Source organism: Candoia aspera, chromosome 15 (genome assembly GCF_035149785.1).
Source record: "Candoia aspera isolate rCanAsp1 chromosome 15, rCanAsp1.hap2, whole genome shotgun sequence".
Taxonomy (NCBI): domain Eukaryota; kingdom Metazoa; phylum Chordata; class Lepidosauria; order Squamata; family Boidae; genus Candoia; species Candoia aspera.
In genome coordinates, this window is record NC_086167.1 from 7578450 (window position 1) to 7650084 (window position 71635).

The window sequence follows — 71635 nt, forward strand, 5'->3', positions numbered from 1 at the left end:
ACAGCCAGACTAAAAATGTCTTATTTGCATTAAATTTGAGAAGGTGGCCATATTTCTGCATTCCTTCCCTTGTTAAATTTCTCCACCCAGTACTAGCAGAGTTCAATCACAATTCAGACTGGTTAAACCAGTGTTTTACCAAACCTGGCAACTTTTAGGTGGGTGGACTCCAACTCCCAGAATTCCCCAGCCAGCCTGCTGGCTGGGGAATTCTGGGAGTTGGAGTCCACCCATCTTAAAGTTGCCAGGTTTGAAAACATGAGGCTAAACTATCCACGGAGAATAACTGACAGTTAAGCAACTGACATTCATTTTTAAAAAACACACACTCCCTCCCCACTTCAAAAGCTAAATTAATTTTCAACATTGATTTGAATTCCCCCACCCCCTTTGAAAGTGCACACTGGCCATGGCATTCGTCCGAGATTTCCCCTGTTTAGGGCCACCTCACTTGAAAGAACAGCAAGATGGTGTTTTCCATAATTTCTCCTGAAGCTGCTGCAGCTTTTCTAAACCAGCCATTATCAACAGCTCTGCTAATGTCTGGCTCCCCCAAGCCCTGCAACCATCAATCATGGCTTTTAATCACCTTGGTTATGGGAAGAGGCAAAAGGGCAGCGGCTTCTTTTTCCATTTGACAGAATCAATATGCTCCCTGAACCGGGTTCAAACTGGAACACTGCCGCCCTCTGGACGCGGCACGGAATGCTTCTGGGGCTTAAAGCAGAGGGGGAACAAAATGGCTTTTTGAAATTCTCCCCCAGATTTGCAGGCAGAGAAACGGGGTGGATGAGATCCCCCAGCCCCCCTTTTTTTTTGCAGGAGAGGGAGAAACTCTCAGCCATTTCTCAAGGGCAGGACTCGGTCTGGGCAATGAGGTTTAGTGCCATGAGGTTGAATGTGAGAACCCAGGATGTTGCAGGTCTTTGGAGAGAGGATGCTATACAGGATTAAAAGGGAGAATATTTTCACATACCCCTTAGCCTTCACACAACATAACCCTTCCTTCTTTCTTCCTCCTTCCCCTTTTCCTTCTTTCTTCCTCCCTCCTTTTCCTTCCTTCCCTCCCTCCCTCTCTCTCTCTCTCAGTATCTTCCCTTCCCCTCCCTCCCTCCCTCTTTTTCTCTTTCTGATACTCTTGTTTTCTCTGTTCCTTTGCTTGCTTCCCACTCCCCCTACACGGAAGGAAGACGGATGCCTTACTAGAGGTCTGACCTTGGCCTGCTATTTGCCCATCCTTGTCATGAAACACTTTTTCTTGCTCTCAGGAGTACAGAAACAGACAGTTTCAAAGCAGCAGAACTGGGTAGGAGCTTCCAAGGGCAGAGTTGAGAAACAGCCCTGCTTACCCCAAGGCCCACCCAAAGCTTCCCTTCTAAAGCAATCCAGCCCAATGGTGTTTGATTGGAATTCTCAGAGAGGCAGGTGTCTTCGCATCGCTGCAAAGTTTCCACAGCGTTTTGCCCACATTTCCGTTCTCATCGAAGTCTGATAGACTCGCACAGCTACACAAAGCAGGGAGGATCTATATGCTGAAAACGACCCTGAACTGGTCCAAACTATAGCAAGTAACAGAAACTGCTTTTCTGGGAAACAAAAACAAACCCATATGTAATGTTCTACTGCCCTCTAGTGGTGAAAACAAGCCTGTTTAGCTGCTGAAGGGGAACCAAGCAGAGTGGAGAGATGAATTCATTAACCTGATGAGCCTGGCTTTCAAGATCTCACTGAACTAGTCCTTCTAGCTGGGGATGCTGGGGCTTGTAGTTCACACAGTATCTGGAGAGACATAGATTCCAGTCCTTACAGTACTGCTGAGCTCCATGACCTAGGTCAGTGTTTCTCAGCCTTAGCAACTTTAAGACTTGTGGACTTCAACTCCCACAATTCCCCAGCCAGCCTTGCAAAATTAAAAAAGCTTATAACTGTGATTTAATGGAAATGTTTCTGTAGGGCAAGTGATCCAAAACAAGGATCTTTGGAACCAACTGCACTAATTACAAGGCATTACGGTAGACACAATCAATTAATGAACTTCGCTCTCCAGCTGGGAGGATATGGGGGTGGAATCACTCTTTCTGAAAAGTTGTTCTGCGAAGTGAAATGACTCTTTACCAGTGTTTCTCAACCTTGGCCACTTTAAGATGCATGGATTTCAAGTCCCAGAATTCCCCAGCCAGCATGCTTTAGACAATATGTCTATAAACCCTACCCATTACTGTTCAGGGCTCGGACCCTTTCGGACAATTCTATTTTTCAGTTTTTCAGAGCACTAATCTGTACATCAAACCCAGCTTAGAAGGGTTGTGTGCCTTCCAAACAAATGTATCCAACTGTCCTGTCTTCCAAGTTAGCTTTTTTATAGTGCCAGCAGGATGTGCAATCACAGATTCTGCCCAAGAGTTCCAGACAGGTAAGGGTGGAACCCAATTGTTTCACGCTGGCATACAATGTTTGCAGCCCTCTACACATCCATGCAAATGCCTATTTGTCAGCCCTTTGAGGTAGGCCAGGTCAGGAAACAGACACCCCAAGAAATACTCTGCTTTATAGATATAGGCTCTAATAACAGAATCTTTAGAGCCTGGTGGCATTTCTCCTTCCCTCCCTCATATACCAAAGAGAATCAAGGCAGGGCAATCCTCAGCTTCTTTCTCACACTTTCCTGTTTCCTTGGGCTAAGCTGATGTTTTACTAATGGTTGCCATGTATTTTCTTCAAGGCCATCCTCCTCTACACTCTTGGAAGTGGAGGAAATAGAAAGTTGCAGGCTAGAGAGCTCTATGCCCAAATTTAGGGGATTAAATTTCTGCCTTGGCATATTCTGCACAGACTACAGTTCCCATCAGCCTTCACCAGTCATGTTGCCAGCAGTCAAAGCACAGAGGGACAGCATCAGGATGAAAAAACAAGAACTCTGCTCTGCGCCATGTCAAGGGTGTGTTTCTGGTGCAGAAGACTGACAGACTTAAGGAGTAACCCACTGACGATACCTCGCCAATTGGCTAAGTCAGCCGGAAGGTACATTTGCTAGTTATAATGCATCTGTAGTGTAAATCATTTTGGGGATTATTTCCGAATTTGCCTTGGTGCCTACAAATGAGCATGAATCGTTAGAATGTGTGCATATCTGTATCCCCAAAAAGTCACCTTGGTTGATGAAATAGTTTTTAGCTTGCCCCTTAAAAAACAAATAATAAATATCTTTCTTTCCTTTTGAGAACAAGAGGAAAACCCCACATTTCTAACAATGTGGTAATTGGCAACTGCAGTAAGGCAGATGTACATACAGCATTTTGCCACTAGATGGTAATCTTGTAATCCCAGCAGAAGACTTGACTTCTCTCTAAATTAACAGCCCTCAAATGCAGGGAAATCGACTTTGATTCTCTCTCAGCTTCCAAAGGTTATCATTGAAGAGACAGTATTTACCCAATGACGGGTTTCATACAACCTGGATTAACAAACTATGATTGCTGGGCTCAGTAAATTATACCCAAACATATGACCTATGTTATAGTTTAGCATTGTTGTTGTTTATTCGTTTAGTCGCTTCTGACTCTTCGTGACTTCATGGACTAGCCCACGCCAGAGCTTCCTGTCGCTCGTCAACACCCCCAGCTCCCCCAGGGACGAGTCCGTCACCTCTAGAATATCATCCATCCACCTTGCCCTTGGTCGGCCCCTCTTCCTTTTGCCCTCCACTCTCCCCAGCATCAGGATCTTCTCCAGGGTGTCCTGTCTTCTCATTATGTGGCCAAAGTATTTCAGTTTGATATCATTTAAGGATATCATTCCCTTTAATATCATTCCCTCAAGTGAGCAGTCTGGCTTGATTTCCTGGAGGATGGACTGGTTTGATCTTCTTGCAGTCCAAGGCACTCTCAGAATTTTCCTCCAACACCACAGTTCAAAAGCATCGATCTTCCTTCAGTCAGCCTTCCTTATGGTCCAGCTCTCGCAGCCATATGTTACTACAGGGAACACCATTGCTTTAACTATGCGGGCCTTTGTTGTCAGTGTGATGTCTCTGCTCTTGACTATTTGATCGAGATTTGTCATTGCTCTTCTCCCAAGGATTAAGCGTCTTCTGATTTCCTGACTGCAGTCAGCATCTGCAGTAATCTTTGCACCTAGGAATACAAAGTCTTTCACTGCTTCTACATTTTCTCCCTCTATTTGCCAGTTATCAATCAAGCTGGTTGCCATAATCTTGGTTTTTTTGAGGTTTAGCTGCAAGCCAGCTCTTGCACTTTCTTCTTTCACCTTCATCATAAGGCTCCTCAGTTCCTCTTCACTTTCAGCCATCAAAGTGGTATCATCTGCATATCTGAGATTGTTAATGTTTCTTCCAGCGATTTTAACTCCAGCCTTGGATTTCTCAAGCCCAGCTTGTCGCATGATGTGTTCTGCATACAAGTTGAATAGGTAGTGTGAGAGTATACAGCCCTGCCATACTCCTTTCCCAATCTTAAACCAGTCCGTTGTTCCGTGGTCTGTTCTTACTGTTGCTACTTGGTCATTATACAGATTCTTCAGGAGGCAGACAAGATGACTTGGTATCCCCATACCACTAAGAACTTGCCACAATTTGTTATGGTCCACACAGTCAAAGGCTTTAGAACAGTCAATAAAACAGAAATAGATGTTTTTCTGAAACTCCCTGGCTTTTTCCATTATCCAGTGGATATTGGCAATTTGGTCTCTAGTTCCTCTGCCTTTTCTAAACCCAGCTTGTACATCTGGCAATTCTCGCTCCATGAACTGCTGAAGTCTACCTTGCAGGATCTTGAGCATTACCTTACTGGCATGTGAAATGAGTGCCACTGTTCGGTAGTTTGAACATTCTTTAGTGTTCCCCTTTTTTGGTATGGGGATATAAGTTGATTTTTTCCAGTCTGATGGCCATTCTTGTGTTTTCCAAATTTGCTGGCATATAGCATGCATTACCTTGACAGCATCATCTTGCAAGATTTTGAACAGTTCAGCTGGGATGCCATCATCTCCTGCTGCCTTGTTATTAGCAATGCTTCTTAAGGCCCACTCAACCTCACTCTTCAGGATGTCTGGCTCTAGCTCACTGACCACACCGTCAAAGCTATCCCCGATATTGTTATCCTTCCTATACAGGTCTTCCATATATTCTTGCCACCTTTTCTTGATCTCTTCTTCTTCTGTTAGGTCCTTGCCATCTTTGTTTTTGATCATACCCATTTTTGCCTGGAATTTACCTCCGATGGTTCTAATTTTCTGGAAGAGGTCTCTTGTCCTTCCTATTCTATTGTCTTCTTCCACTTCCGCGCATTGCTTGTTTAAAAATAATTCCTTATCTCTTCTGGCTAACCTCTGGAATTTTGCATTTAACTGGGCATATCTCCCCCTATCACTGTTGCCTTTTGCTTTCCTTCTTTCTTGCGCTACTTCTAGTGTCTCAGCAGACAGCCATTTTGCCTTCTTGGTTTTCTCTTTCTTTGGGATGTATTTTGTTGCCACCTCCTGAACAATGCTGCCAACTTCTGTCCAGAGTTCTTCCGGGACCCTATCTACTAAGTCCAGTCCCTTAAATCGATTCTTCACCTCCACTGCATATTCCTTAGGAATATTAGTGAGCTCATATCTAGCTGATCTGTGGGTCTTCCCTAATCTCTTTAGTCTGATCCTAAATTGTGCAAGAAGAAGTTTGTGATCTGAACTACAGTCAGCTCCAGGTCTTGTTTTTACCGACTGTATAGATGTCCGCCACCTTTGGCTGCAAAGGATGTAGTCAATCTGGTTTCGGTGTTGTCCATCTGGGGAAGTCCATGTATAAAGCCATCTCTTAGGTTGTTGGAAGAGAGTGTTTCTTATGCAGAGTGAGTTGTCTTGGCAAAATTCTATCAGCCTATGTCCTGCTTCATTTTGTTCTCCCAGGCCATGCTTACCTGTAATTCCAGGTGTAATTTGACTGCCCACCTTAGCATTCCAGTCTCCTGTGATGAAAATAACATCTCTTTTAGGCGTGTTGTCCAGTAGGTGCTGCAGATCCTCATAGAACTGCTCTACTTCAGCTTCTTCAGCATCTGTGGTTGGGGCGTATATTTGGATCACTGTGATGTTAGATGGCTTGCCCTGAATTCGAATTGAGATCATTCTGTCGTTTTTTGGATTGTATCCAAGCACTGCTTTAGCCACTTTACTATTAATTATGAAGGCTACTCCATTTCTTCTGTGGTCCTCTTGTCCACAGTAGTAGATCTGGTGGTCATTTGATGTGAAGTGGCCCATTCCCGTCCATTTCAGTTCACTGACGCCCAAAATGTCTATCTTTAATCTTGACATCTCACCAATAACCACATCCAATTTGCCCTGGCTCATAGATCTTACATTCCAGGTTCCAATGGTGTGTTGATCCTTAGAACATTGGATTCGCCGTTCACCACCAGCACCATTGGCCGCTAGCCGTCCTTTCAGCTTTGAGCTAGCTGCGTCATCATGTCTGGGGCTAGTTGAGCTCATCCTCTGTTCCTCCCCAGTAGCATTTTGACCATCTTCCGACCTGGGGGTCTCATCTTCTGATGGTATACCGACATATCTCTGGTTGTACTGATCCATTTAGTTTTCACGGCAAGAATACTGGGGTGGGTTGCCATTACCTTCCCCAGGGATCGCATTTAGTCTGACCTCTCTGTCATGACCTTCCCGTCTTGGGTGGCCCTTCACGGTTTAGCTCATGGCATCATTGAGGTGCTCAAGCTCCAGCACCACGACAAGGTAATGATCCTTTGCTGAAGATAGTTTAGCATATGGTGGCCTATTCACCCAACATGTCCTTGACAACAGCTGGCTTTCCACAACATGGTAAGCCACAAAATCCCCACCCCATCTGAGCTTGGTTGAGCAAACCCAGCTAGTTAATGTCAACATAAATGAAGGGAGTGCAGATCTGGATGCTGGCAGAGGGATAATGTCCATGTTAAGTCCTGCTCTGCTCTTGATGACACATCCATGGAGCTTTTCTGGCAACAGTAGAAAAGTGGTTTGTCATTAGTTTGTTCCAGGTTTTGGTTCCAGCTTTGGGATTCTCTGGAGATCTCCTAACCAAACCTTGCTTAGCTTTTCTGAGGTCAGCAAAGATCAGCTTGGTGCTGCCGTCTGCTGAAAAGATCAACACAGAGGACGGGGTAAACCTTCAATCTGAAAAACTGGGTACACCCAGCTCAGCTTCTTCTCCTTCCTCAAAGTTTTCCATGGTTGAAAAATACAGATGAAGCAGAGATAAGTAACTAATGGGAGGCACTATATAGATCCCTTATAAAATACCACAAGTAGGCAAGGTAATATTCGTCCAAGATCAGCCAATGTTACTTTTACACAATTATATGAAATTATCATAAACAAAACATTTAACAAAGGATATCATACAAATCTATGCTTAGAGCCAGTTTGGTGGAGTGGTAAAGGCATCAGCCTGGATACGGGGAGGCCCTGATTTCTAGTCCCGCCTTGGACACAAAGCCAGCTGGGTGACCTTGGGCCACTCCCTCTCTCTCAGCCCAAGAGCCAATCAGGCGTGGTAGGAGAGTTCTAGTCCCGCCTTAGGCACGAAAGCCGGCTGGGTGACAGTGGGCCAGTCCCTCTCTCTCAGCCCAAGAGCCAATCAGGCGTGGTAGGATAGTTCTAGTCCCGCCTTAGGCATGCAGCCAGCTGGGTGACCTTGGGCCAGTCTCTCTCTCTCAGCCCTGGGAAGGAGGCAATGGCAAACCACTTCTGAAAAAAAACTTGCCAAGAAAACTGCAGGGACTTGTCCAGGCAGTCTCCAAGAATTGGACAAGATTGACAGGTTAAAAAAAATCATGCAAATTTATGCTATGTGTATATGGCCATTAAGCAAAATTTGGCAGCACTGTTGGTACCTTCTGATCCCTGATCAGATGGAAAATAGCTATGAGTGTCTTCTGTCTTCTCCCAGAAAGGTACAGTGAAGGAAGCTACATAAATGAAATTAAAGTCCTTAATTTCGGGCCACACAGCAATACCACACTAAATCTTGGAAGGTTGGCCCTGGTTAGTACTTGGATGAGGACCAACTAACAGAAATGAATCCATGAACCAACCAAAGGCTAAGTGAAGCTTGCTGGAGGTATCACCTCAAACTCTACTTTGCCAAGGTGCCATGGATATACAGATGAGGTGAGGACGGGACCCTTTCCAGATTTCGTTTTCAGGAGCACCAAGACGGATGCATTCAATCAAGATATAGGCAAGGTAACATTTCATGATATAGCAGTATACCAAGAGGCAGAAACTTGTTAAAGACCTGGTCTTTTTCACCACCAGGATACAAAGTTGAGCCTGGCCAGGAAGACTATGCTGCTCCAGTAAGGATTAACTGAAGCAGAAAGCCCTTTCATGTTATTTCCTGTCCAGGCAGATCCAATAGTGACCCCACATCGGAAGAGATAGTCCGTGAGCTGAAAGTACATCACTGAGAAAATGGCAACCTGTAATTAAATAGCTCACCCTGAAGAGGCTGTAGCACACCCATCCTGACATCTCCTAACACAGGGGTTCACCAAGCATCCATGGAAGTTGTGGAGACTCAAAAGCAGTGCAAATTTTCTTGAAGCCTTTAAGAGCCAGCTTGGTCTAGTGGTTAAGGTGCTGAGCTAGAAACCAGGAGGCTGTGAGTTCCACCTTAGGCACAAAAGCTGGCTGGGTGACCTTGGGCCAGTCACTCCCTCTCAGCCCAACTCACCCCACAGGGTTGTTGCTGTGGGGAAAATAGGAGGACGGAGGAGTATTAGCTAAGTTCGCCACCTTGAATTATTTATAAAACATAAGGCGGGATTTAAAAAAAAGAGTTGCAGGAAATGATAGATGCAGTAACAGAAGATGCAGTAAGAGAAGGCCAGTCAAGGTAGCAATGTCCTTTTGGGAAAAAATGGACCTTCTGTTTCTAATAAGATGGAATCCAGGTTCTCTGATGGAATAATTGGTAGGACTCAGGCTATGAAACATTAAGCACGACTAAAATTACAGTTAAGCCCTTGCTGGTCCACTAGAGGTTGCAAAAGTATGCAAGATTAATTGGAGTCTGGGGTTGAAGCTTGGGTGAATATTGCTTAACTCTTGTCCCCAGCTCTTGCCATGCCTGGAACGAAATACACACTTCTTCCAAAACTGAAATCTTCTTTTCCCTCCCTGAGTGCATCTTAAGCTATTCAGCTATGGGGATCATGTCTTCCCTGGGCCAGATCAGGTTTGGTGACAAACGAAATCTTTGCCAGATCCTCTCTGATGTTGAGGCTTGCCTGATCATCCTAGGAGCCCAATCTGTAGAAACATCAGCAGTGCAGAGAAGAAGATCCAAGGTGGGGAATGTTAAGGATGGGAAGTCAGTTCTCTTGGGCTTAACTTCAGGGAATAAGCTGTTGTGGTGTGTCTGGTGTTGGAGGAATGTGTTGGCTCTTGTTTGGCAATGAAAAAAGGGTGACAGACAGACAGGCCTTCAACTCCGTCACAGCCCTTGCAAGCCCCTGCCGGGTTGCCAAAGAGCTGGAGGGGAGGGACAGGAAGTTAAAGTCTTTTCAAAGGTTTTAACAAACAGCAATTCATTAAAGATACATGAGGGGTGGAGAGAAAGTCAGGGGGGCGCAGGGTGTAGAGAAGTACTGCCTGGGGAGGAAAAAAAATATGGCAATTTCCATTGAAATCAAGCCTGAACAAGCAAAAGTTTCCATACAGGTTGAGAACCACACAGGAATGGGGCGTAGACCTTACAAAGATATTCTGAAGTCATCCTGCAGTTCCCTCCCTTTTGTCTGTGATTTCATGCACAACACTTGCCCCAGGACTAGTGACTTGGCCCTGTCAAAGTAGCCATAAGGATTTTTCCATCTGTCTTCTTCCCAATTCCTGACAAGGTAGGACCAGGGACCATATTGGGTATTATTGATCATGAGCCTTCTCCTGCTTTGGAATGGTCTGCAGGTATAGTCTCCCCTCTGAAAGGTGGGCAGATGATGGACGGTGCAGCAGGAGTCACGCTTGAATTTGGAGAATATTTGACCCTGGTCAGATAATGACCCTGTTCTCATAACCTACTCGACTGAGTCAAGAAGGGGTTAAATATCTTCTAGACATTTCCTATCTGGGTTGCAAAAATCCACTAGCTGGTAGCAAACAGCTAGAGACTGCTGCAGCGTTTTGCCAGAATGGTAATCTGATTTGGTAGATCTTCTATGCCAGGAGAACTAGTCACCTAATCCCAGTGTAGATTAAACCCTACACAGACCACCTCTTGCATAAACCAACTTTCCCTGTGTCAAGGGAAATTCTGGCTATAAGGTTTACTGGTCCTTATCTCTTCTGGGGATGAGAAGAAGTCCTAGAGGGGGCCCTGAGAAAATGGCCGCCCTTTGCAACCTGTGTCTATGACTGTTGTGGTTTCCATGTCTGTTGTGGAGCCCATGAAGAGTGAAAAATGGACAAAATTGGGTGGGATTTGGTAAGATCTCCCTGAAATATGTCCATGGTGGCTCCACCCTGATTGCCCCACAGTGCTTTTTTTCTCCAACTTAGGAGGCAAACAAAGGAATAGGGGATGGAACCACAAAGCCACAGCCTTCTAGCCTTCTTGCAACAAGGAGGATTATAGAAATGCTTGCTGCAAGACAAATATAGTCACCCCTTACTGAATGCTGGTCGCAGTACGATATGGAACACACAACCAATAAATTTTTGCTCAGTCGTGTATTACGTCCTGGGAAGTTGTAGTTGGTTTGTAATCTTTGAGAGCATCACCACCTAATGCAAGGTGTGAGGAACTCAGGGCCCTCTACATATGGTTGAACTACAGCTCCCAGCAACCCAACCATTAGCCATGTCCCTAGGGCTGATGGGTGTTGTAGTTCAGCAACACCTAACATGGATCACCTTCTGCTTAAACACCCCAGTGAAGGAGACCTCCCTCCATCTAATGAGTCAGCTGGTTCCATTACTGAAGACGTCTCTCCATCAGGAGCTAAGAATCTGCTGTCCAGCAGTTTCCAGCCACTGCTTGCCATGGGAGCACCCGAGATGTTCTGTTCCATCTTTTGCATGCCGAATTTCCAAGTCTCCCTTTCATCTTCATGTCTCCGTGTTGTTCCTTGTTCCTGGGCCAACAGAAGAGAAGCAGTGACCAGAAAAACAAGGACAAGTCATTAAAATAAAAATTAAAAACCAACCAAAATTCTTAATACCCATCCAGGCATTCCAAACAGTGGCTGGCTGCCAATATATATTCATACATCTTTTGTAACATCCAAGTTCTGAACATCAAAAGGAGAGGAACGAAACTTCTGGATAGCCTGAAGAAGTCTATCCACACACTGCATTCGTTGCTATTATTAGCAACTTTCTTTAAATTTCTCAACAGCTCAAATGTTTTCACACGATTCCTTCAGCAGACATTTGGCTTCAGATAACTAACTTTCATGTTCTCTCCTAGCAACCTTCAACACAATCTGACATCTTTTTTCCCTCCAATGACCCTATTCCCACAATATATTTAATCCAATCATCTGTCGGACTCGTGGGGCAAACCAGATAGGAATCACAGCCAGGTGATCTAATTCTTCTTTATTGTAATGCTAAAATTGACAGAATCTTGCACATCTGAAAGTACAATCTGCCCCCCATCTCCTTTACAACCAGAGAAATTAAGGAGGGTCCCTTCTGAGCCTCTTGCCCCGCCCACTATCCAGCTGTGGGTGATGCTGTCTCTTATCTGAGCATTCCCTTGGCAGCGTCTCTTGGCCCAGTCTCCCAAGGTCTTTCCCACATACCATTACATCACCCTCCCCTTCAGACTCATCCTCCCCCATCTCCTTCACAGTCTGAGAACCTAGTGAGGGTCCCTTCTGAGCCTCTTGCCCTGCCCACTATCCAGCTGTGGGCTAAGCAGTCTCTTATCTGACTGTTCCTTTGGCAGCATCTCTTGACCCAGTATCCCAAGGTTTTTCCTACAGACTATTACGTTACCAAGCAAAATTTTCTTACCAGTGGATCTAGCAGCATGAAGTCACATTAACTGGGTCAAAATCATTAGCTGGGATGTACAAGCTCTCCACATGCTTCCTTTAGGCAATGTCTAGTACTCTGTGCTTCCTTACACCAAGACCGTTCCTGCCACGTCTGGACTTCGAAAGTCTCTTTCTTTTTCCTGGATGTTATGGCTTGGTTCAGATTTGTATAAAAGCTTCCTGAAGCTTTCCTGAAGTTTGGTTTGCAGCCATCATCTTGACAAGGCACCCATTTGCTCAGGTCTGGTCATCATAGTCTTTTTCCGGAGTGGAATTATTCAGGTTGGGGTGGGATCTGAATTGCTGGAGAGACATCAAAATGTTGTCCTCCTACTCATGCAGAGAGTAAGTGTGGCCCTGAATGGCTTGTTATCTGGATAGGAGACTGCTTGGAATAGCACATCGATCAGTGGATCTCTTCAGAGGAAAAATATAGTTGACATCAATAGGTAGGAAACTGGTGGGGAATGCAGCAGATTCTCCCTCTCCCTCTCTTCCCCTACCTGTTTTACTTTTCTCCCCATCTCTCTGTAGCCTCCTAAGTTTTCTGATATAAATATTCTACTTGGGAAGAAATTGTAGAGTTGGAAAGCACCATTTGGGCTACTGAGTTCAGCCCTCTTCTCAGTTAAGGTATCCAAATGAAACCACATCAACAGAAGGCAACTTAGGCTCAACTTGAAGACATCTAATGGCAGGGATCCCATCACCTCTTTTGGTCAATGGTTCCAGTACCAAACTGTTCTTAATATAAGGAGGTCATGGTGTCTTCCCATGGGATTAAATGAAAGCATGGGAAGGCAGGGACTCTGCAGTCTGCTGAAGAGATGGTTGTACAATGAAAGATAAGACATGCTGGCATATCCTTCAGCCACCCACGAAGATGTTCCTGAAATACTCTTCTCCGCAAGGAGAAAAAATTGGCACAGCATTATTTTGCGTGCAACTCAACCTCATCATTTCTGGAGAAGAAACATGGACTGAATATCCTTTCCACCGATTTTGCCAAACTATTTCACACCTCCCAAGTGCTCTCAAAAGACTATTTGTAGCTGCCAACAGTGAAACACCTAGACAGAGAGGAACCATTAGGCTCATCTGAAAGGTGAGAAAACTGACAGGTTCAACCACATTTCCTTCAGGGCAAAGCCTGAAGACTTCAAGAGCTGCAGCCTCGGAAAGTTGGACCTGAAGAAGCTGTTCCTGGAAAAATGCTCACCCTCCCACTTGGCAACATGACTTCAGGAGTATTAGCATGGCCCCACCCTTGCAAAGTGCTTCATAATCCATGCATAATCCATGCATTACGCATGAAGAGCCTTTGGGTGGTATAAACAGTTATCCAAGTGTGTGTCAATATATCTGCAACATGCTGAATGTGAATGTGATTGCTAGTTTTTGCATTTCCAGAAAAGTTGTCTGGAAATGGAGTAAATTTTGAATCTACTCCATCAAGAAGGTGATTGTGATCTGCAATGCCACATTTTAAACATGCTTCTCTGGAAGGAGACATTGGAGTGGGGAGTTCCTGATTCAAATTCCCACTGAGCCATGAAGATCACAGGGTGACTTTGGTTGAATCTTTGCATGTAACCTTTCTTGTGGGGTTGTTAGGATGATAAATGGGAGATGGAGGAATGAAGAACCCTAGGTGACAAGCTGAGTTTGTTCGTTTGGTGGGGAGAAGACCCATCCATTCATCCCTCGCTGGCATTTCTATTCTGCCGATGTGAAGAACAATCCAGTTTTCTATCATGAATTGATCCAACCATGGAAGTTCCACATTCTCCAACTTTGGGGCAGAGAACCTGCAACCTTCCCAAAGATGTCATACTAGAACATCATCCAGCCATCAGTATTGGCCACACTGTTTGAGAATGCTGGCAATTATAGCTCTGCAACATCTGGAGCCCCCCAAGTCCTTCACCACTAGATATTGAAGAGTGCTGAGCCTTCATGATTGGAGAGATCCATAATTGGATCGTTCTGCTCACTCTTTTTGTTTGTTTGTTTAGGAAAGTTTGCACCCAAAATGCCATCATTTCCTCTTGAATTACTTGGTTTATTAATGGTAGGGAGGGTAGAGTTGATCTGACATAAAACAAAGTATGTCTCTGATCGTAGAAATACCTTTAATTCTCTGGAGGTGAAAGAGTCTTTGAACAAATCCACTGCATCCATCAACAGAAGAGATCTCTCTCCTTCCCCATATCATCCTCATCTGCTTATTTTGGGTGCTGACGCAAACAGACCTGCTTGTTTCAATAGCATTTGCTGGCAACAAGCTTCTATGAGCAAGTGAGAAAAAGCGAAACAAGTTTAGAAGTAAGTTCATCAAAGGAGGAGGGAGAGGCAAAGAATGTTACTTCATGTTCTTCGTTAGATGGCGTCAGGCTATGCCATAAAATTTGCATGGGAGGTTAAACTTGCTAGGTGAGTAAGAAGAAATAGATCAGATACATTGGGCCCTCAGCATCTCTTGTGCACATGGACATTCCAAGCCACTTTTGACTGTACCCGAATGCAAAGAAGCTACCACGGCCATTATAAGTATGCTCCTGTGAGTTGGCCCTTTGAGGTAGACCAGTTTAGGAAACAGGGATCACCAGAAATACTCAGAAGGAGTCTGGTAGAACCTTTTAATAAAGGCAGAAGCTTTTGTCAGCTGCAGCTCACTTCATCAGATGCATGGAGTGTGTCCTGACAAGCAGGAACCACGCTGAGACGAGGAACAGGTCTCTAGTGTTTTATTACTGCTACAGTAGACAGAAAATCCTAACAAGCTGAAGAAGCGTGGGAAAACCCAGACAGATAAACCCCAAAACTCAAGGCATCCTGTTCTGTGTCTCTTTGAATGACTGCTCAATTCCTCGCTACTACGCATGCGTTTTCCCCCCTGCACAGGGGCCCCCTCCTGCTCGCCATCCGTGCTCATGACAGAGTGGCATGTCTGATGTAATTTAACATCTGAGTGGCTGCTCGTGAAAGCTTACACTTTTTAATAAAATTTTGAGTCAGAAAAGGGGCTAATGGATTCTTGATGTTTTGCAACCATAGTCTTACGTGACTCTCCTCTTACAATGTCCACAAGAAATGCTCAAACTCTACTTTCTTGATACAGGGTATGATAACTGTATCTTGAAAGCCTGACAGCGTTTCTTCTTCCTTCCCTCTTATACCAGTGAGAATCAAGACATGGCAATCTTGAGTCTCTTTCTAACACTTCCCTGTTTTCCTGGGCTAAGCTCACATTTCCCTAACAACTGCTATGTATTTTTTTTCAGGTACATCTCTGTATTCCTCTACATCAGGACAGGTAGAATCTATTGTGTGTGTTTCCCCTTATTATTGATTTTATAGGGAACCCCCAAGCCCAGATTACTCTGCTTCTGAATAATATTACAGGATTTACCACCCCAAAATATGCAGAGTTTCTAATAACAGCATCAACCTGAGACAACATGCAATGTAGCCAGATTCTTCATGGCTGCAAGTAAAATAAGACTAACTAAATGAAGACAAGAAGCAACTTAACTGGCTTGATTATGGTCTGCTAGATAAGACCTGCTCCTAAGCACTGTGTTTAGGGTTGTCTATTCATTAGACAAAACTTCTTGCATTTTTAAGTGAATATTTTTTTACCTTTAAAAATTCATTTTGTTTTTTTGTTTGTTTGTTTTATACTTACCCTCAATCATTTATTTTAACTCTTTTATTTTCATGTTCAGGCCTACTGTTATATTTGCTTTGTGCTAACTAAGGGCTACAATAAAGATTGATCTGAATTTAATCGGAAAGAGGTAGATCTTCATAGAACGCCCCAGGTTTCCTAACATTCTGTAAAGGTTTCCCTTGACATTGAGTCCAGTCGTGTCCGACTCTAGGGGGCGGTGCTCATCTCCGTTTCAAAGCCGAAGAGCCGGCGTTTGTCCGTAGACAGTTCCATGGTCAAGTGGCCGGCATGTCTACACGGAACACCGTTACCTGCCCACCGAAGCGGTACCTATTAATCTACTCACATTTGCATGTTTTCGAACTGCTAGGTTGGCAGGAGCTGGGACTAGCAACGGGAGCTCACCCCGTCACGCAGATTCGAACCGCCGACCTTCCGATCAGCAAGCTCAGCAGCTCAGCGGTTTAACCCACAGCGCCACCGCGTCCCCTTTCTGTAGGGGATGCACAAATCAGTCCAGATCCAGATCAAATCAAGTATTTGAGTTATAAAATTTATCTAATTTAAGAATTCAGATCAACTTTCTGAACTGGGTGTCCAAATCTAATCAGGATGTTTTGATTCCAATTTGCAAATCATTTTTTTAAAAAATCTGCATGCACAAAAGCATCCCCCCCAAATTCAAACCTTTTGAAAGGTATTCAATTCAGTGACGAGATTGGATGTTCCCATTCAGTTTGCAAAATCAATTCAAATAGCCTTTGATTCGAATCTTCACCTGTTTTATGGCACTTACGGTTTGGGATTATCTCAAACAATGGACCATTGATTTAGAGCTGCAATCAGATTGATCAGTTCTACCTAAAAACATTTTGGGGGGCTATTCTGCACCTCTTCTCCAACCAGCCAGATATCTTAGCTGCATAAGGATTCCTAAATTTAGACGGGTTTTATCTTTGGCTAGATTCAATGACCTTCCAACAGCTGTTATTGAAGGGAGATGCAGAAACATCCCTTTTGAAGGAAGACTGTGCCCATGTGGCAGAGGAATAATTGAAACAGGGAACACATCATTTTCTCTTGTCCTCTCTATGCAGGTGCTCGCCAGGAATTATCATCTCCATTCTTCATTAAACATCCAGGCTGTTCAGATTCTTTTTATCTTATGTTGCAACTTCCTAACCAATCTGATTTTATTTCGCTGACCACAGCCAAATATTGTTCAATCGTTTGCACAATCCGCCGCAGTATCTCTTCTCATTCTTCTTAGATTTTTTTTAGAACTTTAAGCGTTTTCCCTTTTATTCTAATCAGATGTGGATCTTCTGTTTTATCTGCTTGTCTATGACTGAATAAAAATGGGTTTGATTTGATGGTTTGGGATTTCCTGTGGTTTCCCATCCAAGTTGCAACCACATTGCTTAGCTTTTTTGAGACCAGCAAAGGTCAACTAGGTGCTGGGCGGGGCAGTCAAGTGTTTATTATTTATTTGTTTGTTTGTTTGTTTCTCAAATTTTTACTTCCACCCATCTCCCCCCAAAGAGGGACTCTGAGTGGTTTACAATAAGTTAATAAGTGTGCTACAAGGGGATGGGATTAAGTCACACTGAAGCATGAAACAAGTAGATGCTGCAGTCATGGATTTCGTTTTAGATTCACCATGAAGAGAAATGGCAAACTGGAAGAAAGAGATATTGCTATGGGCTTTACCTAGGATAAAGTCTAGGATTCTGGAAGAAAGATATGCTGGTTCCCTTATGGAAAATGCATTTTAAAAGATGCATGTTAAAAGGGGGTGGAGCATTGATTGCAGCCACCATCTTGATGTTTTTGACCCCCTCCCTGTCCCTGCCCATGGGCGTCCCTGCACAGGACAGCATTTCTATCTGGAAATGTAGAGTTTCATTTGAAATGATAAGCTACTGAAAGGAGACAGAATAGTGCAGTGGGGGGACTGAAGGCATGACAAAGTGTTAAGTCTCAGCCTGGTCTACCTTACAGGGTTGTTTTGTGGGGGTGGGGGAACAAGGAGATTTTAAGCTCCCAGGTGGGTGGGGGAACAGGATTTAAACGAAATCCATAAATTACACAGTTGGGCTTTCCTGGTGGCAGGTCAGACTCAGATATGATTGGAGTAGGTTGGAAAAAATAGAACAAACCAATAAATCAATAAATCTAGTTATTTATTTGTTTAATTTTTACCCCGCCTTTATTATTATTTTATAAATAACTCAAGGCAGCGAACATACCTAATACTCCTTCCTCCTCTTATTTTCCCCACAACAACAACCCTGTGAGGTGGGTTGGGCTGAGAGAGAGTGACTGGCCCAAGGTCACCCAGCCAGCTTCCATGCCTAAGGCGGGACTAGAACTTACCGTCTCCTGGTTTCTATCCTGGCACCTTAATCACTAGAACAAACTGCTCCATAGGCCCCAACAATCAAGCAAGTTCCCTCCTGATTCCAAAATCTATTTCCTTGCCCAAGCCTTTAACACCCCTGTTTGAGCTCTTTAATGTTATAGCTGCTTTGCCTTTTAATGCAGCTTTGGCAAATGTTCTTCCTGTGTCTTGTTAAACTGTCCATAGCCATTAAGAGAGTGGGTGGCCTATAAATTTTCTAAATAGATAAAAGCTGCACGTGAAGCTGTGCAAAGTGGTTGAAGGGAAGATGGGGGGGTTTGGGTTCAACATTGTCTGGATTGCCACAGTCTGTGTGTGAGTGTGTGCACCTGGTGTAATAGCCTGCCTTTTCTCTAAAAAAAAGACCCCCTGAGGTTCTCCAAACACAATTGCCTAGAATACAACGAGGCCCCAAAAGAAAAATATAAGCATCAATGTCAAGTTCTAATTAAACCTGGCTTATTTCAAAAGGCCAAGCAGAAATGGACTGAGTTAGCCCTTGGATGGGAGACTTCTTGTGAGTTAGACTGAGAAGCTGGGGGGGGAAATGCCAGATTGCTACCAAAAAAATCTACGTGGACATCTTTTTGTAATCAAATCGATCTCAACCTGAGGGCGTTTTTCCCTTTAAAATCATAGAAACAGAAAGAACAAACCACAGAGCTAGGATATGGTAGCTCTCCAGATGTTGTTGCAATGCAACAGCCCTAAGCTGGCCTGGTTAATGGTGAAAGGGTGTTGTTTGTCAACGTCTGAAAGGCTTCCAATTTTCTCCCTCTTGAATAAGCTGTGCATCAACTGAACTGACAGCATCTGCTTGAGATAGAAAAGGCAACAGATGTAACATCTGGAACATGGCAAAACCACTTCCTATCAGCCTTAACAGGTAGACCAGATGGGAAACATGACCAGATAAACTAATTCTACTTTATTGTAAAGCTACATTAACAGAATCTTGCAAGTCTGAAAGTACAATCACCCCTTCTCCTTTGCAGCCCGAGAAACTAGGGAGGGTCCCTTCTGAGCCTCTTGCCCCGCCCACTATCCAGCTGAGGGCTATGCTGTCTCTTATCTGACCGTTACCTAGGCAGCGTCTCTTGGCCCAGTCTCCCAAGGTCTTTCCCACATACCATTACATCACCCTCCCCATCAGACTCATCCTCCCCCATCTCCTTTACAGCCCGAGAAACTAGGGAGGGTCCCTCCTGAGCCTCTTGCCCCACCCACTGTCCAGCTGCAGGCTAAGCTGTCTCTTATCTGACCGTTCCCTAGGCAGCGTCTCTTGGCCCTGTCTCCCCAGGTCTTTCCCACATACCATTATATCACCCTCCCCTTCAGACTCATCCCCCCATCTCCTTTACAGCCTGAGAAACTAGGGAGGGTCCCTTCTGAGCCTCTTGCCCCGCCCACTATCCAGCTGAGGGCTATGCTGTCTCTTATCTGACCGTTACCTAGGCAGCGTCTCTTGGCCCAGTCTCCCAAGGTCTTTCCCACATACCATTATATCACCCTCCCCTTCAGACTCATCCCCCTATGTCTTTTACAGCCTGAGAAACTAGGGAGGGTCCCTTCTGAGCCTCTTCCCCCACCCATCATCCAGCTGAGGGCTCAGCTGTCTCTTATCTGACTGTTCCCTTGGCAGTGTCTCTGGGCCCTGTCTCCCCAGGTCTTTCCCACATACCATTACGTCAGAAGGCCAGGGGATGGATGGCCAAGGACCCGAATTGTGATCACTTGACCGCAGGGGCGCTGCATCAAGGTGGAACTTCGAGAACTGTGTGTTAAGTCCCCCTCGTTCCCCCCCCCACTGTCGCAGCTTTGAACAGTCGCTGAACTAGTGGTCAGTAAGCGAAGAATACCTCCAGCCTGTAAAGTTCAGGAAATTATTTCATCGATCTGATTTGGATGGTGCAATTTGGCTCCATCTATTTGCCTCCTGGCATCGACACCAACTCCAAAGTTTTCCAGGCGATCCTGACCCCGTCCCCTCCCCCCCCCCATTTTGCATCCAGCCCCCCTCCACTTCGTCTCCTAATTAAATTTCGGAAGAAGCCAGATTTTTCAAGAGGCTGTCTAAGGCATCTTCATCTTCCTGGAAAAACCAGAACAAAACACAGCTCTCTTGTCTGCATTCTCCAGCAATTTCCGCTTTGCAAAAGGGTTCTTCTCCGTGAAGAGAGGAGAATAAAAACACAGACACAAGAGCTTTTCGTCTCCCAAAGACCTCGCCTTTCCGCTTCTTTGTGGGCCGCAAATCTGCTGCTTTCTTGGACTAATTAGCTGCTGCCTCTTCAAAGGAAAGCTTACCTAATTTGACCCACTTTCACCTTCGCCACTCTTTCCTCCTGACCTCAATCCTTCCCTTTCAGGCTCTTCAAGATATACAGTAGTTTAGGACCAGATCCTGGAGGTAGGCTGAGCCAAGTCCATGCTGTGACAAGAAGGGGAGGGGTGGGGAATAAATAAATAAAGTCGCCTTCACATCAAGCCCGGTTCTTGGGGATTTGCATGGATGCATCTGTGTAGTTTCCTTGGCTTGGAAGGAGAAGCAAAAACTCAACCTTAATCAAGCCGCACATCAAATAGAAGACGTAACTGGAGTCTGCCATGCTCCAGCAAATACAGCAGAGGGACAGGATTGGCTGGTGGGTTCCTGACATCACACCTCAACTCTCCACACTGTGGGCCTTCTCCTGATACCGATTCACAAGGGTGAAGTTCATTTGTGTGCTGTATGTATCTGCTTCTCAAGTGGAGCACTTTCTCTCCCTTCCTTCTCTGAATACAGGAGATAACGTCTTTTCCCACACACTAGATTGCAGTGTTTCTCAAACTTGGCAACTTGAAGACATGTGGACCAACTCCCAGAATTCCCTGGCCAGGAATTCTGGGAGTTGAAGTCCACATGTCTTCAAGTTGCCAAGTTTGAGAAACACTGCCCTAGAACAATTCAGGATAGGCTAGAAGCAAGCACCGCTTTGCAAATCTTTGGAATGTAACATGTCAGGCCTCCACAAGAACATTGCAGCAGCTGTCCCTATGCTCATGTTTCTTTTGAAAAGCAGGTGTCCATTTTTCCAGAAGAAAACTGTTTTGACTTCTTCCTGTTGTTTTTCCTCCTTCTTACTGTTTCCCTTCTGTTCTACTTCCATCTCCTCTCTCTCTCCTCACTCCCCTTGTCTTAATAGTCCAGTAAGAAGACATCCAGAGAGTCAAATATACATACACATACACAATTTTTCAGTATAATAAAGTGTACAAAACAAACAAAACAGATAGAAAACAAGGTAAAGAGAAAAAGCAAGAAACGAAAAAAGAAAAAGAAAACATACAATTATGCCTTCCGCCCTTCTTTCTTTCAAGTAGTTATCATCTTGATCTTTTCCCAATCCTCTTCATCTCTTCTTAATCCCCAAATCCCCAAATCATCACTTCAGTCTTTTCTTCTTTCAACAAAAAGTCCATGTAAGGTTTCCAGTCTTTCAAAAAGACCTTTGTCATCTTTTTTCTCTGACCAGACTGGTCAACTTCGCCATTTACCACCTCCATCTCCTGACCTTGAAATGTTGAGACCAAGGAACATGGATCTCTCCTATCTTCTGAGATGTTTGGGAAGACCAAGTCCTCTCATCCTTACTCCATGCAAAAGGGGAATGAAATAAACAGCATTCCTTACCACCTCCATCTCTTTATCAGATGTTGTCTGCATTTGTTTGATTCTATGCCAGGGCAAATAAATGAATGAAATAATCAGCAGTTGCTATGAGGAGGAACTGAAAAAACATCAAGCCATGATGGACCTGACATGTAGGAAGGCCTGCAGCAGAGGCTGGTGTTCCTGGAGGTGGGGAAAAAGCACACTTCAATGCTTCTTAGAGAAAGAGAAAATTTGAATGGAAGTGCCAATGGTGGAGTTTTGGATAGCCTCAGTGTGGCAAAAGCTAATGTAGGCCATTTTTTTCCTGATTTCATTCTAAGCTTCTTCAGCTAAAAGAATGACAGTGAGTCCCTCCAAAATTAAATTCAGGAAGATGGAAAGAGAAGTATTTTCTGGTTATGAAAAGTTTGGAGATTGTTTTACAGCAGCCTTTCTCAACCTTCTGACCCTGGAGGAACCCTTGAAATATTTTTCAGGCCTCTGGGAACCCCTGCCCATTCAGGCTCAAACATAGGCCAGAAGTTATACAATTATTACATTTGTTTCATGGGTAGGCCTGTATAGATGCATTAACGGTGTTCTTAAACTAAAAATAATGACACCTTTTTAATGTGAAGTTACCCAAATTTGGAAATAATTTTTTAAATAAATCAGGATCTCCCAGGGAACCCCTAGGGACCTCTTGTGGAACCTGAGGGTGCCACAGAAGCCTGGTTGAGAAACCCTACTTTACAGGGAAATGAAATCACAAAACAACACACCCTTTCACATTAAAAAAAAGGAGGTCTGTTCAGTAAAATCTGTTCCTCTATCCATGGAAAGATTTATGCTGAATAGCCAAAGGGGATAGAAGCTATATGTGCTAAAAGAATAAACAAATCTCACCTTTTCTGAAAGCTTGCATCGTCCCAGCCAAAATGAATAACTATTAAGGCATCTGGAACTTGGAACACATTTTCTTTTTAAAACAGCGAGAACACCTCATTCCCTGTCTGGTGAAGGAGTGCAGTGAAACCAATTTGGAAGCTGGGTAGATGTGAAATGAAACACCCTGTGATAGATAAAACCTGAGATAAAAATGAAAAATTCTACTATGGCAAAATGCTGAGATATTCCATGACTGATAAGAATTGAGATACTTTATTAGACTACAGAATGTGTCTGGCATATTTGTGTTTGGGCTGGTGATCTGTTGTATTTTCACACAGTTGTGGACATGTTGCAGTGTATAATGTAGAATACAACATATCGCAGATTGCCAAGAGGTCCCTAGGTCCAACCTTTTAGACTTAAAATTGTTCTATGTTATTCTGCATGTGAATTATAGATTCTACATTATGGTACAATTTTATTTATTATATGTCTTAAATTTTTTAAACTCCCCAATCGTTGAAGCTGTCTGGGTGGCTTATTAAAAAAAATACACTAAAAATGCATACAATTAGAATAAAACATATTACGGTACAGTTTTATTTATTTTCTTTCTTAAAAATTTTAAACTGCCCAATAGGCAAAGCTCTCTGGATGGTTTACAAGAAAACACACCAAAATACAGTTTGAATAAAACATATTATGGTACAGTTTATTTTAAAAAAAACCATTAAAATGCATACAATTTGAATAAAACATGTTATAGTACAGTGTTATTTATTTTCTTTCTTGAAAATTTGAAACTGCCCAATAGCTAAAGCTCTCTGAATGGTTTACAAAAAAAAAAAAAACCACCACACCAAAATACAATTTGAATAAAACATATGATACAGTTTTATTTATTTTATTTCTTAAAAAATGAAAACTACCCAATAGACAAAGCTCTCTGGGCAGTTTACAAGAAAACATGCTAAAAAAAAATACACAGCATTTGAAGAAAGCATTATACAAGAAAATCAACTGAAATACAAAATGAAAACACCATCCAACCTAGGCAGCATCAAGGTGGTCATTCAAAAACTAATGCAAATTAAAATGCAAGGAAAAGCCAATAAAAAGGCTGGGAAAATATTAAAGCTTGGCACCAGAATGATGCTAATGTGGGTACCAGTTGAGCCTCTGATGCCATAAATGCTGCCACACTAAAAACTCTCTGTGACATACTTTTAAAAGCAAAAAATGGATTTTTTTTCTTGACCAGGAGAAATATACATTCATTAATTTGGCAGCATCTAGCTGCTGTTGACTGATCTTGAAAAAGCTAAGCAGGGTCAGGTTTGGCCCATACTTGAATGGGAGATACAGATGCTTAAAGAATTGTAGCTAAACTGAAAAGTTAAAACAAAAAACTGGAAGAAGGCAATGCCTAACCATTTGGGGATGATTGCTGAGAAAACCACATCGAATTGTCTGTGAGGTCACCACAACGGAACTCAATTCAAAGGAGACCCTATAGATCTGTGTACCTATATATTGTACAGGCGCACACACTTACCGAGAATGTGCATCAGTGTGTGTATGTGCGTGCATATGTATAATATACTCTACATCAGCCTTTCCCAACCTTTTGACCCTGGAGGAACCCTTGAAATATTTCCCAGGCCTTGGGGAACCCCTCCATGTTCGGGCTCAAATATAGGCCAGAAGTTACAAATAATTGCATTCGTTTCATGGGTAGGCCTGTATTACAGGCATTCACAGTGTTCTTAAATTGAAAATAAAGAATGAAACTAACCTCTTCAAGGTGAACTTGCCCAAATTTGAAATAATGTTTTAAGTAAATCATGATCTCCCAGGGAACCCCTAATGACCTCTTGTGGAACCCTAGGGTACCATGGAACTCTGATGGAGAAACCCTGCTCTAAATATTTTTCTCTGCTGAGCCATGATTTGTGTGTGTTTGCTTCTTTGCCAACTCTTTTTGAAAGGAATTGTTGGCCATAATCAACATTCATTGCTTTCCCCCCATCTCTTCCCTGAAAGACCCTCAAAAGCTCAATGTGCTCAGCTGCTTTTCATCTTTGTGACTTCTCCTCCAAAAACATCCACATGGAAGGCTGAGGACTTTAACTCTTTCCTTCATCCTCTTCTGGCTTCTAAAACCATCTAAATTGTCCCTGCAGAGACAAAGAAAGGAACAGAAATACTAGCTGGTTATTTCTCCCCCACCCCCACCCCAAAGTGCTGGGAAATAGTTTTTGTACTCTGAAAAGCCATGGGTCTTCTCCTCTTCCCCCACCCTCCCCATCCCTTTCCACAAACAGATTTAATGAGAGCATATTCCTACTTACAATGGGACTTTCTGCTGAATAACCAGGGCAGGAACGAAATCAGGAAAACTTTTTTTCAGTTTACACCCAGCCCATCTTGGATCAGATGAATCCAGAATCTGGTGACGCCTTCCTCACTCAATTATTTTCTTTTATTTTACTCCAGGCATTTCAAGAGAATAAAACTGGCTGCCACCTGAATTAATTCATTTATAAAGGATCACTGCTGGGAGGCAGTGAAGAAGACCATTTCTGCTTGAAAGTTTTTTTTTTAAGCTTATAATTTAAACCTTCTGGAAACCATCAACGTAAGCTAATGGAATTGACTTCTCACTATAAATGGTCCTCGGAAGATTGCAATCTACCAAGCGGCTGCGCTTCAGGATCTGCAAAGTGCAACTTGAAATGACTTCCAAGGTCACAAAAGATGCTGTGAGTAAGCACAGCTCCCACGCACAGCACAGGGGGTGGGTGCTGTGGGTTGAACTGAATGGCAAGAGAGTCAAAACAGATGGGGGAAAAAAAAGACCCTTCTGCAACCCATCCCAGTTTAAGTGAGAAATTCATTACGCTGAGCTGTAATAATGAAAGCCTCAGAGTTGGATGGCTTTAAATTGGACAGATCCTTAGAGAATAAAACATTCAACCTGGATGCTTATGTGTTTCTCTTCGAATTAAAAGCAGCAGGCTTCTTGATACCAATTGCTGGTATCAAGGGTTTTACACATACTTCTGATATACTTTGGGTGTGTTTATTTGAGTTTGGGATGGGTATTGTACTTACACATATAATTTCTGATTGTTAGCTACACAGAGCCTTCTGGAATTGGCAGCTTACAAATAAAATTAACATAGAATATTTTTATATTAATATAGAAATAAATGAAGCATGCAATAGAGTTCTGCCAAGCTTCAGTTGAATGGCCATTGGCTCCGATCACCCCTTCCAAAGGATCTTTGAACCGAATTGCCAAATTAACTTGAGGCATGGAATCTTTTAGCCAGTTTGGTCTAGTGGTGAAGGCCCCAGGCTAGAATCCAGGAGACGGTGCGTTCTAGTCCCGCCTTAGCCACGAAAGCTGGCTGGGTGACTTTGGGCCAGTCCCTCTCTCTCAGCCCAACCCACCTCACAGGGTTGTCATTGTGGGGAAAATAGGAGGAGGAAGGAGTATTAGCTTTATTTGTCAACTTGAGTTATTTATAAAAATAATAAAGGCAGGATAAAAAAATCTTAAAAAAAAAAATCTGGTGCCCTTAAATCTGTTCTGGGTGGACTTTTCTCCCTGTTTGGGCACAAAGTTTTATTAAGCCAGGTCAAATAGATACAGGCTGAATGGCAACTCAAGCTGACTTTTGGAAGAAATGGCAGATTTGTGAGTTTAAATCTGCCATTTCTTCCAAAAGTCAGCTTGAGTTGCCGTTCAGACTGTATCTATTTGACCTGGCTTAATAAAACTTTGTGCCCCTCCAGGGAGAAAAGTCCACCCAGAACTCAAAAGACCCTTCCAATCAAATGGCCAACTCAGACTGGTTCTTGGCTGATTCACATCTTCCTAACCTTGTTTTTAGTTGCTCGGTTTTGGCTACTGATCCTTCAGGGAAATAGCAAATTACATCTCCATGTTCCTGATCTTTGGCAGTCTCTTTTCTAACCGATCCAGGACCACATCTCCTCCTCCACACTCATCTGATTTTTATTTGGCCAAGACTTTTGGCTGGGACTTAACTGCAGTTTTGTCTCCTACACTTCTCAAATATGACTAGCAGTTTCCACATTAAGAACGCTGAACACCCAGTTGGACAGCATCTATGCAGAGTTCTCCAAACTTAGGGTGAGAAAAAGCTAAAACAGGTGTCCTCCAGATGGTCTGGACTGTAACACCCGGAAGTCCAGAGCTGATCATGTTTTGGTGATTGTCCTCCATAATATGCAGGTGCAACTAAACAGAAGAAGTTTTCAAACGTTCTTGGTATTAAAAATCAATGGCCTTTTTTCGTTCACTGCAGCTTTGGTAATTGATAGAGCTCTTCATTCGTGTCATTCTGTTGAAGCTGTGCGTACCTTTCCACCACGTTAACTTTCTGCCGAACGTCTCCCGAATTCTCCAAGGGCTCAGAAGCTGGTGGTGGTTTCAAGACTTCACCTGTTCTAAAGATGACTTTGCCCCTGCAAATACCTCCCGAGATTTAGTGCATATATCAAGTTAAATCTCCACACCCCTGCCGTATCCTGGAAAGAAAATCTAGAAAATTTATCAACTTTTCCCTTTTGTTGTACTAACACCTCACAGCCAGCAGATGGCAGTATAAGAACAGTTTACATTTGGCAGCCAAAATTTCCCCATCTAACTTTTGCTTTAAGTTGGGTCTTCTTCATGGAGTTGCATTCATTTATTTCTTCTGTGAACAGCAGGAAGACACCCAGGAACCTTAATTTTGAATGATGACACCCATTCCTACAGTGGGAGAATGAATGCATGTATGGGGGGTGGAGGAGGAGGGTCAATTGCCATATAAAAGTCTTCTTTATTGGACCAGGTAGGCAATTCTGTGCTTACAGAGCATATGAGATAGCTATGCAGAAGGCTTGCTTTGTAGGCAAAGAATTAAGAAAGCAATTAAACGTCATGCATGGAATCAACTAAACATATTTCATCAATCATCATTATGATAACCACAGCCAGGAAAATAAGTGAAGCTATGCAGCAATAAATTGTTTAAAAGTTGGATAATAAACATATAATCAGCATTTATCAATATGAGACTAAAATTTCTGTTATTAATATTGATAAAATATTCTCTTCTCTTCTCTTCCCTACATTTAATACTCCAAGGCACTTACATAATAGAATATTAAGAGTCTAAGCATATTAAATAAATATCATTGTATCAAAATAACATACTGCACTAAAACAGAGGATTGAGTGATCAATGGTTTCTATGCTTAGATCTAATAATATGTAAAAGGATTGAGCTGCTTCTATATTAACGTTTTATGGATATACATTTAGTTTCTACAAACATCACTCACTTATTTATGATTCTGTATTTTTTTCTGATTTTATTAGCACTGCTCTACTCTTGGCTGTACTTTATCACATCTTCTGGTTGTTATGTTTACCAATAAATATATGCATATTATAAAATATATATCTGAGACTAAAATTCCAGTGCCTGCTGCAAATATTGATTTCAAACCAATGTAGCAAACTCATAACCGGGGGTTCCTTATTGCTGGCCAAACCCCACTAAATTTACTTCAGCCCTACCTATTCTTTTCTGGTTAAACGGGATGGCCCAGACTGGTTACAAAAAAGCCAGATTCTTCAATGGGCTACCCCAAGATTTTTGGGACAGCTATAGGCTTACAATGGAGTTTAATGTTTAACGAGATGGGTTAGGACATAAGACACCAAGTTCAAGCCTCCTCTTTGCCACAGTTCAATGGGTAACTCACCAGCCTACCTCACAGGGTCATTGTTATGAACTGAAAGAAGATACAGGTAGTCTTCACTTAATGACCACAACTGGGACCGGAATTTTGGTTGCTAAGCAAAGCAGTCATTAGGTGAATCCGACCCAATTTTATTACCTTTTTTGTGTAAGCACGAGGACTGGTTGTAAGTTGGTTTTTCAGTCTGAGCCATCACTAAATGAATGTTGTTAAGCGAGGACTACCTGTATCCATGTTAGTTCCTGTGAGACAAAGGCCAGTTATAAAATGAATGGATGAATGAGAGAAAGGAAATCTGATTTCTGTCACTCCAAAATGGGAATCATTTCTGTCTGAAAGAGCATAGTAGGTGAAGAATGAGTTAAGAGCCACGTGTATTGGGTTTTATGGATGCTGAACTAGAAAAGAAATAGAGGAAATTAATATTGTGTATGGTAACTGTGGCAAGATAGTTGTACAACCAAAGATGGAAGGATAATGAAATACCCACAGTAGAAGATTGGATTATAAAATTGGAGCTCACGGAAATGGCAAAGCTGACCTGTTTGGTTAGGGAAAAACTGATACAGACCTTTCTGAAAGACTGGAAACCTTATATGGACTTTTTGTTGAAAGAAGAAAAGACTGAAGTGATGATTTGGGGATTTGAGGATTAAAAAGGGCCAAAGAAGATGGGGAAAAGATTAAGATAGCAATTACTTGATGGGAAGAAGGGCAGAAGTCATGTTTTCTTTCTTTTTCCCCACTTCTTTTTTTTTCTTTTTCTTTTTTCTTTTTAATACTTTTATTGTATTGAAAAATTCTAATATATATACTGTATATATATATATTTTAAAAAGAGAGCCAAATGTGACCTCCTCCAATGGTAGCACATGCATTGCCCCCTGATTCTGCCTTTTTGCAAAAGTCCTGATGCAAACACAGCTTAGAAAGTGCTACGGGGATATTGTGAACTCCAAATCCCAGAAGTCTTAGCTAGGACAACTAACGGTGAAGGATGCTGATTGCTGTAGTTAAGTGCCATCTGGAGAGCCACCCTTTTTCCTTTGTATGCTAGCTGGGGAATTCTGGGAGCTGAAGTCCATGCATCTTAAAGCCTGCTGGCTGGGGAATTCTGGGAGCTGAAGTCCACCTGTCTTAAATCCTGCTGGCTAGGGAATTCTGGGAGCTGAAGTCCACCCGTCTAAAAGCCTGCTGGCTGGGGAATTCTGGGAGCTGAAGTCCATGCATCTTAAAGCCTGCTGGCTGGGGAGTTCTGGGAACTGAAGTCCACACGTCTTAAAGTTGCCAAGGCTGAGAAACTCTGGTCTGTAGGGGTTGAAAAGCATCCCTCGTTTTTTATGTGAACCAGATGGGAGCGACAAAGATCCAGCTGACCAGTAGAGGGCAGCAAAGCGGTAGGCAAGGCCAAACATTTCCCCACTGTTTTTTTTTTCCCCCCAACTCTGACCTGGCCAGCCAAACCTCCTCTGGACTCATTTTAGCTGGAGTCCTTTTTCTGGCACCAGGGTCAAATATGCCGTGAATCCGAGGATGCTATTGTGTAATTGCGTCCATCAGACTTCTGCAGGCCCCATCTGGGGGTTGCCATTGTTTTCAGCCAGAATTTGGGGGGGGGGGACCAGGAGCAAGAATGTGAGCCCACCATTAATCTGAAGGACGGATAATTATCGCTGGAGGAGGAGAGGGACGGAAGCCGTGCTCAGGGAAGGCCAGCAAGCGCCAAAGGCGGCGGGTAGATATAAGTGGGCACGAAAGAGCTAGAACGGATCCCCTTCCTTTGGAATCCTTCGTGCTCAGGGGACAGTTACTGGTGGGACGGCTTTGTGGCCGACCCCCCTCTCCTGCCTCCATGCCTTCTGCATCAGCCGCCGGGACTGCTCCACCGTGGCCGGCCCCTGCCGAGCTCAGGGAAGGGTGATCGCGACCAGTATTTGCAACGGGCTTCGGGTGTCCGTCCCAGGCACCCCGTCCTGTTAGGCTGATCTCAGGTGAAACGGCTGCGGAGGCTTGCGGGGCGAGGGGCCGCCGTCAGAAAACTTTCTTTTGAGCGGCGTGAGCAGAAGAGACGCTGGGATTTGGGAAAGCGGCTGGTAGGTTCACCACCGAGCTCTGACTTGAGGGCTGTCTAAACATTGAAATGGCTAACGTGGGGGAAGTCAGGAGTATTTGTGAAAGGGGAGGGAGGGAGGAAGGAAGAGGAAAGGAGGGAGGAAGAGGAAGGAAAGAGGGAGGGAGGGAGAGGAAGGAAGGAAGAGGGAGGGAGGGAGGGAGGGAGGGAGGAAGAGGAAAGGAGGGAGGGAGGAAGAAGAAGGAAAGAGGGAGGGAGAGGAAGGAAGGAAGAGGGAGGGAGGGAGGGAGGGAGGGAGGAATGCAAAGCAGGGCTTCAAGATCTGGCCCACAAAAGTCCACAGAACCATGAGATGACAGCAAAGAGTGGGGTTGGCAGGATTAATGAGTGTAGTAAATGTAGGTGCTGAGAGAGAGAGAGACTGCATTGCACTGCATTGTATTTTCTGGCAAAAGATTAGGTATGAATCAACCTATATGGAAATCAAATGCCTTCCTGTGAAGTCTTGTGTGCACCATGAGAACCAAGAGCTGTTCCCACCCTGGGGGTGTGCAGGATCTTAGAGGAATGCCCAGGGGAGTGAAGTGGGCATATAAAGAGAGTTTTCATTCCTGGCCCTTCAGCAGAAGCTCATTCTCTTGAGAGCAGCTTGTCCCTGATACTCCACATAATTTTCTTGACATCAAGCAATGGTTTCCCATTGCTTTCTTCACAGATCTCTTTTCCAACTTTGGATTTCCTGGTGGCCTCCCATCCAAAGATAAACCACGCGTTGTTTCCCTCCAGATCTAGTTAGCAGGGCCAGCACAAATCCCTCATGTAACAATGGCTAAATAATGGCTGTAAACCCTTGTGGGGTGGGGTGGTGGGAGCCCCACCTTCAAACTTCTCCCTTTGATGCCTGGGATATTTACAACAGTTTAACTTTCACCAGGATTGTGACCAGAGAGAATCAGTGACAACATAAGCCAGAGGCAAAAAAAATTAAAAAATTTAAAAGGGAGAAAAGTATTCTGTTTTTCTGTCCTGATGCAGCTAAGAGAAAACCAACAACTTTTGAAATCATACATTCTCCTTAAAGGTGGAAAGGATTGGTTGGTCAGGAAGAAAACTTACTTTCCTTCTGATGAAAAGTCCTCTTTGGCTCAGAAAAATAAGTGGCTAGTTCTCCTCTGAGAAATTCTGTGGTGCTCTCTGTAATATATTGGCCATTGTCACCTTTCCAGTCTAAAGAGGGGAAAAGAAAGTGTTCCTTAAACCTTTCTGGCTTTCTTTATGCTAGTAAGTGTTCTTTCATTTTATTTTCTAAATAGAGATGCCTAGAAACGTATTTGAGAAAAAGTCCAAAACACCCTCCCCTCGCCACTAAGTCACAATAAATTAAATTGCTTTTCTAAAATCCCCAACGCAAATACTTCAGGGCTGCGTGACTTTCCTTGTTCCAGACCTGGGGAAAACACAGCTCACGCCCCTCCCACATATGCCCTTCTGATGGGTGAGAAACAGGAAGATTGACATGGACTTTAAAACCCAGAGAAAACAGCTAAACCCGCCTGATGGGTGAGTTTACTGTTCAAAGTAGTGTGTGGATTCAGAAAATGAGTTAATCCAGGAGTCAAATTAAGTGCACGGTGTGGATACGGCCAGTCCGGACACAAGTGTTGGAGATGACTTGAAAGTTTCTAAAAAATGATGCAATCTGTGGCTATTCCAGAATGTCCTGGGATTTCCACATGTTCTAGAAACTGCAAACTAAAGATGAAAAAGTCAAGAGTTTCTGGAGCAAACACAGAAGAAAGCAATTCAGGCAGTCAATTCCACTTCTAAATGGATGCTAAGCACTAAGAAAAAGTGGATTTCTTTTCTTACCATGAATTTGGCAAACAGGAGGGGAGGGATGGGGGAGGGACAGAGGGAGGGGAAGAGGAAGAGGAAGGAAGGAAGGAAGGAAGGGAGAGGAAGAACGGTTTGGGCTGAACTGAGCTGGGAACTTCATTTGCAAGTAGCTTTCCTGGCACCAACATAAAAGAGGTTTATCCCTGACTTTTTTTCAACTTCCCACTATAGCCTATAATCCTGGGATTTCCTAGTGGTCTCTTATCCAAGTACTCACCCAACCCTGCTCAGCTTTTCAAGATCAGACATGTAATTCCCCTTGAGTTGAGGATCAGTGCGGAGACAAAGTGCATAAGTCCTCTCTGGATTTCGCTGAGTTTTAACTGGCCTCCAGTTGAACCTTGCTCTAAGGCTGTGTTCCTCAACCTCAGCAACTTCAAAATGTGTGGACTTCAACTCCTAGAATTCCCCAGCCAGCCATGAATTCTGGGAGTTGAACTCCACGCCTCTTAAAGTTGCTAAGCTTGGGAAACACTGCTCTAAGGTTTTAAAATACTAAATGTTTAAGCGTTCTCTCCCCAGTTCTCTGAAATGCATCCATCTTCTTCCTTTCATGTAAAATTTCAATGTTTAGCTTTCCACGTCTGTGTGATTATCTTCACTGAGAGCAACCACACCATCAGTGTTATGTGCATGTTAATGGAGTGGTGGATTCCTGGAATGGGCATTTAATCTGCACTGATCCCTATTTGCACAACTGGGACATGTCCTATTTTCCAGCAAACTGGGGGATGGGAATCAAGAAGACAAGATAGCTTTCCTTAAAGCTCTGCAGCTGCAGGAATATCCTCTGTCTCGATCCAGCCTACTTCACAGGACTGCTGTTGAGCGGGTGGTCTTCAAGGAAAGGTAGGATAGAAATTTCACAGATCAAGGAAAATCAACATAGTTTGGACCTTGCTTCTTCTTCTGATGGAAGGTGGAGAAGGGGCAAAGAAGTCCAGGGCTCCTTCAGTAGCCTAACCACTTTACCCCTCAAATGCCAACCATTCAGCCTCTGATATCAGCAGATTGTGGTTATTTCCCTTTTTTACTATTATTTTCAGGAAAGCATTTGCTTTTCCATGGGTGTGGCTTTTTCTGAGTTTCACCTGGTAGCAGCTTCCCTGAAGGGAACTGACCCAGAAAAATCTGCCTGTCCATAGAAACAATTTAGTCAGTGTTACCTGCAGGATGAAGACAGATGATGATTTTACTGCCCTTTAATTTTAACACCATCCTCAGCTTTTGTTCAGTGGCTTTTGGGCTTCTGTGCCTTGGTTTAATAATAACTGTTTGTAAAGAAGGGTTTTAACTGACATTTTCACAGAGCATCACCCTGGGGCCCTGTTTAGCTAAGGGTGTAATTTATGCATTTAAAAAAATAAAGAGTGTATTGTTAATACACGTTTACCCGCATAAGGAAGAAGGCTGGGTTTGGCGAGAGAAGGGCAGGAATGTCAGGAAATGCAGCTTCTGGTGCCCCCGTGGCCAATTCACCTGCGAAGGACCTTTGAGGCTCCAGTGGGGAGGAGGGAGGGGAAGAAAAGAAAGGAGGGGGGGGGAGAAAAGAAAGGAGGGAGGGAAGAGGGAGGGAGGGGAAGGAAGGAAGGAAGGAAGGAGGGTGAAGAAAGAAAGAAAGAAAGAAAGAAAGAAAGAAAGAAAGAAAGAAAGAGAGGGAGGGAGGGAGGGAGGGAGGGAGGAGTAAGCTTCCATCTCTGGAAAACTGCCCGGAAGCAGTCCTGGATGTCTAGTGACTAAACCTGCACGGGGCTTTTTGCTGCCGGTCCTGTCGCCCGCGCGCTCGCCCCCAGAGACCCAGGGCCATTCCGAAGGGGACGTTGAACTTTCCTAACCTGTCTCACTTAAGGAAAGTCGTCACCCCCAAAGCATCCAGTCCCCGCGTCTTGGAGGTGCGGGGATACGGGGGGACCGCGCGCGCGCTCCGTCCAGCGGCCTCCCTCCGGCCCGCGTGGGAGGTGGGCGGGGCTGGGGAGGAAGGCAAGCTCGCTCTGTTCCCCGCTCCCGCCGACAGGCGGCGCTGCCTCCCCACGAACGGCGAAGGCGGCCCGGCCCCTCCTTCCCGAACCGTAAAGCCAACGGGGTCTCGAGCGAGGCGCCAGATGAGTAATAGAGATGATAATCCGGGGATTGTTCACTGTTTACCTCGTCCTACAAGCGCCACCAGAGTTACTCATTAACGTTACTATTCTATGTAAAGAAAGAGCTCTGCCGTAAAGAAACAGATTCTTTTCCTTTTCTTTTCCCCTCCCTTTTTCCTTCCTTCCTTCCTTCCCTCCCCTCCTCTTTCCCTCTTTTCTCCTCTTTCTCTCTTTTTAACCCCCTAACTTTTTCCCACTACCAAAGTGTGTGCTTTGCAGCAAGCCACAAAACAAGCCACAAAACCAGGCAGGGATATTTGGACCCGTAGTTTCAGCTCTATAGTATCCCAGTCTCCCGTGTCCGCCGCTGTTACAATCTTAAAACCAGCCTTTAAAAACCAGCCTTCGCTGGGGCGTCGATGCGCCTCTTTCGACGGCTACGAGTACCATTCCTCCCCCTGATCCAAAATCTGAGGAAGCGGATCGCCTGATTTTGAGGCGTGCGCGTCCATTCTAACCAAGGGGGTTGGTGGGTGTGTTTGTGGGCCTCTGTGTTTGTCAGTGTGTGCACAGGAGGACCCTCAGAGGTTTTCCCTGGTGGTCCTCTGGCCTCCTCCTTTCTAGCAGAAATGGGTCCCGCAAGGCGGGCGGCGGGCTCTGCAGCGGGAGAGGGAAACCAGGCTACCTTTCCTAGTCAGAAAAAGTTGGTTTCAAAGGAAGGGAGCTGGAGTGAGGAGGCCCTTCTTTTTTGGAATTGGGAAAAAATCCAGAGTCTTTTGGAGTGGGTGGCTGGAACAATCATTCTTCTTCCTTCTTCCTTCCTTCTTCCTTCTTTTCGCTTTCTTGTTTTTTCTTTCTTCTTTCTTCTTTTCTCTTTCCGCTTTCTTCTTCCTCTTTCCTCACCTACGGACCTCCCCGCTCCTCTAGCCACCGGGGGAGATGGATTAAAAGAGACTATAGATGCACCGTAGCAAAGGATGCAAGCTTGCGAGCCGGGGCAGTGTGATAGATAGCAAAATGCAAGGTGGCTTACAAGTTGGGCAGATCCAGCCGTTGTGTTCGGCGGACCCACTAGGCTGGCAAGCTCCCGTCTGGCTTGTACGGCTACCCGTTTGGGAGAACCCTCCGTCCAATCAGACGGTTTCCCACGTACCAGGCGGCCTCGCTTGTCTTTCGGCGGCGCTCCCCTGCGTCACTTCTGCGGCGGGTCCTCGGGTTCGGCTCCGCAGCCGGGCGAGGATTTTAAGCTCCGGAGGTGAGCCAGGGGAAGAAGCCAGCCGCCGCCGCAGTTTACCTCCATTTGGCGCCTTCCAGATCCCGTGGCAAGGCAACTTCCAGGAGGCCTCGCCCGGCGTGGCCGATAGAGCTGGAGGGCGCCAAGTTGGGGAAAGCCGAGGTGCCTCTTCGAAGAAACGGGAGCACTCCGGCCTTTCAGAAGGCGCGGACAGATTTGGAAGGAAGACTCGGTTTTCTACCGCCTTTCCGTGAAAGTTGCTACGGAAGCGGTGCCACTGAAAAAAGAAGTAAATAAATCAATAGCCCCTCCCGGGAATTTCACTCAACCTCTCTCACCCGGCCCGCCGAAGATACGCAAGTTGGGAGCAGTTTTCTTCCCCGGTTCGTTCTTTCCTTTTAACTAACTCGCCCATTCTACATTTTGTGTCCTCCCTCCCTCCCTCCCTCCCTCCCTCCCTCCCTCCCTTTTCTCTTTGCCTTCCTTCCTTCCCTTTGTATCTTTTTTCTCTTCCCTCCCTCCCTCCCTCCCTCTCTTGGACGGTCATAAACCACCTTGGAAGCTGGCTGGGGTCAAAAAACAGGCTAAAGAGGCCTGAAACAAGCAAGTCAAGCGCTCCGGCACAGCCCTGCGATATGTTTGGGAAGTGAATTTGAATTACCGTGGGGAAAGAGAATGCCCTTCGGATTTTTCCCCCGCGCCCCGTCGGTTTCCGAATTATTTCTTAAAAAACAATGTTATTTATTGGGAATTTGGTTTCCAGCGGGCCTCGTGTTTTCCCGGTTGCTTTTCGAGAGGAGGAGCAGGTGGGGGGCCAGGGCTCCGGTTACAGTAAAAGGTAAGGCGAGGGAGGGGCGAGAAGGTCGTGCTTTCCTCCCTAGGTGGAATATTGAATCTGATCAACCTAGTAATCCAATCTCGGGGGAGACTTGTTTACTCGGGAGTAAGTGCTGCTGGAATTCACGCGGGTGGGGCTGGCAGCGTTGCTCCTCGGGTCCTGCAGCCAGGATCAAGGTCCCACTCCCTGCATTCGCAAGACAGGCTCACGCCAGATTAACACAACGGCTGGATGGCTTCCCGCAACGAGGGCAGCCCCTCCGGCTAAACGAGATGGCGGAGCTGGGTCCCACCAGGTGCTCCTGCAACGGCGGGAGCCTCACAGTACCCCGCGTCCACAAACTGCGCAACCCTTGCTGCGGCCTGGCCGAGCCTGTTCTCACCGCCCACCTGTGAACGAAGCCGACAGCCCTGGTTATAAAGCAGAGATGCCTCTCTGACCGATTGGGAGGCGGGTGGCTTGCTCTCCCTCCAGCTTTAGGGACGGGCCAGCGCTGCCCAGACGCCCGCCTGTGCCCGGGGAGAAACTCCAGGATCTACCGACGGAGCACCCCGTTTTAGGACAGGTCTCCTTCGCCTCATTTTTAAAAGGACGCCCGTGAATTTGAGGCAGCTGAGTTCAGGGAGAATGGGCAGGGAGGCCTCCCCCGCCGGTCGCTGCTTTGCGAAGGAACCGCGGCCTTCTCTCACGGTTTACTCGGAAGCAAGGCCAAGGGGGTCGCGGGAGATTTCTCTACGCCAGTTTGAGATTTCAACCTGAGAGGTGTGAATTTCAGGGTTTTTTTTTGCCGGGGGGATTTATACGTCACATCCTGCCCTCGTGTCTTCCGCAAGCTAAGCTTATTCCGAACTGAACTGGCCGAGAGAGTCAGCCTTTAATTTAATACACATTTACATAGAAATAAATTTCGTTGTTCACTAGGGTTTAGGTTTAGGATTACACAGATTTTAGGTATACACGCGCGCATACACGCCCGCGCACACAGAGATACAGCTTTATGCATATATTCTATCTCCTAAAGTAATATAATTGAAAACAAGGAGGAGGGAGGGAGAGGAAGGAAGGAAAAAGAAAGAAAGAGAAAGAGAAAGAAAACATAGCCAACTTTCTAAAAGAATAAACCGGAAAAAAACGTAGCCAAAAACTAAAAGAAAGAAGAACCTATCTGGATTGCCTTGCCCCCCTCTCCCTCAATACATGAACAAATATTTGTTAACAGAAACTTGTTATCGACAAGATTCTCCCCCCTCCCGTCGCCCTCTCTGAAACTACGAGACTGCGGCCCAGGGGTGCGAAAGTGTCAATACTTTTTCTCTCTTGGTTCGGAAAGCGTCGACTCCGAGTCAAAATCTAAAGGCGGAGAAAAGAAGAAGAGAGGCGGCGCGGCGTGCTGTATACGGGGGAAGTGTTGCTCCGTTGTGGCAGAAATATTCTAACGGAGAATTTCGACCGCCCCTCTTCTACGCTGCCCGCAAAGGGCGGCTGTTTGGATCCGAGGGACAATTCAGAGAGGAGACGAGGAAGTTACGTGGGGAGGCGGCGGCGAGGACGGAAACCGGGGGAGCCTGAAAAACTTTTTGTGATATTTGCAGGCGACGCACCAGCGTCGAAGAAGGGCTCTTCCGAACACCAATTTTTCAAGGCGGGATTTGCAAGAACCTGGCGCTAATCCAGGGTCTGAGGCCGGAGGTTGTGTGAAAGGTCTGTTCCGTCCGGGGATGACCTTCGAGGGCTTTGCGGAAAGGGGTTGAAACGCAGCTCTTGACTCCCCCAAGATTTACAACCCCCCTCCCTCCGCTCCCCATTGGTTGGAGGCTTGTGAACTGTATAAATATTTTTCCTCAATCATAAATACAGATGAAGACAAGTGGGGGGACCGGATAGAAGTTTGAAGTTATGTTGATTTCTATTCCCCGCTAGAATTATTAAAAAAAAAAAGCTGCTGGAAAATTAACTGTTTAGCTGCCCCGATTAACCTTTTTAACTCTAGCCCTGCTTTATTGATTCTAGGGGCCTTTTAGGCGTACAGACAAAACAGCCAAGTCAGAGGAAAAGCTTTGACTTGACAGTCAAATGTTGTATATCTTGGTTTTGCAATGCTAAATCCCTCCGGGGGGGGGGGGGGAGGCCACGGCCAACTTTCTGTGTAAATTTTGGGTTTGGGGGAGGGCAGGGGAAATCGCCGACAAGGAAGACGATCGTTTTCTGGGTAACCCCGTTTAGGTCTATGGGCTTAGAACTCTCCCCTCCCCACCAAGAAAAGGTGGGTGGGAGGTTTAAACGCAAGCCTACACTCGCCTCTTGCAAGTCTGAATGAACCTTGCAAAGCAAAGCTGAACTTGCTATATACCCTTTTCTAGCTGCAGCATTCATTGAAGTCGATGGGATTTGCTTCTGAATAACCAGATGTAGGATTGTACTGGCACCAACTCCCTTTCAGATCCACTTTAAACAAGCTTTTGGAAAGAGAAAAAGTATCTAAAAGGATAATAAATAGATTTAAAAGAACGTGGTTTTCACCAATAAGCTGAGAGAGTTGGAATATCTGCACAGTACTTCTGCTTTTTTTCCCCCCTACAATTTCTTTTAGGTTCCCCCCTCCCCACCCAAAAAATTCAGGGAGAATGTAGAATCTGAAAAAGATTCTTAAATATTTTCTACACAGGTCCCCTCGAGGTATATCAGGTGAGTCTCAAAGATAGTGCAATTAAAAGAAAATATGTAGGTTGAGATTGTAATGATAGCTTTCTTGGGAATTGGGGAAGGGGGGTGGACCTTTGAACCTGAAAGTCTATTTACTTCTACAATGCTCAAGACTAGATTTTGAAACGGTAAAAATATTGGACTCAATATTCCAATACTGTAATAATAATAATAAATGGTAGATTGGCAATGGAGAAAAATAGAAATGATTTTCTTTTTAAACGAAAAAAACTCCCAGACTTTTTCCCCCTCTTCACAAACCCACTTCAGAAGTGTGTTGGTATTTAATTAACATATTTATTTAATCATTTCTACCAGTGGTAGAATAAGGGAGCATCCAGCAATGACACGATTGTACAGTCTTTCTTTCAACCCTATTGTTTTGCCTTTTGCATGCTTCTCCCCCCCCAATGAACAATATGATCTGTTTTCTTCATAATGGCACAGTAAAACAAAACAAAACATTGGAAATGTAAACATGATTTTCCCCTGATGGATTTTTGCTTATGTTTTGAAGTTTTAACTCTTCACACGTGATCCTGACTTTGAAATGAAAATGAGTTAAAAAACCAGAAAGACAGCTGTAGTCTATATTTACAGACATATATACAATATCAATAAATTAAATTTTAATTTCGAGTATTCATATGCCACGTATTTACAAGTTATCCATTAATTACATAAATACTTTATCAATAGTGTCCACTGTTTTTTTTTCCTTCTCCTTATTACGTTTCTAAACCTTGTTATTGCATATACATAAAAGAAAAATATAAAAGAAAAAAAAATGATTAAAAACAAAACAAGGAAATTGGGCGGGGGGGTGTGTCTTTTTAAAACAAACCAACAAAATTATAATACTCCCTCTTCTAACTACATTTTTAATTGCTCCTATCGGGGAAAAAAAACCAAAAACGGGGAGAAATATGTATACATATATATATATAGGTCCGTATTTAACGTTCTGGGGACCTCAAGCAAGCATTTCAGAAGTGGGGACATTCAGAAAATAAGAGATTTAGAACGGACCATGCAAGAAACAGACTGTAAGCAGTGGATTTAACACCCCCCCCCCCCAAATGGAAAGGGTCAGCCTTTCTCTCCCTCCTTTTTTCTTTTGGCTTGATTTTCGAATGAACTGATTTGCAAAAGGCAAATTCTCCATTCTGCTCCCAAGAGAGGGTCCCTGTTTCTCTGCCCCCTTCTCCGTTCGGATCTCTAAGTGGAGGCAGAAAGAGAAAAAAAGAGGAAAAGAGGAAAAGAGAAAAAGAGAAAAAAAAGAGAAAGGAAGGGGAGAGGACCAACAGGCAGGGCCCCAGCTCCCAGATTTCATACCTGCCTCCAGTGGACACCACAGTGGTTAATAGCAGCTACCAGCAGCACACGCCTTGCACACGCACACACACGCACACGCAGGTCAGGTAGTGCCCCCCCTTGCTGCTCCCCATCACTCCCACCCCCACGAGGTGTGACCGAGCAACACACACAAACTGCCAAAGCTGGAGAGGCAGGGTCGGATCGGCCCATGAGGCGCGGGGGGGGGGGCGGGAGGAAGCCGGAGGTGCCCACCCCATAACGTGGGGGGGGGGGAGAGGAGCGCGCCCCCCCTCCGCACTAGGGCGACCCGCTCCCGGCTCTGTCCGGCTTCGTCTCCAGTCCGCTCACTAAGCGCTGGATGTTCTGCAGCTCGCTGGTGGCCTCCTTGTCCGAACCGAACGAAAGCGTGGAAGAGCGGCTGTTGAGCTCGGAACCGGAGGAGTCCAAAGGTCCCGCGCCGGGGCTGGGGGCCAGGGCTCCGGCTTTGCCCTCCGCCCCGCCCGTCATCGACGGCAGGGCGGTGGTGAGCAGGCTGCCGCCGCCGCCGCTGCTGTCCGGGAGAGGCACCGAGAGGGGATACGGGCTGTACCGCAGGCGGGGGCGCACGGCGCTCAGGAAAGGGTGGCGGTGCATGGGGTTGGACGAGGCCGTCGAGGCCGCGGCCGCCGCCGCCATGTACGTGTACGGGTACGGAAAGAGGCTTCCGAAGGGAGACATGGCCAGGCTCTGCAAAAGAAGAGCGACAGTCAGAGGCTGCGGGGCGGGGGGCGTCTCGCAACAGCCCCCAGAAGAGCGGCCAGCTCAGGCGCTGGGTCAACCGGCCAACAAGGATGAACTCAAAGACGAACTCCCCACGACCCACCCACCCCGGGAACCTCCCCCGTTGTGCAGACCGAGCCCTGGTGCAAATCTGCTGAGGGCTGCTTTGCTCCGGAGGGGGCAAGCCTTCAAATCGAGTTCAGTAAACCATAGTTTGGTCCGGGCTAATAATAAGCACCAGAGCAGAGGAAAGGGCTTAGGTTAAGGAGGCGGGGCTTATATGTCCCTGGAGGCGTCTCTCTGTTTGCGTGCTTACAGATAAATTCGGATTCCCTCTTTTTGCATGCACGCACCCCCATTAGATATTAGATATATCTACACCCGGGGTGCATCTGAAAGGAGGCTTGCAGCTTGCAAGCTCTCCAGCTGCTCCCCAACTACAGCACCCACGGGCCTCGCGGCCTCAAGGGCCTATTATCCCAGAGGCTTCTGTATCCCAGGAAGAAATCACACTAGGTTAAGAAAGCAAAAAAGCATGACTTCCAAGCCACCGGGCCTTTGCCCACAGGGGGAGTGGAGTCATTTGGGGAAAAAAGAAAAAAAAAATCATCAGATGTGCAAAGACCCACCCCGCCCTCCTCACAAGGCGATCCAGGAGGCTCCAGGGCGGGTGGGATGCCAAGAGGCACTCTGGGATACTCAGAGACGCTAAACCAGCCCCCAAACTTGCCAGATGCTTTCCTCAGCCAAGCCCCACTTCATTCTCTGGCTCAGAAGCCGCGCTGGGCTGCACTCTGACCCCCTTTCAACCATCCATCTCTCTCAAGGTGCTGAGCACACTCGCTGAAAGTCCTCGGCCAAGAGGCCGGCCGTAGCCAGGGGAGTTGAGAGAAGCCCTTGCGCAATGCCTAGAATAGACAGGGGACCCCATATGGTCTTTCTAGCCATTTGGGGCCCAAGTCCCTCTAGGCCTTTGGCTCAGCATTGGAAGAATCCCTGCTTAGTCCCAGAACAAGAAGGAAATAAAACTGTTGAAGAGAGAGAGACCTGGATCATCCAGAAGCTGTGGAGTTGTTTTCTAGCTCTTTCTGTCCTAGGCAGGAAGGTACACAAGCTGATACTTGATTGCGGCCCTTAAGCCGATTTCTGAATCAACCTGTTTCTGGGGTTCACACAGACCTGGAACCTTAAATAAACACAGTGGGTTGGGGACGTGCCAATGCTGAGCTGCAGGAGCCTGAACCAGCTTCAACAGCAGTCAAGCTGGGGAAGTTGGGCCGATGCTAGCTTAGCTCCTTCCTTAACCAAGTAAAACATACCGCACTGTGTGGGACTGGGGAAGCTGAGGTGGTAAATCTGGCTGAGGAATCTCTTGTTCAATCCCTGTCTCTGACCCACCTATCTCTCAGACAAAAGCGAGCCTCCGCCTCTCCTTTCCTGAATTTGAGGAGGAGGAGGAAGGGAAATGTTTTTAAAAAATTAAAGAATCACCCGTACTCCGTCTGCGCAGAAGAGGAGCAAGGACTGTGCCTCCCTGCTGCAAACAGCTCCTTTGAAAATCCCCAGCAGGAGACTTGCCCCAACCTCTCCCATGCAAAGACGAAGCCATGTCAGAAGAGTTCCAGCCAGGTGGCCCATCCATGCAAACTGGTCCTTAATTTTTTAAAATTGCATTTGCCTCTTCTCCATAAAGAAAGAAAGAATCTGACTGCTCTTTGGACCTTTTTTTAATATCCGAGAGACACCCTCTGTAGCCTCTGGTCTGCCCATCCCACTAAGGCAGGGATGGTTTTCTTCACCAGGGTTCAGTGATCAAACCACAAAAGGCTGGGATGACACATCAGTCCAAGCCAGAATCCCCAGCTGTATAACCACAACTAGGTTCACACACCACAGGGAAGCTGGCTGCCCCAACTGACAACCCACAATGGCTGGATTCTCAAGGACCAGGGGTCGTAACAAAGGAAGCTTCTTTTGTCCCAATGAGGTTGGGGACCGATGAGGATGGGGACCGAGCAAAGCCATCAGTGAATGCTTCAGATGGGAACCCACAGTCCAGAGCAAAGCTATGATTCTCTGGACTCTAAAATAGCCATTCGACACCTGCTCTGGGGATGGGAGAAGACACACGCACACACTCCAGTAATTTACCTGTGAAGCCAGGACATGCTGCTGAAGATGGAAAGGCAATGCTGCTGCCGCAGCTGCTGCCGAAACTCCAGTTAATCCTTGGGCAGCTGCTGTTGCCATTGCCGTGTTGTCTAGACCAGTAACTCCCGCCGACGCCCCAGAGACTGTGGCCAGCAGAGGCCCCATGCCAGCCATGCCTGAGAAAGCACCTCCCATGGCGAACTGGCCCGGGTGGAGGAGGAAGGGGTGCCCGTTGCTCAGCGGGTTGAAGAACTGTTGGTTGGCCAGGCCATGGGGAAAAGTTAGGTTGGACAAGTGGCCCTGGGCCAGGTGCCCAGGACTGTCTGTCTGAACAGTTAGGGGTGTGAAGGGCTCTTTGTTCAGGCCCCGGCTCTCCTCCCGTGGTGGGCTCTTGAGTTCTTCTCCACCGCCCAAATTCAGGGTGCTGGAAGAGATGGTGGCTGGGCTATGCTGGGAGTCTGGAGGCACTTTTGAGATGCTCTCCCGGCTGCTCTGGCTGCTGGCTGAGTCTGGTGGGAAAAGGGGTGCCTTGGAAGGGCTGTTCTTTCCCCCTTCCCGGGAGTCTGCCCCATCCCCTCCTCCGAAGGAGGAGCTGCTGTTGGGGGCGATGGTGGCTGTGGTGGTGGTGATCTTCCCAACTTCATTGGCTTCCATGGGGTCCTCTTTGCTTTCAGAATCGCTCTCTCCATCGCTGGGGCACAGATCTGGAAAGAGCAAGAGAGACGGTGGAAGAAGAAGACGGACACCAAGGGGAGGGGAAAGGCTTCCCACTTGTGCTCTGTGAGATGTTCTCAGAAGAGGTGCAGAAGAGAACTTCCTAACTTAGTTGGGTAGGCCAGGGAAGATGGCATCCCATGCTCACAATTCACTTTTCTTCTTGACTTGGAACTCACCCGTTGTTTTTTTTTTCAACTTGAACTCAAGACTCTGATCTCATTTTCACTGAAGCTTGATCTGCCTGGGCCTTGGCAGGACCACTGCATAACACAGAAGGGAGGCCAGAGAAAGAGACTGCAGCCCACCATTTTCTCCAGCTTCCTGTGTTTTCTCTAGGCCGTGATATTTTCTTAAAAAAAAAAAAAATCCTGGCTGAGGATAACCCAGGGAAGTAGAAAGCTGTGCTAAATAGATCCCAAATAATCTGGCTTGTTTGACATTTGGGGTTTCCTGAATCATAGCTTATCCTGATAAATTAGCCTGTTTAGTTCTGGTTTGCCAAATTCAGTCTTCTTATTTTTATAACGAACTGCCATCTGAAGTGTGTGGGGTGAGGCTAAAGGACAGAGGAAGGATAGCATTAATTCCCCAGGTTTTATTTATCCCAGGTTTTATTAATCCTCTGGTCTTGGAATAGACAGGGTCTTTCCATCCAGAGCAAGAATCATTAACTTGGAATCTGGCTTCTTGGGCAGTGACTGCTGCCTGCCTGCGCGCACACACGCTCGCAGACAGACAGAGCCAAAGTTCAAACTTTTTAAAAAATGAGTGTGTCAAATAAAACGTGCATTCCTTCTGCCAATCGCATAGCAAAATCAGAGAAAGCAATCTAGACAGTTAAGGCTGCAGTGCTGACATATGCGCATGGGAAATGCCAGGATCTCAGGGAGACCTACTTCTGAGTAGACCTGTATCCATAAAGCTGGCCCTTTTAAACTCCTGTTCCAGACCAAATACTCATGTTAAGATTTATCTGCCTTCACCTTTGCAGTCTGCTGCAGTTTAGAAGGAAAAAGGGAAGTCTGGAGTGATTTTAACCCTTAACAGGGGATTTGAAAATTCATAATTCATGGGAAGGAGGCTGTTCTGAATTTTTGTCCCTCTGGTCTGCCGCTCCTCTGCTTCAGTCAGTGTGGGTTTGTCTGTGTCCAAACCATGCATAAAATATAGATATAGGGAAAAGGGTGGGGAGACAAAGTGGAATTTTAACCTCTGGAGTGTTCTCAAGAAGATCCATTTTCAAAATCAGAGAGTATTTTTAATCCTCTCCAGCCAGAAGCTGATTTCCAGCCAAACTTTTCCTGACCCCCAGAGTATGAAAAAATTAATAACTCAGAAATAAGAGGGTGGGAGAGCTCGCTCTTACTCCAAATGGGGAAAAGGAAAGAAAAACAGCTCACCTTTAAGATTAGAGGTACCCACAGCAGACACAGCAGGAGAGATTGACTGAGCAAAACATTTAAAAGCAGTTTGCTCGCTGGAAGATTCATCTGAGGTCTCTTTTTTCTGCCTGTCATCATAAACTCTCATTGACTGAAGAGTCAGTTGTTTTCTAGAGGAGGAGGAGGAGGAGGAGGAGGAGGAGGAGGAGGAGGAGGAGGAGGAGGAGGAGGAGGAGGAGGAGGAGGAGGAGGGATTAAAACCGCTGTTGAGTTTTGGTGGGATGGATTCATCAGCCATGCAGGGCATCCTCGGTTTAGCCAGCTAAATAAACTAAAGTCAAATCTTTATTACAGCCATAGACCAGCCTATTAGCCAGTCATGGTCCAACCTGCCATAGTTAACAGCTTCACACAACCTGCTAGCCCACAAACTGTAGCTTGTTTGAACCACAACATCTGGATTCCCCAACTGCACTAAGCCAGAACTAATCAATCCCATTAAGGTTTAGAATGTGGGTCTTGACCCAGATTGCGTTTGATACTTTCCTTTCTCAGCAAATTCCAGTCTGCAATAGCTTAAATCAAGTCAGCTGGAGGGTTTAGAGAAATCAAGAGCTCTTCAAATCAGCCAAGAGTTCTATTTTAGAATGGGCTACAGAGAAGGTTGTTTATGGTATTAAGGATGGCTTACTTTTGAGTAAAGAACATTGCTCCCAGGACTGAGACCATGGCAGGATGAAGCTCTCAAAATAAATCTGGACAATCAACATCAAATATTTTGGGTTACAAATCTCATTCTCCTTTGTTGTTGGCCATGCTGATGGAGTCAGCTGATGGAGTCAAAATCATCCAGAAGACATCAGGGTGCCTACTGTTGTCTTAAATTGTGGATGTCCATCAGGAAGTTGTCATACCAAATCTTTACAGCACTTCTGTATGACTTTGTTTGTGTGCTACATTGATCCATGCTTAATTGAACCATAGTTTATTCCATTACCCCGTTTTTTTTCTGATTTTGCATGACATCCTAAACCATAAACTGATTACACAGACTGAGTTTGCACAGTGCACCGGACTAAAATGTGGCTGGCCAGTTTCTGGCTCCATGTATCTATGGCTGAGTTCATATGACATGTTTAACCCGATTTTGTTGAAACTTTAACCAAGCAGAAGGAGTTCACACACCAGCCAAAGCTTCGGAAAACATAGTTTAACACTGACCCTGTATAGCTACGCATTTGTTGCATTTTTAATTGATCTGATTAGCCATTCTGTGCAAACACAGCCTGTAAGGTTTGAAGTCCCCAAAAACCAGGAAGGTAGATTTAATCAAGCATATGAAAATGAAGCAACTGATGATCCCAGTTTGTTTGCTTGTTTTGGTGGGGGGGGGGGGGGAGATGCAAATTTTGAAGGTGGTGGAGAGGAAACGAAATTCCTAAACAATTGACTGTTTAAAATATCAGGGAGATTCTCAGGTATCTACTTTCTTAACAGCTGCGAGAAAATAACTTGTTTAAAAATATTGTATAGCTTGAATTTAGATGTTTATTCTATTGTCCAAGAAAACCTTGGGTTCTCTTGCCCCTCTTTTTCACATCATCCTTGTCATAGAAATGTTTCAATCATCCCTACCACTTCCTGCAAGCGAGTTTGTAAATAAATACATGCTGAGCAGCCAAAGTGAAGGATTGAAATAAATAAAGCTGAAAAGGAGGGAGAAGAGAAGATCTTACAAACATTGCACTAAGATCTCTTCTGCTAAAAACGCAAAAGACAAAACTCTTTCTTTAGAAACAATGCAAAAAAAACCAAAACCCTGGAAAATCTATTTAGGAATATATATGCCCACTAGAAATCTCTCTTGTAAGCACAGTATTTTTCCACTGATTGGGAATTAGATACCGTTTAGGCACTACTGGCAACCAAAGCAGATCAGTGTGGGTTTCCCCCTTGTTCTTTTGTGCCACTTATACTAAATCTTACACTGCCAGGATATAAATGTTGTGATTTCCTACACCACAATCATCTCTGGAGGAAACTCAAGAGGGACTTCCACCAAAATCCCTGTTGAAAGTCTTTCAAAATCATTTTGGCCATCTATTGTCCCTGATTCTCCACCCCCTTTCTGTGCTATCTTTTTTCATGTCACCAATAGGAACCACGCGTGGTAAGCTACACTTTCACACTTGGCAGAGTTTCTCCTTTGAGGAGCACCAAACAGAATTTTGCACATTTGCAAACTTAAACTTATTTTTTAAGCTTCCAATCCTACTTTTTGCCTTGGGGTCACATCACAATTGGCTATTTTGGGGTGGGGATGAAAAGAAGGGAGATCTCTCTCTCTCTCTCTCTCTCTCTCTTTCTTTCTTCCTTTCTGACTTTTGAACAGGTTCTTCCTGATGAAATAGAATAAAACAGAAATTTACCCTTACCGTTTCTCTCGCCTCCCATTCCCTGTGTCTCGGAAGCCCTTGGCAAAAGGGTTGTTGTCAATTTTTAACTGGGTGATCTAGTAAAAAAAAAAATAAAAGTGACGAAGAAAGAAACAACAGAACAGTCGTAAGAGTCCAGAAGGGGACACTGCAAACACATTTAAGTTCGGGACAAGCCACATAATTTAATGGCTATCGAGAGAGACCAGGGGCTTAAGCCCTGGGTGAGGACATGGGGTGACCTTCATGAGTACTTGTTTCTGTTCTGCCACACAAAGGATAACAGGAAAGAGGGGAAAATCCATGGAAAGCTGGGAGAAAACCTTGTTTGTTTGTTTGTTTGTTTAAACAAAATGCTGCCCGCCTTTCCTTTTAAACAGTCAGGATCCCAACTAGTCAATAATGCTTCTCCACAGATCTCTGCAGAAATAGAAGCGAGAGGCTACGTTATCTCACAAGGGGGCTGGCACTTTTAAAAATCTGCTTTATAGTGCATGCTTCAAATTTGTGGCCATTCAGACCAAGGATTAGGGGTCCCATAGGGGCAATGAGGTTCCTGTGGTCATTTCCTTACTCCATTGCTCAGTCTTAGCTAATTACCAACTGCTGTGGCTTTGGCTTTGCTAACTCTCCCCTCCTTGAGTGTGTGTGTGCACGCACACACACACACACACACAAAGTACACTGCTACTCTCTCCTTGGAATGAATGGAACGCACTGCCCACTGCCCGGCTGTCCATTAGTCATGTTTTAGTCTCAACATTTTACCTGCCTTAATCAAACTGCAGAAGAATAGCCTTCACCCGCTTGCTACAGTAAAATACTTTCTGTAATGGAGTTTGCGTCCAGATTTATAACCTGTGTATGTCTGTCTCTGCGCATGTAGCTTGGAATATATGCCTGGGCAACCATCTTACAGGCCCTCCACTGTTCTGTTCAATCAGGGCAAATTCTTTTCCAGCTTTCCCAAACAATCTCCTCCTGGTTTGATTTTATGAAGACTGAAGGAAGGTTTCATTTCAAAGCTGGTTCCAGCCTGGGAAAAATTGCTGAATAAGTTCGGTAAAGTTCAGCAACTCTTTAATACTGCACTCAGACTGAGGGTGCGGGGTGGGGTGGGGGGCCGAATGACAAGTCTTTCGTTTTGGCTGGGCTGATAATAATAGGAAGGGGAAGTGGAAGGAGGAATAATCATCACTGGGTGCTCCTCCAGAGGAAAAGAATAATTCTAATGTAACCCACACTTTCCAGTTTAGATCACCATCCAAGAAGGGCTGATTTTGGTGCAAGCCCCATTGGCCCTAATGGGACTTAGATTTGGGTCAGCCCTTACTGGAAATTCAGCCATCTTTTGTCTTTCTGGGATTTAGAGTGAGGAAAGAGTGCACCTGAGTCATGCTACCCCAGACTAGTTCCATTTCTTCCTCTCGGCCCCCTGAAGCTCCTTGGTCCCGAATTTCTTTGCCAAGGAGCCAAGCAATTCAAACCAAATAGGCCACCACTTTTGCGCTGTGAAGGAGCCCATATTTCTGGGTGCTTTCAAGCAGCCCACCTTTTCTTGAAGAGCAGCAAGTTCCCAGCACCTGCTTCGGTTCTTAGACCTTTTGGCAAAGAGCAGGAGAGAGGTCCATTAGATAGGATGGGATCTTGGGCTCAGTCACTGGGCCATCTGTCAGACAGGTGAAGGCCTGTTCAAGTCTACTCTTCCACAAAGGAGCTTTGCAAGCAACCAAAGGCCAAGAGAGCAAGCATGACCTGGAGGAACTGGGTCCATTTCCCCCCCTCTTCTCCCCCTTTCCTTCCTCCACTGCCCCAGAGGAATTTGACCAACTCTGCTCCTAATGACTTTGCTTTCTTGCCGTTGGCTCACATTGGGCCCTGCTTTCTGGAACTGCACTTCCAAGTTGCCTTGAGAAGACAAGAAGGTCTGACAAACCAGAGACTTCAATATTGCCTTTTTAATTTCTCCCCACAATTTCTTTGCAAATGTGCTGCCGTTTCAATCCAGAAGACCGGTTGGCCTAAATTGCGCTGATTGCAAGGCAGTGAAAAAGTCAAACAAGCCTGCCTGCCTGCCTGCCTGCCTGCCTTCTCTCCCTTTCCCTCTCCGACTCCCTCTCTTTCTGTCTTCCTTTCTTCCCTCCCTCCTTCCCTCTGGAGCAAGCTTCCATCTTTGCAAGGTTGCCAAAACTTCACAAAAGCTACCTGCCCCATTGAAGTTGCAAATTATGAATTTGCAGTGAGAGAAATCAAATTAAAAAATAGAGAACCAAGCTGACAGTCTGGAGTTGGGCTTCAAATTCTTTACCCTACCTTTTAGGCTATCCCAGGCTCTTGAGTTTGATCTCTTGCACACTGAGGTCATCGGGCTAATTGGGGAAAGGAGGGGATCTGCTAACTGACGCACCCACCCCCATTGATGCTATTCCCTCTCCAAAGATTGTTCCTTCCTTATTAAATATTGTCAAATGGACTTGGTGAGGCAGAGTTTCTTCCCTTACTGCCAGCCCCCCCCCCCCAAATAAACCCCCCACACATGCAAGCAACCAAGTAACTAACAAAAAGGTGGGCTGTTCAAAGAAGAGGGGTGGAGGATTAATGAAAAACCAGATTTCATTTTGCCCCCATTGCCAAGTTCACTTAAAGGAGTGCATTGAGGCCTTCAGCTTAGGCCATCCCCAGTTCTAGGTGGGCGCAGAGTTGCAAATTCAATTAACACCCCCCCCCCGTCCAGTAATACCCACTCCTCTTAATGAGCTTGACCAAATACCCTCCAGAGCAGGAGATTTAATTCATTATTTCTCTTAAGAGGTAGGGGGGAAAAGGACAAGAAGGAGAGGAGAGAAAGCAGAAGGAGGGAAGGAGGAACAGAAGAGAAGATTCCAATACCTGTATTGGGAATTATCTCCAAATCCTCCCTGCTGAATCCAAGCCTTATCTGAGGCTCAAGCACAATGACACCACCCCTCCCCCCACTTTTAAACCTTAATCCCCTTACCTTATCATTCTGATAGGCTGTTACGGCAATAAATTCTGTTTCCGGGAAACGTAAGTGCGGAATGTGCTGTAGGGCAGTTTCAGGATGTCATTGGCTCGGACTATGTGGAACCGAGGCTGGTATTTGTGCATAGAGTTTAAGATGGTCTACGGGGGCGAAAGAGAGAGAAAAGCGGGTTGGAGAACAAGGCCAACTCAACTGAGGGCGCGCGGTGTATCTAAACCGGGCCACCCCACTTTTTTCTAGACTTCTTCACTTCCTGCCTGCCTAGCTTCCTCAAATTTTGCTGGAGAATATTTGGCTTTTTAAAGAATTCTGCCTCCGATCAACTGCCCCCTTTGTCCTCACCCACAGCAATTGCTAGGGATTCAGATCCAAGTCACAGCTGCCTGAAATAAGTGAAGGAACCCTAGAGGTAGGGAGTTCTGATTTAGTGCCAGGGCAGAGATACGTGGCTCTGTATGCATGTATGTAAGACAGATAGACAGATAGCTACGTTTGCACTAACACCGGTCTGTGATTTAATTTTAAAGGGGAAACATTGCCCACCACCTCATTTTGGTGTAGAAACCCTTAAATTTGGAGGAAGGGGTGACATGAGCTGAGCACTGCATTTGAAGAAGGAAGTCTAATTCTGAAATCCATTCTTTCCGTATCATATTCAATAGATGCTTTCAGGATTCCCTTCCTTCCTTCCTTCCTTCCTTCCATTCCGCCCCCCCTAAAGAGAATTCAGTTTTTGCCAATGTATAAAAGCAAGACTCCATGATTTGGGGAAGTTTCACTCTTTAGATCTTTAGAGCGATTCTCGTTGCCATACCCTCCTAATCTTGTTCTTCTCCCCCATTCCCACACCATGCCTTCATAAAGAAACCAAACACAATATTATAACAAGTCATCCTGAGGCCAGAAAATAGGATTGCCCCTCTCCCCAACTTCTTTTTAAAACCTGGAATTTATAAAAAAAATCTGGAATGTACAACAATCGCATTTCAAGCTTGAGAAGCCTTTTCAACCATTTCAGGAAAGAAGTAAGCACTTGCCTCATCTCTCCAACAGGCCTGAATTTCTAGTCTCCCCGTTTTGCAAATATCCTTTTTTTAAAAAAAAAAAAAATCTACGTAAAGACAAGCTTTATGCCAAGGGAAGTGGGAGTTGGGGGACAACATTAAGCAGATTAAAAGCACTTACAAATCCGTGTTTGTCCGATATATTATTAGTCAGTTTCAATTTGTGGAAAGTGACGACTTTTGACATCCACTGTTCGCCTGTTGCTGGGCTATCTGGATGGATATACATTCTTTTGGGCATTTCAGGATCAGCTTTGCCAGCCACCATCCATCGCGAATTGTGAAATTTATATCTACAATCATCTGCCGCCACAATGTCCATCAATAAAATATATTTAGCCTTTTTATCCAGACCCGTACACCTCACTTTAAAAGGTGGAAACATTCTCCTAGAGACAAACAAAGTGAATATTATTTTACTTTATTTTGCTTTGTCCTTCCTTCCTTCCTTCCTTCCTTCCTTCCTTCCTTCCTTCCTTCCTACCTACCTACCTACCTACCTACCTACCTACCGAGAATCATCTCAAAGTTCAGCGGCTAAGGTCTGCACTTATGTGTCCTAGTACATATGTATTTTACAAGGAACCCCGTTCTTTAAAGGCTGAGCATTCAAGTCTACGCTTTTGGCTGCTTTTGTGGAAGAAAAGTAGGGGTATTATTATTATTATTATTATTATCAGCAACAACCAGGTGGACAATTAATCCATCTCACACGGGGGCAGGAGAAGAGTCCCATTGGCTTTCATGATTTCCAAACTGCATTGCTGTGTAAATGTTTTGCTGTTTGGAGTGAAGTGATGTCCAAATACCCTTTTTAGAAATGTCTGCAAGAAATCTTGTTTGTTTCCTTTCGAGAAACAACCCCCCCCCCAAACACACACACACACCAATAACTGCAAACCCCTTTGCACTGCTCTTGAACATTTTCTTTTCACCAATTATTTCTGGATTTCATGCCATTTTGAATGGGTCTCAAACAATAAATCTCAGCCACTTTCTGAGACTTTAGGGGCAGTTCATATTTGAGGAACAGTCCCTACTATTATATTTTGTCCCAGCATCAGAATGAAATGATGGACATTCAGGTGGTCCTTAGATTTTTTCCTAATTGTAAAGGTGCACATTAAACAGAAAAGGCCCCGTTTGTATAAAGCCTTAAACTGCAATCAAAGTTTGGAACTTTTAAGAGAGGAGGGGTGGTGATTACAGTGGGAGAAGCACAGATCCTTCCTTTCAATTCTTGAGCCTGTATTTGGGCATTTCTCAAAAGAATTTAATGGTGAGGCCTAGGTTAGCCGGGGTCTCTTACACCTGATCTGAAAACTGGGATAAAAAGTGAACAGACACCCAGATCCTAGCTACACATGTTAAAAAATATCTCCCCACCCCCACCTGGCTCGCGAGCACATTTCATGGAAAACCGTCTAAAATTATTTTATGACCAGACCGGGGCTGTAGGCAGTTTTTGGTTTTAGTTTTTTTTTTTTTGTCTGAGTTCATGAGTTCATTCTTCCTTGTTTTTCCCTATCCAAGCTTTCTTGGAAGGAAGGAAGCAAACTCCAGTTCTTCTGGTGGGGCTAACTCCTGGCCAAGAAAGGAGTCTCTGAAGGGGTTCAACTGTAACTTTTAAAAACCCGGGAAGCAAGATAGATCCAGGGAGAGATGCAGAATGCAGCCCACTCTGTCCTTCCATCAACCCACCTGAAGGTGGGCATGCGTGCGTGTGCGTGTTTGAGGGTCCTTTACATCTACATTTATGCTTTGCACACAGGCCCGGGCCCGCTTCGTCCTTCAGAAAGCTGGCGATGCCCTTTTGCGACTGTTTTGCCCCAACCGCACAGCCACGGCTTCTCTTTGGAAATCTGTGTCCAAAGAGCGACCGCCCAGAGCAGGGCGGTTGTAGGGCAGCCTGGCGCCTCTTACCTTCCCGACTTGGTGATCACCATCTCTGTCCCCCGTTTATGAAACTGTTCCCAGAGTTCCTTCGCTTCCAGATGGACTTTGGGGTCGTCCTCTACCTCTTCTTCCGGCTCGAGCGTTTTCAAAGGCCGCAGATGAGCCGCAGCTTGGTGTCCCAGAGAGGAAAAGGGGAGGCCAGAATCCGTTGCCCCCACCAGCTGATCCATGATCGGCTTGGCCAAGGCTCCGGGCAGGGAGAGCGCGGCGGCCCCGTTGGGCGGTAAGGCCAGGGCGGGGAAAAAGTGAGGCTGGTGTCCCAGGACGGCGCTCATGGTGAAGTCCGGCACCCGGTGAGGTAGGAAGGGGTGGTACGCCATGCTGGTCCCAGGGATCACGGGCTCTCTCATGGGGAAATTCATCCAACGCGATCCGCCGGCGCCGCGTCTTCCTTCTCTCCCGCTCCCGGGCTTCGCTGCCGCCCGAACCCGGTCCCGACTCCCTCCGCTTGGCAGAAGCAGCCGCCCGGGAGGAAGCGCGGGGGGACCGTCGGAGAAAGAGGCGAGGGCAGGACTGGCCGGTCGTGGGAAGCGGGCATAGGCGAGTCACCGCGGAATCCAGGCAGCCGGCGTCAAGCGAGAGGCCATGGCCGCGGCGGAGGGAAAGTGAGCCCGGGCGCTTCGTCGCCCTTTCGTTTTCCTAGGCTGGAAGCAGGCTTCCTCTGTGTGTATGTGTGAGTGTGTGTATGCGTGTGAGTGTGAGTGTGACTGCGTGTTTATGGGCGTGCGTATCTATCTATCTATCTATCTATCTATCTATCTATCTATCTATCTATCTATCTATCTATCTATCTATCTATCTATCTATCTTTAGAGCAAATAATAATTATGAGAAGAAGAATAACGACATCTGTGATCTGTGCTTTAAATCCTGCTGCTCTACATCGAAGGGTCGAAGGCTTGCGCCGCCGCTATTCCTGCGGGAGAGATTTGGGGGGCGGCGGTTCCAGATCCCGCAGCTACGGAAGCCAGCGAGGGGAGGGCCAAGCAGGAAGGAGGCGAAGGGGCAGGAGGTGGACGGGACGGAAAATCTTCTGGCCGGTCCCGGCGGCAAAGGTCGCGCGAGGTCTGGGGCCGGCCTCCCGCCCCCACTCCCCTGGCTTTCGCCGGGATGGGACCTCTTTCTCCCGCTTCTTATTTCTTCTTCAGCTTCTTGCGATTATTGTCCGGCTGCCGAAGCGGAGAAGTGGATCCGCGGCAGCAGCAGCAGCAGCAACAGCCGTCGGCCGGGTTTTCATAGACGCGCCCGAGCCAGCAGCGCAAGAGCCGGCGGGACCCCCAAAGTTGCAGCGCGAAGCAGGCGGTTCCTCCGACCCCGCGCGGCTCTTTTCTCCAGTCTTTCGCTCTCCGCCTCCCTCCGGCCGCCTGGATCGCCTCTTCTCCCCGCGCGTGGGCTTCTCGGCTTCGCCTCCCCTGGCGGCCCCCTCCCCAACGTTTCGAAGCGAGGAAAGGTAGGGGCAAAAATGCGAATAAATTTAGGGCTCTGCGCTGCGCAATCGAGGAAGCCAGAACGGGTTTGCTCAATCAGGCGCTTCCCTCCCCCGCCTCGGCTTCTGCAAAGCAGCGAGCGAGAGGGAGAAGCGCCGCCGCTCGGCTCCCCGAGTGCCCCGCCGGGAGGGAGGGTAGGTGCGCGCGCCCGCGCGCGGGGCTGGGCCGGTTGGGGGGAGCGCGCGCGCGCCTCTGTGCCTGTGTGTGTGTGCGTGTGTGTGCGCCCGGGTAGCTGGGCGTGCGCGCGGGTGTGCGCCTCTCTCTCCCTCTAAGCCCGGCCGCCTCGCCGCGCCGGGTTGTATGGTGGCGTTTGCGGAGCTGCCGAGCGGCTGCGGCCGCCTTGATTGGCTCTTTGACGCTTTCGGACCAATTGGGTGGCTGCGGAGGCGTGGTTTTGACAGGTCGAGCCGAGGGGGTGGGTGCCGCGTTATAAAAAGGAGGTGTCGGAAACAGGGGAACTGCAGCGCGGAAGCATCCCCGCTGCTCGGGGCCGCGCGGATCTGTCAACAGGACCGGAGGGCAGGGGGAGTGGCGACGGCAGCAGCAGCGGCCGGGGCCACTGGGGTTGGGGGGACCAGGGAGGGAGTGCGAGACGCCTCTAGGGGGCTTAACAGAGACGGCTTGGCTCGCAACGCAGCCAGCTCCAACGAGCCAGGACACGAGGGGGGGAGGAGGAGGAGGAGGAGGAGGAGGAGGAGGAGGAGGAGGAGGGGGGGGGGAGGGGGGGGGAGGAGGAGACACACACACTTCCCTCCCTCTCTTTCTCTGCCCTTCCCCTGGCCCAGCTTTGAGTTTGGGGTTTCTCTGCTATTTCTCCCGGAGAGGTTTCTACGCGCTCGCCTTCTCCCCATCTCTTTCTCCGGAGGGAGTGAAGGCACGTGTGTCTCGGCGAGGGTTGTAAAAGGTGAAAGGGCGCGTGGGGCGGGGCGAGCTGCTTCCGGCTTCCCCAGCACACGCGCGTGCTTGCCCAGCGTAGGAGGGCAGCTCTCCCCTCTTCCCGGCTTCCACGCGCGTTTGTTACTACGTCGCTCTCGCCTCCGACGAGGGCGGTGTAGAGAGGTTGGGAGAAACGTCTGTGTTGGGTTTCAAGCCACCCTGTTTCTTCTCTCCCCCCCCCCCCGCGCCCCAGTTGCACAAACACACGCGCTGCGCTCCTTCCCTTGATTCAGTGGGAGTGCTGCCGAAGGGACGCCTGCGCCTACAGGCGTTTCTCTCTTGAACCCTTCCTCGTGAGTATTTTTCGGGGGCGGGGATACGGGCTTTAAAATTCCTGCAAGCTGCATTAGCTCCTGAAGCCAATGAGCTGCCTTCGACCGGCCTTTTGCCAGGCTGATGCCCTGCCCACCCAGAAGCTTGGACTACAACACCCATCCTCTCCAGCCAGCCCGGCGCAGTCTTTGGGGGTGATGAGCGTTGTAATCCGAAGCGCGTGGAAGCAGCAGAAGTTAGGACCGCTTGCATTCCGGAGAGAAAGAAGTCGTAGGCACCGGTAGAGAGGGAAGTGGGGAGGATGGGCCTTGTAGTTCAGGCCGTCTGGAGGGCATCCAGGGTTGGGGGAGGAGAGTGCATTCTAAAGAGAGTGAAGGATGGAAATTGTATATGGTTCTGTGTGCCTACGTGTGTTAAAGCAATATAATAGTTACATAGCGCAGAGCACACACGCCTGCGTAAATGTGAAGAGAGTGCGGTGATTCCACAGCACGGGCTGGTTCGGGGCTCCGCAGTTTGCGGTGCCGGCGCATTTTTACGAGCGGAAGATCAGAAGGGCTTCTGCGCCGCTCAGCTCTCCCCGAGCCCCCTCACCGTGCCCTTCCGCTCCGTCGGGGCCCGTCTGGTTTCAGCCCCGCTTCCTCCTAGCGCCTGCCTGTCCGGTCCTCGGTCCCGGCGGTGGCTTCGCCGGCTGAAGAGCCGGTGAGTGATTGTTGCTTTTCACCACCAAGTCATCTCCCCCCGCAGGTCGCCTCGCCAACCCTCTCTAGGCCTGGCGTCTCCTCCCTTCGTCCTGCCCGCTTTTTGATGTTGTTTAATTGTCTCCGGGGTCGGAGGTGGCTCCGTCTCTCCCCCACCCCGCCTTTCCGTCGCTGGTTTGGAGGCTTTTGGAAAACGGACTGTGAGTCGCCCTCTCCGAAGGCCGACGGCTGATAGTCGGCTTCGGAGGAGGGAGGAAGGGGGACGGCCTGTCGGGGGAGGAAGCGGGAGGCGGGTTTGCACGCGTGTGTAGGTCTCTCCCCCCCACCCTTCCTCTGTCTTGTATGCGGCATGCCGGCGGGGAGCGGGTTACAGCTCTTTTCCAGTCTCCTCTGTTGTGGGGGCGGGTTGCATCAGACCCTGGTTTTGGGGAGTTCTGGGCATGTGGAAGAGGGGACGGGGGGCTTGAAAGAGAGACCGAGGCGCGCACGGAAAGTACGAAACTTCTATTCGCTCGAGCGCTCTGTTTTCCCGCGGGTGGGAAGGTCTGTGGGAGGCGAGAGCCGGATGAGATGTGGGAAACCTAGAACCGGCCTTGCCTCGCCTTCCCTTCCCTGTCGGGGTTGTCTGTAGGAGCCCGGCAGCAGGATTAGCTAAGAAGACGCGCCGCGCAAAGCTTCGTAGCGGCTGCGCCTCAGGGCTACTGGGCTCTTTCCGATGCCGAGCTCCGCGGCGTCTTTTGGGGAGCGGGATGATGGAGGGGCACTTTTCAGGGTGAGGGAGCCATGCCCGCACACCGACACGCCGCGCCACGCGGAGAAGCGAACCCGCACACAAAGAGAAATGTATTGGAACGTAGGTTTGAATGAGAGAGAGACACCCACGTTTTCTCTTCCCGCCGCGCGCCTAACCAGATCTATTAAGGACCTACCGGCTGCATTCAAACGACAGGCCAAGTTTGTTAGTGGTAACCTTGGTTAGGGGTGCAGGGGTCTATGTCTCGGAGGCTGGGAATCCTGCCCGTTGGCTCCGTGGAAGGTTCCACAGACTGTAGCGTGCAACGCAGAAAATGGATTAAGCCAGAGCAAGGCGCTGGGTAAACACAGCCAGGGCTTGATTTTTACCAAAAAGATGGTTGACCCTTTCCGGGGAAAGACACAGAGATCACAGATATTCAGGAAGGCAGGCAGGCATGATCGAAAAAGACCTCTCACTACTTAAAACTAAGTAGGTTTGGCCTCCTTGAATAGGCGCAGAATTAATAATGAGGCCTTGGCGCGGAGCGCGGCAGATTTGCTGGCTCGAAGACGCGACTTGGTCGATTGGCCTCGCTCCTTTTGTTAAGTTCTCAGAGCGTGCTGGAATAGGGAGGGTAAACGGGAAGCCGACGCTCAGAGGCACAAAACTGGCTAGAAAAGTGCAATTTTGGGGTCGGCGGGTGGAAAGCTGGGAAGGGCGACCGTGGTACGAACGAAAGGTTTGCGCGGGGGAACGCGCTCTGATGCGGAGAATATTCCCTACATGGTCAAATGCGCTATAATTATTCCTGAGAAAGGGCCACAAGGCTTGGCGAAGGGCACGTGGTAGGAGAGCGAGGTAAGCGGCATTATCTCTCTGCCCTCCCCCACGCCGCCCTGCTCCACTCCTGAAAGAGATAAAAGGGATTGTGTGCTTGGAGACACCCCGGCAGTTTGTACAGGGGGGTGGGGGAGAAATGAGAGGCCGGCTTTGGCGGCGCAGTGTGGTCAAGATAGGAGCGGAACATCTAACACGATTAGCTTTCCTAACATTGCGTTTTTCGAAGCAGTGGCCTAAGAGCCCCTCGGCGCCAGGGGGGTGAAATCTGCTCAGGAAACCAGCGTCGGGGATCATTTGCATCTACCAAAATATCTCCCATTCCCTCTCGGGTAGAGTCGCCTTGAAAGAAGCCGGGGAAGACACAGACACAAATACAGACACAGACACGCACACTTTAGGATAGACCTGAATTTTTCCTGTGACGAAAGACCCGAACGTTGCAGAGCCAGCGTCCCAACGATCGATAAAACTCTCTAAAATCCGGGTCACAGAGAATTCATTCTGAACCCCAGTCACACACACCCTGCCCTTTTCACTGCATCCTGTCTCGGCTCCTATCTGGATCTTTTTCTCCATGGAAGTAAATGGTCCACCGAGGGAAGGAAGCGTGCGTGCATTCCTCATATCCCTGGCGCCGTCCTTGGGGCTCTAATGCGACCAATTCGCTTGAAAGGGGGCTGGGGATCGATCGATCCCTGGGTTGATTGCCAGTTCCTGTCGGATCTAAGACCACTGGTTCCCCCTCCGAAAAATCGTTCTGAACCCGAAAAGCTTTTAGAAAGGCAAAGTCTCCCTCGAAGGGAGCTGGCTTTCTAGTGACTGAAAGGTTCCTGCGATTTTTCTGGGCTGCGGTAGAAAATGATTGGTCACGACTTCTTCTGGGAGGTTTTGGGACCTCCTCGTCCGGAGAGATGTCCAAATGGTCTTCTATCTAAGAACGAAGCAGGTGCCACCCTAGTGGGCTTCGGGTGACCTGGCCTTCAGACTTTCAGGCTAGAGGACTGGGGTATTGTGTGAAGGTGGAGCAGGTGAGTCAGGATATAGATTTTGGGGGCTGTATGTTCAAACCAGAGAAGTCGTTCGCTCCTGATACCAGCTCTTCTGAATCAACTGTGAGGATCTAGGAGGCCTTCCCTCCCTCCCTCCCTCCCTCCCTCCCTCCCAAATTTCTACAGTACTTACCCCAACACCAATGTTTTTTAAAAATTTATTTATTTTCCATCCCGCCTTTATTATTTTTATAAATAACTCAAGGCAGGGAACATACCTATTACTCCTTCCTCCTCCTATTCTTCCCCCACAACAACAACCCTGTGAGGTGAGTTGGGCTGAGAGAGACGGCCTGACCCGAGGTCACCCAGCCGGCTTTCAGGCCTCAGGCGGGACTAGAACTCACAGCCTCCTGGTTTCTAGCCCCTTGCCTTAACCACTAGACCAAACCGGCTGAGTTTCGTTCAACCCAGCCGAGCAAACTGTGAATCCCTTTTAGGAGCAAACAATAAACCACCCTCGATTCTAACCGCGATGCGGGAAGATTTAAAAACCTCACGCCGTCCCTGCCCCGCTGCTCCGAGTTCGCTTTCTCAGCAGAATCGACGCGGCGTCCTGGTTTAGAGATCTAGATTAGACAGTCAAGAAGTCTCCGACGCTGCAAGACACGCAAACGCCTAGGTTTCCAGATCGTCACCCTTCTGAAATGCTTGGGGGAATTAAGAGAAGCAGAAAGGGAAAGGATGTGCTCTGTTCAGGGAAAGTAGTATTTTATAATGTCTATTTTCAAGGAGGAGGCGGAATCACATCATGGGCGTATCTAGGGAACCCTCCAGAAGTCTGGAGAAAGTCAAAGAAATCACCCCAAAGGTGTGGGAGGACAGGCGTTCCTGAACGTTGTTCGCTTTTCTTTTTTCCCCCTCTTATTTAATTTTAAAAGTCGGGAAGGTGAAGTTGGATAAGCTTTCCCCCCACCCAAAACTTGGCCAGCAAGATTACTTGGACTTACTGGTGGGATTTACGGCCCGCCTTTCCTCCAAGCGAGGGGATGATGGGTGGGCCGAGTCAGGCGGCGCTGGAGGGCACTAGGTTGGGGAAGGGGGCTTGACTTTTCCAATGGGGAGGTTGTTTCCCCAGCGAGCCAGCCGACTCCCCGCCTCTCGCTCTCCGCGCCTCGGCCGGTTCCCGGATTAGGCCTCCGAGCCCACTTGGCTAATGGTGTGCAAACTTCCGCCTTGCGGAATGACCTCCCGAGCTAAACCCCCCGGAGACCCGTCTTCTGAAGGGAGGCTGCGCTAATCTCGGATCAAAAGCGGGAAGGTGCGAAAGCCGCTTTGCGTCCCCTCCTCCCCAGGTTCCTTTCACCCCCTCCTGTTTAGGATAAATCTGCCCTGGCGCCGACTGCGCGCTGGATGATTAATTCGCAAGCAAACATGCGGACGCGAGGGAAGAGGGTGCGGGGGAGAGGTGCGCCGGCCCAGCCATATAAGTTAAACATTGGCCAGCGTTTGGAGCTCCTCGGTAGCCTTGGCCGGCCGGCTGGAGAGAGATTTAACGGAGGAGCCTGGTCTGCATATTTAAAGAAGAGTAAGGAGGGGTGGGGGAGTGTGTGAGAGAGAAAAAAGAGGTGGGAGGGAGATTGGATCTCCTTTGCTTGTTTTCTTTGAAATCTACAGCCCAACCTCTCTGGCTCCGTTTGGCCTCTTCAAAAGGCCATTAGAGGCCTTCTCTCGCCAAAATAAGTGGCGGCGGGGGTGGGGTGGGGGGAGGAAGGTGGCTGCAGTGGCAGGGAAGCTTCGTCTGATTCTTTCCACCCAAGGGCAAGAGTGTGGTGGATTGAGGTTGGAAGATCTCCCCCACCATAAAACCCAGCCTGGTCCTGTTGGAACCCCGAATCTCTGAATGCTTTTGCAACCTTCTCTTAAGCTGCAGAAGTGCTTTCCAGGCCCAGGTGAGCCCCCCCCCCCCAATTCATTCCAAGCCTACCTGTTCTTCAGTAGTCCTCCTCCTTAGGGACAAGACCCACAGTTCTGCAGCTCTGGAAGTGGGAGGTGGGTCATAGAAGGTGGCAATCCGCAGATGCAAAGAGTGGGACATCCTCATTAAAACCAAAACTTATCCCTCTTTCCCCCCGGGCAGATGGTAGATCAATTTCATCAAGTATTGGCTGGCTTCCCCAGTCCTGAGGGGTTTTAACCATAGTTAGTTGAATGAACCCCAGTGCCAAGTCACACTGAAGTCAAGCCAAAAAACATTCAGGCCATTTTATTATTGGTATTTGGTGTTTCTGGTTAATTCGCTGATTTTCTCGTACCCTGGTCAGCATCCATGTGGATTGAAATGGAAGAAATATTGGTCTCACCCTTTGAGTGAGATGGGCACTGACGAATTTGAAATATATATAAGTGAATAAAAAACAAACAGACAAACTGAAGAGGACAAAAGAATCCAAAAACAGATTGCCAAGCAGATCTCTGAGGTTCAGGACATGACTTTCTTGACCACAGGAGAAACTGAACCTTATACCTGCAGAGTGTGTGCGCCACCTTTTATAAATCTGTGGCCTAAAGATAAAATAAGTGGAATTCCCAATTTGGACCAGCCTTACACTGCATGGCCAGTGATTAGGAAGGATGGATGAGAAGGTCAGTCCAAAATAAACTAGAAGAAGACAGGTGAAACAAATATTAACTCAGTGCTGGTGTGTAACATCTGCCCCACCCTTGTGATGAATCATCCTCGACTTTTGCCCCAGGGATCTAGGAATCAGACATATACTGCCTTCTGCCCAGGAAAGTTTAATTCACCATTTTAGCAGCAAAGAGTTCTCTACCTGTTTTTGCCCTCACTGCTGCCCAACCTTCTGACTCGTACATCTGCTGCAATGACAGTCGCTAAGTCACAGCCCCCATGACTATGGATTTGGGAAGCTGTAGTCCCAACATACCAAAAAGGGATTTGCTGTGGAGCTGTCTGTTCTTAGAAACTACCTCAATAACTTTCAAGGCCGCTTGGCATCGTTCACCATATATAGTAGCAGGAAAATCCAGTTGCCATTATTAAATGAGCTTGCAGGGAGGGGGTAGCTGACTTTTCCACATCTGTTGGGGGGGGGTTGTTATTGGGGTGGGCTTTTCTCTAAACTATTCCAAACATTCCATGCTTTGTTTGGTTGTTTTAGGGTTATTCCCGTAGGGAATTGATCCTCGCATCTCTCCCTAAATTCCAAAGATCTCACGGCAGCTTAGGATAAAAAAAGGAGAACAAGAGAGGATGAATGAGAAGAAGCTGTTTTGAAGCAGCAAAGCAGGACTTCTGGAGATGTATTGCTAGAATGGAGAAGTATGCACTGGGCTGCTTGTTTACCAGTTTAGGGCTTGTACAGAATCGCCCTTTGGGAATGGCCTGAGAAGGTTGAATTTAAGCTTGGAAAATGCGGTGGGTGCTACGGTGCTACTGACTTGCATCTCAGCTGTCCTCTAAAATGCATAATCCAACCTGGGGTGTTTGACCCGTTTTCCCCCCACCCAACAGTCCCTTGAATTAGGTTTGATGCCCACAAAATCATCTGAGGGGCTTCCTGGCCCTCCTCAGCTTCATAGGAACATGCATACAGCTTTCATCATTATCTCCAACATAGTGGAAAAACACACTTGAGTGCCGCCATAAGAAAGAGCCAGTGGTGTCCATGGGTGTGGGTGTGGGTCAAAATTGGAAGACAGCAGGTGGCATGTTGTGATACAAATGCTGTCCTTTTTGTACGTGCATTTCTCACACACACATACACTCAAAAGGGGTGGGATTGGCTTCCATCGTGGCATTCTGTTTGCCATCTTGGGGACTCCGAACACCTCTCCGAGGATGCCACTGGAGAAAGCTCATTGAACTGCCGGAGTCCGTCTGTCATTTTTCTCCCATTTTAAATCTTCATCTGCTTTCTTTTCACTACAACAATGGTAGTAGTTATTACCATTTTTAATTATTACTACTGCATGACCATTCATCATAATCATGCTGGTTCATGATACTAACATTGTGTTTTCAGCTCTTAAAAAATGAGTCACTTAAACATTTTTGTTTTTCTGTAATTTTGTTTTGTCCTATTTTGAAGCCTTCCAGCTTCTTTGGACTATCCACTCCAGCTTTTAACTATGCTGATTAGGTATGATAGGATCTACCACCTATTAAATGCTCTATGCAATACTGTCTTTAGCAGCAACTGCAATGTGTCGTAGGTGAACTAGCACCTATTCTGGCCATGCAGAAAATCATAAGCTAAGCAAATCATAAGCTAAGCAAAAAGAGAGCCAGTTTGGTCTAGTGGTTAAGGCGCTGGGCTAGAAACCAGGAGTCCATGAGTTCTAGTCCCGCCTTAGGCATGAAAGCCGGCTGGGTGACCTTGGGCCAGTCCCTCCTGCTCAGCCCAACTCACCTCACAGGTTTGTTGTTGAGGGGAAAATAGGAGAAGGAAGGAGTATTAGGTATGTTCGCTGCCTTGAGTTATTTATAAAAATAATAAAGGTGGGATAAAAAAAATTAAATAAACAGAAAGGATTGGCTTTCCACAAGCTGCTCAACCAACACTAACAATTTAGCTTAATGTTGTATGTGGACTTAGGAAATAAGTCTTTAACTGGGTCAGATGAACATAGGCATTAATTCCCTGAGCAAGCATCACTTTATCTCCATTCCTTTGGGATGTAGCTGTAGAGACATCCTAATGCCTGCCTTGACTTGCATGTGGTGTAGTGGTGAAGGTGCTGGGCTAGAAGCTGGGACAGCCAGCTTCAAGTCCATTCTCAGCCACATAAGCACTCTAGATGCCTGGACCAATCCTCCCTCTCGGTCCAAAAGCCAAGGTGGTGTAGTGGTGAAGGTGTTGGGCTAGGAGAGGAGACACCAGGTTCAAATGCACCATCAGCCATAGAAACTCACTGATTATTGGGACCAGCTCCCTCTCAGGGATGTTTCTGTGGGAAAGTGTGTTGTATATGCTGTTTTGGGTAGAGTATAAATCTAAAATAAATAGATCAGTAGGGCAACTATTTGCTTTTTCCAGCTTAAAACTGTCATGATTATTTGCAGGCCTCCTCAGCATCCTAAGATGGCAGTGGGATTCTGTTCTTGGCCTCCTTTGATGCTCAAGCCATGGGTGTCCTGCCCATGCCTCCAGGGAATCTCTGCAGTCTCTTTCAGAAGAGATTTGTTAGCTACCTAAAAGGCAAAATTCAAGGAGCAGGATGAGAAAAAAGAATCCCTTGAATGAAGTGATGAGAACTTTGGGGTCAACTAAAAAAAATAGCCCTGATTAATCAAATAGTCAGTAGGTCGGATGACTTTAAACTGGAGTACATAGTTGAAGTTAGTACCTTTAGAGTAACTCTTCAAATATGTTGAATTGCAACCTCTGTTATTTCCAACACCCTTGTCCAACAAATATTTGTGATAGGAATTATGGGAGCTGAAGTCCAGAACATTTGGAGGACATCAGATTGCAGGCATCTGTTTTAGAGATGTCTTTTCCTTCTTCAGCAGTTTGGACCAAGTACTGCTGTTTGTTCTTAAATGCTTTCAAAGTTGGCTTTCTTGGTTCCAGCCTATCACTTTATCTTCACAATGACCTTGTGAGGTTGATTAAACCAGAATATAGTTTTCATGGCTACATGGGAATTTCAGCTTGGGTATTTTTGGTCCCCTTTGACACTGATCCAGAGCAAGGCTGCTTAGAACCCACTGGGACTTCATTTCCCATACCAATGGCTGAGCTTTATGGAAGCTGCAGTTTTGAACATCTGAAGGGTCTCAGTTTTTCTGTTTTCCTAGTCCAGTCAGGATGCAACTGGAGCTCTTCAATGTGTTACTCATCAACTAAAATCCACTCATATCATCTAAGACCATCTCAGATATCTTTAATTTGGGGGCTCCCTAAGCAACTTCCTATGAAGAGTCTGGTGGCACCTTAAAGATAAAGGCTGATTATATCAGCATTCACAGAAATCACATGGATTATCTTTGAGAGTCAAATGTTCTTTACCTACAGCTATGGTTGAATGTGGTGGGAGGAGGAAGGAATCTAGCTAGGGTCAAAGCTTTCCTTCTTGGCAACCATCAGAGGGAAAGGCCTCTGGGCATCTGGAGTGGGTCTATGCTTTGCTGTAAAGGGAAATGAGCAGAAGGTCTTAGACTTAGAAAGAAGTCTCTCTCTCCCCTTTCATTCACCCTTCCATTGAATTTCTGGGTAATCATGCTAATATGGCAGGCTTGTGACAAAGCTGACTGAGATCATGTGGCCAGTTTTGAACACTGCAGAGCACTATGGAAGTACCTTCTCATAAAAAGTAACATAACCTAGCAAACTTCTCTCCTATATTGATGTAAGTGCTCAGTAACAAGAGCCACAGGCATGCAACTGCAGAAGGAGATCTAAACAGTGATTTCCCTTGGTAAAAGACACATGCACTGCAACTTCATAAAGTTGGGCAAACCAACCAGCTTTTTCCAAGCCACAATTCTGTGGACTCTGCAGCAAGAAGAGTTACTGGGCTTTGCCCTGGTTATTGAATGACCCCATTTCTTTGGTTTGCACAAAACACACTGGCAACACAACATGCTGGAACTGGTCACTTTCTGGGTTTCCCCAATACATTGCATCATAAACTAACTCACCAGGCTGGCTTCCTACAAGATGCAAAACTGCCAGAAATATGTTAAGGTTAAAACTTGCCAAGCTGGGTGGACCTGGGTAAGCATTCACAGAATGCAAAGACTTGGAGGTGAATTCTAGTGCCAAAGAGATACAGGAAAGGGGAAAACCCTTATTTCTTGTTTTTAGTTCCACCTGATCTTCTAAGGATTTCAAGGATATGGACTTTTTATCCAAATAGCACTTCTTGAAGTAGATAAGTAGGACAGGCTAAAAGAAAGTGAAAAAGAGAGGACACCCACAGCCAGCTTTTAGTTGAGTGAGGATTTGCAGCTGGTCTGATGAAATGATTTCTTGGCTTGGGTCTATATGAAGACACAAGGGGAGGAATATGAAACTGAGACCAGAATGTGGCACCTTATCATATCTCTGTCTACCCAGCTCCTCTTTCTTCCTGAGACTGGCTCTTGGGTTATTTACACATATCAGAATCTTACAGTAATTTTTGGATCTAGCTTTGGATAGGAAAGTGAGCAGAAGCAAGGCTTAAAGCCAAGCCCAGTCTTCGACGCATACAAACATGGTCCATCTCAACATGACCCTTGCATGGTTTTTTTTTCCTTCCAAAGGACATTCTGGTCATGGTGGAAATCAGTCAAGTCACTTCAAAGGAAGAAGACAAAGCAGCTGGTCTGAACTAGGAGAGGTGCAGTTTAGGTCTTTCAGGACAAGTAGAAATATGTTGAGGATGTTCTCACAGTTTCAAAATAGCCTTAGGGCAAAGGTGGGGAACATAATGGCTTTCTAGTTCTTGCTCAACTACCACTCCCAGCTGCCTCAGCCACTGTGGCCAAAGGTGAGGGATATGTGGAATTGCCATTCAGTAACATCTGGACAGCTACAGTTTGCCATCTTGATCAGGATATGCAATCTCCCCTGAACAAGTCCCATTGGCATCAGTGAGATGGATGGTACTCTTAGCTCCATTGAGATGACTCTAAGAAGAGACCTATACTTGCCATTACTCAATTACATGAACTATTTCAATTGTAGGGCAACCTTCTCCAACCTGGGGTCCACCAAATGTATTGGACTTCAACTCCTGCAATCCCCTTTGGTCACATTTCCTGGGTACAGTGGGATTTGGATCTTCAGAGACTGACAAAGAGAGGTGGGGATTTATGATGAGTATCTTAGGCCCAACCTCATCCTAGCAAATACACCATGCATTAATTACACTAGGAAGTAAAACAATAGGGTTTGAAAGAAAGACATGGTCCTTATCCTAAAGGTGAAGTTTGCACAGATGGCCACTGATTCTCCCGAAATCTGCAAAGAGGAGTCTACCAACTAAATTAGGAGTCAAACATCTCACTAACTTTCCAGCTTGTGCATGAAATACTCATTTATTTGCTTCTTAGCTGGTTATTCCTTAATATCTGTTTAACCACTTTCTTAGCTAGATTGGATTGGATTTCTTAAAGGCACATGTCTGAGCCCCATGTGGCATATTTGAGATTCATGAGGGCTGCAATTACCTTGGGTTTGGATCAAATGCTGCCACTAAATAGGAAACTATCAAATTCAGGGGAAATGGTCCTATCAGCTGTATTTAATCAATTTAATATTGCTTAATTCAAGCTTAGCTTTAAATTCTTTATCCTGGCCCTGGTTACATTTTTGGAATGGGGCTCTCGGTAAACTTCTTCAGAGCTCAACGATGTCCCTAACTTGGGGGCTGGGGAAACCATAACTTGGTTTATTTAGTTTTGGCTGTGCTGGCAATAAGAACCTAGCTGTTGTGGTTAAAGTAAACCATAGCTTAGTGCTGTGTATCCAACCAGCCATTGTAGTTAATACATTTTCCAAATATAACCATGCTACTTCACAATAGAAAAAGCTACAGAGAGTATGATGCTGTTCTATAGGCTATCAGCTTATTCTTGAATAAACATTGTGGGTCAGAGTTCACCTTTTTCAACCCTTGGGTTATATAAATGGTCTAATGCATATTGGGGAAATAACTTTTTAAAAAGTTAGATCAGCAAAAGAACCCTGAGACTGGTTTGATTCCCATCCTCCATTTTTCTGAGAGTTCATTCTTGAAGATAAAAGAGAAATGCTAAGGCTGACTTCCAGTACTGTTCAAGAATAGTTAGTCTTTCCTTCGCTAAGCTCCAAGAATAAATTTGGGATGACATGATGGACACTTCCATTAGGATCCTGTAAGTCCCACTGTGAAGTTGCCTTTAAGGTGTTCCTTGAGCCCAACTCTTGATGACTACACAAATACTTTTATGCTGTTTTCTTAGCGACAGCTTCCTAGCCCAACCAATAACTCTGGGATTTCCATTTGGTCTCTTGTCCAAGCTCAACCAGGCCAGAACCTTCTTGGCTTTTTTTGAAATCTGCCAAAGTTGGCTAGGTATTGCCACCTGCTGTAATGAGGTTGCCTCTACTGGCTCCATAAGTTGATACAGATCTGCAGTCTAAGTAGAACAGCCTGTTTTGTTTGACTCCATGAAGGTCAGGAGAGGACTCCTTGTGTCTCGTCCAGGAGGCACAAGCTGTATTTCAGAGGTGCACACCTTGCAGCCTCAGAGCTATATGTGATCCCTGGACTCGTTCTTTCATCTTCCAAGCCCTTTCTGGCCATGACTGCTGAAAACAGATGGCTAGGGAAGATATTAAGACTGGAAGCTCTCCAAGAGGGAGCCTATCAGAAAACTCTCACTCTTCACCCACATTAAATAGATTCACCCATGCACATGAAGTAGTACCAATCAGTGCGTGGCCTTCAGCATTCCTAAGTATTATGTGAGATTCTTGGAGACCAAAAGAGTGTCCGTGTCCATGAATGTGAGTTGTGGGAAGACCTTGAGTTTTCCTGGCCAAAGAACCTTTTTTTTAGAGAAAGTCCTCCATCATAATCCCCCCCCCCAAAAAAAAACTGAGCTAGGAAGTGGAGGAAAGGAAGATACAAGACAGAAAAGGGCAGATTTCCTCTCTCTCTCTGAAGCCAAAATCGCCTTTGAAGCAGCCTTCCTAAACCTGTGATTTTTTAGGTGTTTCCAAGGCATCTGGATGAGTCTTTCCGAGACAGAGAAAGATTGCTTTACATGAAAAGGAGCACGGGGGAGGGGGGGGGAGCGGCAGGAGAACGCCCCAAGCTCGAGGAGCCGTTCAGGTTGTGGGTGACCGACTTTTGATGGAGTCTGACCGAGCTTGTTGGTTACAGCTCATCCGAGGTTAGTCAATTACAGCTTCATGAACCAGCTACACTCAGACCTCGTCAATTACAGTTCGCGGCTGCCGTCGTTTCCTCCGGATCCAAGGAACGCCTCTTGCCGCCCTCCCCACCTTGCTTCTGTTACCCCCCCCCCCCGTTTCTACTTACTTCTTACTCCTATTTTCTTTTCTACTTGTCCCCTCCTTCCGCCCCTCTTTTCTTGGAGTTTGAATGTTGGGTGGCGATCAACAGCTACTCTTTTCTTCTAAATAAGAAAACCTTGGCTCACGTGGCGTGACAATAGGTAACATCTGTATTCTCTGCTCTGGATGCTTAAGAGAAGGTGGATTGTATATACTACAGTATTCTGATAGCCTCAATGTTGAACGTCCTTCCTTTTCTCTTTTCTCTTTCCTTTCCCCTTTCCTTTCCTTTCCATGAAAAGCACCCCCACTCACCCAGAAAAATGAAAATGCCCAAATCCAAAGCGTTTACCTTGCCGAACAAATTCTTCGTCCGGCTTCCTCCCACTACCGTTTTTGTAAACGTCTTAAAAACGCGTGGCTGTTTTTAAAGCACTCTGCTGGTTTTTAGATCTAAGATTTACAGTCTAGATACAGAGAGGAGAAGGTCTGGCGCGGGGCAGATAAAACTCAGGACACAAAAGCTGATTTTAATTAAGCATTGAACTACCAGAGTCAGAAACTCGACCGAGTTCCTTTTCCAAACATTTCTATCTAATCTAGAGATTAAAAGCGCCGGGCCCCCAGTGAATGAACGCCGACACACACACACACTCTCTCACACACGGAGTTAACTCTGAACGGGACGTTTTCTTAAGGAAGAGGCGACTTTTCCTCGGCTTCACGCGAATCAGCTCTTCTGGGAATTTTGTCTGTAGTCCCCACGCCTCGATTCTCTGTCCCTGTTAGTTTGTTCAAACTTCCTATAAGAACTAATCGGAAGATTTTATTGGGTTCTGTTTTGTAACTGAGCAACATTTTCATAATACTGATTAAATAAGCGGGATAATGTAAGGAAAAAGAAGCTTCGATTTTTAAAATAATATTTGGACCAGGAAAAAAGTGTGTGGGGGGGTGTCTGACCATTAAATGCAGGCCGTGAGCAAGCGTCCCCAAGCCGGTGCCCTCGAGAAAACTGGGCCCATGGTTCCTAGCGCCTCAGCACCAACAAGGCGCTGGGAACGATGAACTCTGTAGTCCGGCTGTCTGGAGGGAGTCGAGTTCAGAGGCTCCAACGCTGAGAAGGACTTACAGAAAACCCAACCCGGGATGGTGGCGGCGGCGGTAGTGTTGATCTGAGGAATAAAAATCTAAAACTAGATTTAAGATGCCGAGGAGCTCAGTGGATTTAAGAAAGATCGCTTGAGTAAATTCTATCTTCGCTTTGCAATGGGTTTTAAGAAGTGTGCATTCCAGAGAAAACAGAAGTGAGTTTGGGTAGAAAGGGGGCTGTGTGTGTGTAATGGAGGGGGGGGGGGAAGAGAAAAACAGTTCCGTCAAAATGTCTACTTTTCCAGAACAGGAACTTGGACGTTTATCTCCCAAATAAAAGGCGCCCTCCCGACTAGAATTCTCCCCTCCCTTCATTTTTGGGGTGATGCTCAATGGTCTGCGGGTAACCCTGGATGGCCTACTGTCGGCAACATCCCGGGCCCTCTTACGTGGGGCCTGGGGGCTGCTGTTCTCAAGGAGCTTTGCTTCTGGGACCCTCGGCTGAACCTGGGCGGCTGTTGGGAAGC

At 46.5% G+C, this 71635-nt stretch overlaps 1 protein-coding gene across 1 annotated transcript; it reads right to left on the reverse strand.

Moving 5' to 3' along the window:
• Positions 1-39530: 39530 nt before the first annotated feature.
• TBX3 (T-box transcription factor 3) lies at positions 39531-54790 on the reverse strand. Its single transcript, XM_063315307.1, is given in 8 exon segments — positions 39531-41296; positions 43481-44184; positions 45598-45749; positions 48015-48091; positions 51013-51062; positions 51065-51158; positions 52204-52471; positions 54006-54790. Coding segments are annotated over 8 exon segments (2169 nt in total). The 5' UTR covers positions 54401-54790; the 3' UTR covers positions 39531-40867.
• Positions 54791-71635: the final 16845 nt, after the last annotated feature.